This window comes from Ovis canadensis, chromosome 16, assembly GCF_042477335.2.
Source record: "Ovis canadensis isolate MfBH-ARS-UI-01 breed Bighorn chromosome 16, ARS-UI_OviCan_v2, whole genome shotgun sequence".
Classification (NCBI taxonomy): domain Eukaryota; kingdom Metazoa; phylum Chordata; class Mammalia; order Artiodactyla; family Bovidae; genus Ovis; species Ovis canadensis.
In genome coordinates, this window is record NC_091260.1 from 48,049,576 (window position 1) to 48,121,664 (window position 72,089).

General features: G+C 39.7%; 1 pseudogene; it reads right to left on the reverse strand.

The window, feature by feature from the left end:
- Positions 1-2,711: 2,711 nt before the first annotated feature.
- On the reverse strand, positions 2,712-47,374 carry LOC138422035 (probable inactive 1-aminocyclopropane-1-carboxylate synthase-like protein 2 pseudogene; annotated as a pseudogene).
- Positions 47,375-72,089: the final 24,715 nt, after the last annotated feature.

Here is a 72,089-nt window from a genome sequence, read left to right on the forward strand (position 1 = left end):
TTTTCTTAGCAGGATCCTTTACTTCACTGCTGTGCCTATTCACCATGCTCCTCAAACAAGGATGGATCAAAAATAACACTTTCCATACCAGCATTCTATACTTTTATGATTTTCTTTGGTTTTCTTCTTAACATTCATATTTCCTTCTCAGACAGGACACATACATTTTGTTGTTGTTTTACTTATCTGTCTCCCCTACTAGAAGGTGAAAAAGAAACTCATGCAGCATGAACAGCACAACTCTACCTGTCATCTTTACTTCAGAGCCTGGAACGTAGGTGAAAAGTAAGAATATTCAACATGCATTATTTAAAGAATTAATAACATTTTAACTAAGTAATTAAATAATCAAAGGAGAACTTCAGGAACATTGGTATAATATGGGAATCTGTGACAATAATCTAGAAAAGAGGTAATAATTGACCAAGAATAAGCACCATGGGGATAAAGTGAAAGTGAAGTCGCTCAGTCATGTCTGACTCTTTGTGACCCTGTGGATGTAGCCCACCAGACTCCTCTGTCCATGGGATTCTCCAGGCAAGAATATTAGAGTGGGTTCCCATTTCCTTCCATGGGGATAAGGAGAAAAGAAATGGATGTAAAGCTTGATTTTCCTCCCTGGACTCAGAATCCTTATCTGTAAAGCAAGGATTGTTGAACTAAAATTATGAATACAATTTTTTCAGTATAGTAAAAATAATGCCTCCTCCAGGGCCAAATTTTAGGCAGGCTTACTGGCCATTACAAAAGAATCAGGTTCCCTAAATGTGGGTTCCCTCTCTTGCAACCCACCCCATTGCACATGCTGGCATCCCTTGGTCCTCCTCACTTTGCCCTGTAGGAAGCAAGGCTTGGGGAACTAAGCAAAAATTAATACTCTGATTACTGCTATTACTGTGGTAAGTTGTCATTTGTCTGTAATCCAAGCTTCTCATGCCTTCTGTCAACATCCATGGAATCTATGAGTTTGCAAGTAGGGTAAAACCTCAAGTCCCCCAGGTGGCACAGTGGTAAATAATCTGCTTGTCGATGCAGGAGATGCAAGAGACGTGGGTTCAACTCCAGGGTTGGGTAGACCCCCTGGAGAAGTAAATGGCAACCCACTCCAATATTCTTGCAGGGAAAATTACATGAATAGAGGAACCTGGTGGGCTACAGTCCATGGGGTCATGAAGATCTGGAGACAACTGAACATGGGCACAGAACAAAACACCACGGTAAAGCCTCAGAGTCGTCAACGTTCTTGGTAGGTGCAAGATTCATTTTATAGACGTCAGTTATTTCAGTATACAAACAATTAGAAGACGAATTAATTAACAAGACATTTAAAATAACATGAAAAGCATAACAGAGTGATAAATTTAACAAAATATGTGTAAGACATTTATGCCAAAAACTAGTGAAGCCTTATTGAGAGAAATCAAAGACCTAAAGAATGGAGGGAGATTCCATACTTGTAGATGTGACAGTTTTCTCCCCCACTCCCAACTCTATTATCTGAATCTGTGGAACAGGAGACAGAAACAGTCTATATCTTCCATGGAAGGTATCATCCTTCCCATCTTAGGGACAGCATCCTGATAAGACTGTCTATTAGCTGCTATTTCAGAGGCCCTAAGAAGAGCATGTCTGGTCACAGGAGCTCCCTCATCTTTCCAATGAATTCCTTTTCTCTTTTTATTAGTGGTAGTCAATTTCTAAAGAACACTATCTGGCATTTAAAAAAAAACTTAAGAATCAGGATTTGTTGGTACACTTCTTTTTTTAATTTTTAATTTTTTATAAAAGAACATTATTACTGAAGAACAAGAACCCCCAAACCTAGACCCAAAAGGGAGGATGAGCACAAGCCCAAATGACTGACCAAAGCCACCAGGTGTTTCTAAAAGTCCTATTATTGTCTATAAAATGGTGGTGGTCCCTGTCCAACTCATTTCATAGCAGCAGTGTTCACACTAAATCTCAGATATGCCAAAGTTTTGCAGAGAAACTCAAGTGGTATGATTAAAACAGCTGAAAACACCAGAGATGGAAATGAAAGACCCCAGGCTTGTCCCAAGAGATTCATTTAGAAAAAGAAGAAATAGGAACTTCTGGAATTCTGCCTCCACCCTGCCATTCAATCACTCATGGGCAAGGACAGTGTGATCTTGTCAGGATCCTATGGGACAGTGCCTCTAATGCCTGGAATATGTTCCATCAGTTAGGGGTCATTTTTTCCCTTCCTTTCTGGCCTGCCCCTGACAGTATTCATCACATATAACCTCCCTTAGAATTTTTAAAAGGACAAAAATTAATCTAACTTCCAAAGGTGATTATGAAAAATATCAACTGGAAAAAGAACAGGCCTGGAATTCAAAAGAATATGGAATTTAGAAGACATCAAAGACAAAAATAAATCCAACTAAACAAGACCCAAGGAGTTCCTTTTATTCCCGTAGGCTTTCCCATTCCAACCCCATAAAAAATGTTTTGCACATGCAATAGCTAGCAAATAATGAAAGGATGCAAAGCTTCCAAAAATGAAAGATGCTCAGTTGAAGGAGGTTGATGACTGAGTCACGTGAGCCCCTTCCTGGAGGAGCCCACTGTTTGCTCAGCCGCAGCACCAGTTCAGCTCAGTGCCCCAGTTTTCTAGACCAGAGGCTGATAACAAGCCTCCCTGAGCATGTGACTGGCTGGAGAGACTGACTGGGAGGAAGAGAGCTTACTCACTCCCTCTGCACATCCTCCAGCCGCTTCACTATCAAATCCTGCTTCTGCTCCATAGAAGCACCTGATAGAACTGTTGCATTGTTGTGTTTTAACAGATGAGTTTATCCACCATGATTAGGTAGAAAATTCTAGGCACCTTATACTTGTAGGTTTCACCACGGGACATCAGCTTGCTGTTCAGGAAACAGCAATGGAGGAGCAGCTCTTCCTCACATGCATACAGGTCCAGGATGTGTTCCAAGTTGACTCAGACATAGAGGCCAGAGCCACAGTTGAGAAAGGGGATCTTCAAAACCTTCACTTGTTGATAATGCACCTGTGAGAGTTAGTGAGCAGATACACTTTTTCAATCTGTTTTCTGTCCTGGAGCAGCCAATATGGCTTGTCCTGGGTGATGCCAGAAATGCTGCAAAGCTCATGGCAGAGCCCCACCTCCTTGTTGTGGGTATACAGAGCACCTAAGCCAAAGCAAGAGATGCTGAAATCCTTATTGGTACTGACTGATTGATCGCATGGGTGTTGTTGAGGTCAGACAAACTTTCCATGCCCGGAACATTTTCATGTTCATCCAACACAGACAGCATGTAAATTTCATCTATGATGACATGTAGGTTGTATCTCTTGGCAAATTCCAGGTATTCCTTCAGTGAATCTGGGAGTTGAAGTCATCCAGAGGATTCTGAGGATTAATTGTGCTTATTCTCCGTAAGCATAGCCTCAAGCAGAGCTTTCTCCAACTTGTACAAAATGAGCTGGAAAGCATGGATATTCACATCAGTGGACAAGCATCAGCTCAACTTTCACACACAGCTGGAAACTGAAGAGGAAACCACCACAGAAGGGAGTGAGGAGTCAGAAAGGCCTTAACTGGATCACACTAAACAGTGGCCAGCATGGAAAAGACAGAGCAACAACCGTTTAGAAAAACCAAGTTTTCTGGATCAAGGTCGGCACCTTCCTTGCAGTAGTATGTCAGGAATGGGGTCACTTCTTCCTCAGAGATGATCGCCCTCTCTAACTGGGATCTTGCAGTAAGATCTCCTCAGTGCAGTTCACATCACTCTGACTTAAGATTTCAGTCATCAGATCAGTACACAGCTTATGTTTATCAGTACCAAGGTTAATGAAGCCCAGAGTATTCTTGTCTTCCTGGTATTTGTCTCCATGGCAGCTCTTGTCATCCTAGAAGCTGGAGTGGTACAAGGCAGAGATGTCAATCTTATGGTTGCATAGGTCAAGGCTGACAAATGAAGCTTCAAAATCTCTCAGTTGATGAACGAGGAGGCTGGGCTACCTGGATGATGGGCTCACTGCCCAACTCTGACATCACTCCTAGAGTCCTGGGAAGGGCAATACAGTTTGTTGGAGCTCCAGGACACCCATGGCCCCAGATTGTAGGAGGTAGACCAGTTGACAGATTAAGTGGTCCAAGAGAGATTCCTGCTCCTGACTGGCCTGATTGTTCCTTTGCTCTTCCAGTGTCGGGTTCTGATTGCAAATGCTTGGGTATCAGCTGTATCCTTCAATGATCTACTGTAAATGCACCATCATCTCCATCAGCTGGCTATGAATGCGCTGGTTTCTGAGACCCTGGCCCCTCATTGGGCCACAAGGCATGTGGAAAGTGTCTGATTAGTGATTCATGCTCTAGGTATTTGCATTGGCCTCTGCAGGCTGGCTAGAACTTTTGCCTCTGTTTTCATTCATCTTTCTCTGGTCTAAGATCCTCATGCCTGATGAAATTATCCTGGACCATCAGGGCTTAGAGATCTCTCCAACACACTCATCTCACTAAGCTTGATTATCAATCTTTTTAATTATAATATGTAGGTATTTCATTGTAGTTTTTTGATTGGCATTTCCCTACCGACTAATGATGTTGTATATTTTCTCATGTGCACACTGGCCATTTGTATATTTTCTTAGGATAAAGGTCTATTAAATATTCTTTGCCCACTTTTTAATTGAGTTATCTGTCCTTATAGTATTGGGTTGTCAGTGTTTTTTGTATATTCTGGATACAGAATATGATTTGCAAATATCTTCTCCCATTCTGTAGGTTGTTTTTTTATTTTCTTGATTATATCATTTGCAGGACAAACTTTTTAATTTTGGTAAAGTCCGATTTAGCTGTTATTTTCTTTTATATCTTTGCTTTTGGTGTCATATGAAAGAAACCACTGTCTAAAATTAATGTCATGAAGGTTTACTCCTATGTTATCTTCTAAGAGTTTTCTAGATGTAGTTCCTATGTTTAAGTCTATGAATATTTTGAGTTCATTTTTGTATATGGTGTGAGGTAGATTCCTCAATTTCACTCTTTCACATGTGAATATTTCATTGTCCCAGTGTCATTTTTTAAAAAGATTGTTCTTTCTTCCAGTGAATTATCTTAGTACATTTGTTAAAAATAAATGTGTCATTAATGTAATAGTTTACTTCTGGACTCTTAAATCTATTCCATTGATCTATATATCTACCCTTATGCCAGTACCACACTGTCTTGATTACTGTAGCTTTGTAATAAGTTTTCAAACCAGAAAGTATGAGTACTTTAACTTTGCTCTTTTTCAAGATTATTTTTTGCCACTTTCAGTTCATATCCATTACTTTAAGCTACCAAGAACACATTCTTCCAATTTGCTTGGTTTTAGACTTCTTTTAAATCCTTCCTCAAATGCCAGACCATTCTGCCCCTTTGTTTGCAAGCATGTTGCCACCTCTCCAAATTTTCACTTATTGTAGCCAACAATGAGTGCAAAGAGTAGCTGGAAATCAAGGACAGGATGGAAAATATGGACTTTTAAAACTAAATGACAGATTTAGGTCACCAGAAAGTCTTTGAATAGGATGTTGTGGGAACAAAGTGGCTGTCATGGTGAAAAAAATTAGATCATAAATTTTAGAATAAATTCCCAAAACAGGTCTCATGTTTTCCTCTTCTTTATGTGGACTGAGAAGATTGTATTGACTAAGTTAGTTCATTTTCTCAGATTCCTCCAAAATGAAATAAAGCTGTGCTGTTTCTCATGTTCTTATTGCAGACCCTGCCTGTTGGCCTTTTGTAGTTAGTGTTCTTGATATTTGTTATATCTGTTAGAAATTAAGCACTGCATTCCTTAATTATGCTCAAGGGAAAAAAGTTACCATTTAGAGATGCACATACAATAAGAGGGTTAAAATAAACATGTCCACATATGAGGGTTTCTGAGAACACATGTCCATGTTTCAACACTTTATGTAGTCACATCAGACCCCGTTGTTTGGCTAAAGAAAGTTATTGCTCTCATTTTACAGAAGCATAACTGAAGTGCCAGGAGGTAAATTGAATTGCTTAGATGATTGAGCATGGCAGGGACAAAGCCAGTATGAAAGTGCAATGTATCAGCCTCCTGGGGATGCTGTTAAGGGTTAAAATGTGTCCTCCAAAAGAATATGTTGAAGTCATAAGCCCTGGTACCGATGACCTTATCTAGAAAGAGGGTCTTAGTAAATGTTAAGTTGAAATCATTAGAATGAGCAAACATGACTGGTATCACTCTGAGATGAGGAATGTCGTGTGAAAACAGAGGCAAAGGCTGAAGCAATGACACTGCAAGCCAAAGAATGCCAAGGATTGATGGCGTTCAGAAACTGGGAAGAGTCACGGGAAGATTTTTTTCCCCTATAGATTTCAGGAGTCTGTCCCTGCCACCATCTGGATATTGAACTTCTAACCTGTAGAAATTTGAGACAACAAATTTCTGTTGATACCATCTAGTTTTAAACACTTTGTTATGGCATACCTAGAAAATTGATGCAGACAGTATTCATTCCTTGACACAGCACTTTATTTTTAAAATATTTTTTATGTGAACCATTTTTTAAAGTCTTTATTGATTTTTTTTTTTACAATATTGCTTGTTTTATGTTTCAGCCACAAGGTATGTGGGATCCTAACTCACCAATCAAGGATCGAACCCACACCCCTTTCACTGAAAGGGGAAGTCTTAACCACTGGACCACCAGGGAAGTCTTGACATAGCACTTTATAACAGAAAGTCAGCCTTCTCAGAGCACCAGAGGGTGCTTCACAATTTAAGACCCATTCCCTACTATTTAAACACAATTCTGCTGCCCTAGGACTTCCCTGGTGGCTCAGATGGTAAAGCATCTGTCTACAATGCGGGAGACCTGGGTTCGATCCCTGGGTCGGGAAGATCCCCTGAAGAAGGAAATGGAAATCAACCCCAGTACTATTGCCTGGAGAAACCCATGGACAGAGGAGCCTGGTAGGCTACAGTCCATGGGGTCTCAAAGAGTCAAACATGACTGAGCGGCTTCACTTTCACTTTCAGGACAAATTCAGTCTTGGACAATGACCCTGGTATAAAATATTCTTCCACTGATTGAATATGATCAGTGAAGAAAAGCTTCCTATTTCATGATTCAGAAGAATAGCCCCCCTGACCCCTTCTGCACAGCTCTGGTTGTTTAAATTTTCTTCCTCATAAACTAATTTGCCTTCCTCTCATATCTATCCATTAATACTAGCTCTGACTTCTGAAGGCACTTGGGATTACCCTAATTCCTCTTTTATATGCTAGGACTTTAAACATGTCCCCCACATCTTTTCTCCTAAGAATTTCAACTATTCCTCATCGATCATGCTCCTAAAACCACTAACCATCCCTACTGGCCGGAAGTGAATCAATGTCCCTCTAAGTGTAGCATCAAGAACTGAACAGCAGATTTTCAGTGTCAACTCCTTACAATAGATGAAGCAGAGCCAGTTCTTCTGCTGTATAGACAATTATTCTGATACAGGAAAATATCACTAGTATAGTCCAAACTGCCTTTCAATGAGGTAAATCTAGACAAATGAAAGGACACTTTATTCCTGTTACCATCTTCATAGATTGGGGTTGGTGGAGGGGACAAATTTTGGAGTCCATCAACTTTTCCACGTGAAGATAAGGTTTCCTAAAAACTGTAGGGGCATGAGATGAGTGTCTACTCTATGAAATAAAAACCCAAAGTGTGATAGCCAGTTAGAAAGATGGGCCAAATAAAACAACATTAAGTTGAATATGGATAAATAAGAAACCATCACTTGGAATTTTAAAATTTAAACTTGCTATAGACTGAATTTGGTCCCCTGCCAAAAATATTAGATGTTGAAGCCCTAGCCACCATCCCATCCAATATAACCATACTTGGTGATAAGGCTTTTCAGTTCAGTCCAGTTCAGTTCTGTCACTCAGTCGTGTCCAACTCTTCGCGACCCCATGAATCGTAGCACGCCAGGCCTCTCTGTCCAGCACCATCTCCCAGAGTTCACTCAAACTCACGTCCATCGAGTCCGTGATGCCATCCAGCCATCTCATCCTCTGTTGTCCCCCTTTTCTTCCTGCCCCCATTCCCTCCCAGCATCAGAGTTTTTTTTCCAATGAGTTAACTCTTCGCATGAGGTGGCCAAAGTACTGGAGTTTCAGCTTTAGCATCATTCCTTCCAAAGAACACCCAGGGCTGATCTCCTTTAGAATAGACTGGTTGGATCTCCTTGCAGTCCAAGGGACTCTCAAGCGTCTTCTCCAACACCACAGCTCAAAAGCATCAATTCTTTGGCGCTCAGCTTTCTTCACAGTCCTACTCTCACATCCATACATGACCACTGGAAAAACCATAGCCTTGACGAGACAGACCTTTCTTTGCAAAGTAATGTCTCTGCTTTTCAATATGCTACCTAGGTTGGTCATAACTTTCCTTCCAAGGAGTAAGCGTCTTTTAACTTCATGGCTACAGTCACCATCTGCAGTGGTTTTGGAGCCCCCCAAAAATAAAGTCTGACACTATTTCCACTGTTTCCCCATCTATTTCCCATGAAGTGATGGGACCAGATGCAATGATCTTCGCTTTTCTGAATGTTGAGCTTTAAGCCAACTTTTTGCTCTCCTCCTTCACTTTCATCAAGAGGCTTTTTAGTTCCTCTTCACTTTCTGCCATAAGGGTGGTGTCATCTCCATATCTGAGGTTATTGATATTTCTCCCAGCAATCTTGATTCCAGCTTGTGCTTCTTCCAGCCCAGGGTTTCTCACGATGTACTCTGCATATAAGTTAAACAAGCAGGGTGACAATATACAGCCCTGATGTAACCCTTTTCCTATTTGGAACCAGTCTGTTGTTTCATGTCCAGTTCTAACTGCTGCTTCCTGACCTGCGTACAGGTTTCTCAAGAGGCAGGTCAGGTGGTCTGGTATTCCCATCTCTTTTAGAATTTTCCACAGTTACTTGTGATCCACACAGTCAAAGGCTTTGGAATAGTCAATAAAGCGAAAATAGATGTTTTTCTGAAACTCTCTTGCTTTTTCCATGATCCAGCAGATGTCAGCAATTTGATCTCTGGTTCCTCTGCCTTTTCTAAAACCAGCTTGAACATCTGGAAGTTCACGGTTCATGTATTGCTGAAGCCTGGCTTGGAGAATTTTGAGCATTACTTTACTAGTGTGTGAGATGAGTGAAATTGTGTGGTAGTTTGAGCATTCTTTTGCATTGCCTTTCTTTGGAATTGGAATGAAAACTGACCTTTTCCAGTCCTGTGGCCACGGCTGAGTTTTCCAAATTTGCTGGCATATTGAGTGCAGCACTTTCACAGCATCATCTTTCAGGATTTGAAACAGCTCAACTGGAATTCCATCACCTCCACTAGCTTTGTTCATAGTGATGCTTCCTAAGGCCCACTTGACTTCACATTCCAGGATGTCTGGCTCTAGGTGAGTGATCACACCATCATGATTATCTTGGTCATGAAGATGTTTTTTGTATAGTTCTTCTGTGTATTCTTGCCACCTCTTCTTAATATCTTCTGCTTCTGTTAGGTCCATACCATTTCTGTCCTTTATCGAGCCCATCTTTGTATGAAATGTTCCCCTGGTATCTCTAATTTTCTTGAAGAGATCTCTAGTCTCTCCCATTCTGTTATTTTCCTCTATTTTTTTGCATTGATCACTGAGGAAGGCTTTCTGATCTCTTTTTGCTATTCTTTGGAACTCTGCATTCAGATGTTTATATCTTTCCTTTTCTCCTTGGCTTTACGCTTCTCTTCTTTTCACAGCTATTTGTAAGGCCTCCCCAGACAGCCATTTTGCCTTTTTGCATTTCTTTTCCATGGGAATGGTCCTGATCCCTGTCTCCTGTACAATGACATGAACCTCAATCCATAGTTCATCAGGCACTCTCAGATCTAGTCCCTTAAATCTATTTCTCACTTCCACTGTATAATCATAAGGGATTTGATTTAGGGCATACCTGAATGGTCTAGTGGTTTTCCCTACTTTCTCCAATTTAAGTCTGAGTTTGGCAATAAGAAGCTCATGATCTGAGCCACAGTCAGCTCTCGGTCTTGTTTTAGCTGACTGTATAGAGCTTCTCCATCTTTGGCTGCAAAGAATATAATCAATCTAATTTCGGTGTTGACCATCTGGTGATGTCCATGTGTAGAGTCTTCTCTTGTGTTGTTGGAAGAGGGTATTTGCTATGACCAGTGTGTTCTCTTGGCAAAACTCTATTAGCCTTTGCCCTGCTTCATTCCATAAGGCTTTTAGGGGGTAATTACGATTAAATGAGTCATGAGGATTAGATCTTAATAGGATAGAATTGATGACTTTGTAAAAAGAAGAAAAGTACCCCTCTCTACTTCTACCTCTCTGTTTTCCCATCTGTATGTACAAAGGAAAGACCATATGATGATATAGCAAGAAGGTGGCCATCTACAAAGCAGGAAGAGAGTTTTCATCAGGAACCAAGTTAACCAACACCTTAGTCTTAGACATTTCAGCCTCTAGAACTGTGAGAATTAAATTTCTGTTATTTAAAGCCATCTAGACTATGGTACCTTGCTGTGTATGGCATCCTGACATAAGACAATATTAATACAAGATGGAGAAGATAAATAGCAAATGTGGCAAAGACTCAATATGAATTGCAAAGGTGTTAAAGCGATTCCAAAAGACAATGTAGCCAAAGATTGTCCTAATACAGGTGTAACCCAGATGTGCGTTTGGTACTTGTCTTTGTTAGATTTAAATGAAGTGTATTGAACTCTTGACTTCTAAGCTGCTGATGTCTAAATGCTTCCCTGGACTTCTGCACATTTCTAGAGCTGGTGAGCTCGTGTTCCTACAACCTTCTCAGAGCCCTAGCTTCTGCATTCATACGTCAGCCTCAACTTTTCCTTGAGAAAGTCAACAACTTCCAGCCTTTTAGTGCCACATCTCAAAGTTCACAAGCAGGGCCAGCTTCATGAGAGTGTAACCACTGCAGTCATCTGTGGTCCTGCATTCAGATGGGCCTGAGTTTAGTCCCCTGTTGTAACTGTCTTGAAATTTTTAATCATAAAACATTTTATGCAAAATACAAAACTAGCAAATGCATTCAAAAAATATTTCCCTTCTTTCTAAAGCATAATGCTTCATGATTTTTAATCATTCACGGGTTCTGCAAAAATCAGAAAAGAATCAATTTGAGCAGCTGGGGAAAGGAGCATTACCGCTTACTAATATGACCTGGGCAAAGATTTTGAACATCTATAAACAACAACATCCTCATTACTTATGAAAGTTGAAAGAATAAAATAAAATATTTTATGTAAAACACAAAACTAGCAAATGCATTCAAATAACATCATTTACCTTCTTCCTAAAGCATAGTATTTCCTTGGCTGTTACCACCAACTCCTGAGATTAAATCAAATAACAAATATAAAATATGTTTCTAGAATTATATTTCTCCATGATAATTCTGACGTTGGGCTGTGGAGCACTGTATTAGAAATCCTCTTTGTTTCATGTTAACCAAATACTTCAGTAAAAAAACTCATTTAACAAGTAGCATGTGGGTTTACTTCAGTCATGGCTCAAATATTTCATGGCAAGATGTTGCCTACCCAAGAAAAACACAAGGAAGAAAGCCTTGGGGAACAGTAACAATAAAAACAAAAATAGAAAAACCCCGTTCAGCTTCCAGTGAAAGCAGGAAGTGGGTTGTATATAGGAAATAACCAAAATGTTAGCATGGAAGACAATTAATGTACTTATATCAAATTACAATCCACTAAATTAATGCAGTTAAAATCAAAATATAGTTATTAAATGTTACAAGCAGTAAAAATATTTAAAATATTTATAGGTATAGGTTTACCATTTTGTCATAGCTAATCAAATAACTACAAAGAATGCTAAATGCAGAAAGGTTAGAAAAAAGCAAAAGGCATTATTAAAGTTTTAGAAGCAATAACTATGAGGGAAAGTTTCACATAAAATTTATGCAATCTGGTTAAAAGGAAAAGACAGCTAAGCATTTATTAATAATTGCTGACAAATATGCAAATATATGTATACTTAAAAGAATTCTTGCCATTCCTTTACTTTCCTCAAAATGTTAATAAAAGGATTTAATCAATGACAAAACCTTAAGCATAATAGTTTTTAAGCACCTGGGACATGCTGTGAAATTAGGCTTCCAGTGAGTCTTTTTAAAAATGAGAAACCAATTTGCTTCCTAGTGTTTATGCTTTTCTAGCTACAAGTCATGAGCTTGACTAATGATGACTACCAATACATTATATTCTCAAAACTAAAATCCTTTGGGAAAAAATGAACTACTCTTTGAGAAAAATTACATATAATCTGATCACTTATGTAACAAAATAGATAAAATGACATCTTCTTGTCATCTTCTTGTCAGTCCCTAGTAGAATTCTTTGATGGAGGGACACCCATTAGTTAAAACAATCAGTAGTAATCTTGGCAGTGGAGGGGTGGGGGGTGGTGAGGGGCATTGCCATGCATGCAGTGACGAAGGGAGATAGGAATTTGTGTGTTGCTTCTGAGAAAGGATAAAGATGGGTGGATGGGGCAATGACAGCCTTGGCACCAACAGGAAATCCAACTGTGCACGCCTGCCCTTAATACATCACATCATCAGTACAGCTAAAATCTGATAGTGGAATTTTATTCAGCCTTTAAAAAGAGGAAAATCCTATCATTTGCAATGACATGGATAAACCTGAAGACTGTTATAGCAAGTGAAATAAGACAGATAGAAAAAAGCAAATACCCCAGGCCATCAATTATATGAGGAATCTAAAAAAAAATTGTGTGAACTCATTGAAACAGAAGAGTGACTGCCAGGAGTTAGGAGGGCTGGGGGAAATAGGGCAAGGTTGATAAAAAGTACAAACTCTAAGCTATAAGGTTAAAAAGCTCTGAGGATCTAATGTAAAATATGACGACTATAGTTAATAACTGTTTCTGTAAAACTGAAATTTGCTAAGAGGGTAGAACTTAAAGTTTCTCACAAACCAAAAATAAGATAAATATAAGAGATTATGGATGGATTAACTAACCTAAGGGGATTATATGTATATCAAATCATAGCATTGTACATTTCAAATATTTTACAATTTTATCTGTCTGTTATACTAAAGTAAAAAAGGGAGGAAAATGCTTTCTTGGACTGGAGTAAATGGATGTCCTAAGAAAATAGTTGAAAGAAGCTAAGATTTGTAGTTAAGGTGCTATGAGGACTGACATATCCAGTGATAGACCAAGTGTAGAGCTGTGGATGGTTAGAGAGGCGTAGTTGAAGACAGGACAGGGGATTGTCTGTAGATTTAAAGATACTACTAAAGTCAACTAAATGTCTGTCTGTTTTGGCTAGCAATTCTAAACAACGTAAGAGATACAATACTCTTTCTTAGGGGAAAAAATGTTTTTTATTGCTCTAACTTCTAAATTTAAAAAATTGTCCTTTTTATTGTTGAATAAGGAAGGTAAAAATTGACACATTTGTATTGCTTATCTTTTTAATGAGTATTGTGTTTTGAAAAGTGAAAGTCGCTCAGTTGTGTCCGACTCTTTGCGACCCCATGTTTTACACAATTTGAAGAAATTCCAATTTAACATCAGCTCCCAAATATGCGTACTTGGTGTCATATATTCATTTCAAGACTAAGAAATGAATACATGTTTCTTTAATTTTACGATCACTGTGGTGTCATTGTTCATTTCAAATTTCTTTTTAATTGAAATAAAGTTTATGTACAATCAGTTCAGTTCAGTTCAGTCACTCAGTCATGTCCAACTCTTTGCGACCTCATGGACTGCAGCATGCCAGGCCTCCCTGTCCATCACAAACTCCTGGGGTGTACTCAAACTCATGTCCATTGAGTCGGTGATGCCATCCAACCATCTCATCCTCTGTCGTCCCCTTCTCCTCCTGCCTTCAATCTTTCCCAGCATCAGGGTCTTTTCAGATGAGTCAGCTCTTCACATCAGGTGGCCAAAGTATTGGAATTTCAGCTTCAACATCAGTCCTTCCAATGAACACTCTGGACTGATCTCCTTTAGGATGGACTGGTTGGATCTCCTTGCAGTCCAAGGGACTCTCAAGACTCTTCTCCAACACCACAGTTCAAAAGCATCAATTCTTCAGGGCTCACCTCTCTTTATAGTCCAACTCTCACACCCATACATGACTACTGTAAAAACCATAGCCTTGACTAGATGGACCTTTGTTGACAAAATAATGTCTCTGCTTTTTAATATGCTATCTAGGCTGGTCATAACTTTCCTGCCAAGGAGTAAGCATCTTTTAATTTCATGGCTGCAGTCACCATCTGCAGTGATTTTGGAGATCCCCAAAAATATTATGTACAATATTATGTTAAATTCACGCATACAGCATAGTGATTAAACATACAAAGTTATTCCAGTATTACTGGCCATAATGCTAATGCTGTATATTACTTCACCATGACATTTATTTTATGACTAGATGTTTGTACTGCTTAATTCTACTTATAGAAAAACAAGCTATGAAAATGGCATGAATACTAGCATAGAAGATTCCCAACTGAAGAGAAAAAAAAAAAAAGAGACACAACAAGATAGGCAGAAGGAGTAGAGATGTATCTAGTCAGGACGCACATTCTGTGGTCACCTATTTTGCCCATATCCACACCCTCCCAGCTCTGGCAACCACCTGTATTTCCTCTGTGTCTATGAATCTCTTTTCATTTTGCTTTATTTATCCATTCGTTTTCTGTATTAGAGTCTATATATAAGTGATTAAAATATAGTAATTGGTCTTTCTTTGTGTGACTTAGCATAATGCCCCCTTCTGCCATCCATGTTGTAAATTCCATGTTTATGACTGGGTAATATTCCACTATATATATACATCACATCGTCTTTATCCATTCATTTATCAGTAGACACATGTTGTTTTCATAACTTTGCTATTGTAAATAATGCCGCAATGCTTTGCTTAGATTTATTCCCAGGTATTTTATATTTTTATGCAACTGTAAAGGGAACTGTTTTCTTGATTTCTTTTTCAGATGTTTCATTATTTATGCATAAAAATGCAAGAGATTTTTATTATTAAAATCTTATTAACAGACAGAAAGGAAGAAATTGACAGAAATACAACAGTAGGAAATTTTACCACCTCACTTACATTAGTAGACAGATAATCTAGACAGAAAATCAAAAAGGATACATTGGCCTTAATGGAAAGTTAGACCAGAAGAACTTAATAGTTATATGTATAGAACATTCCATCCAAAAGTAGCAGAATACATATTCTTTTCAAGTGTACATGGAATATTTTCGTGAGAGATCACAAAACAATCTCAGTAAATTTAAGAAGATTGGACAACAGCCATAGCATTCAGGCTAGCAAAAGAAATAAAAAGAATCCAAGGTCCCCAGAATGTCTGCCACTAGTGCCTCAGTCCCTAGGGGCTGTCCCATTGCCTCTTGCCTCTGTGGGAGGCTCTCAAGCAAAGTTGCCCTGACCACTTTCTTCTGTTGTAGGACTCAAAGCATGTGAAATTTTTGCATGCTTCCTTGGCAGCCCATTGCAGTATTCTTGCCTGGAGAATCCCACGGACAGAGAAGCCTGGCAGGCTATGGTTCACAGGATCACAAAAGTCAGACACAATTTAGCACACATGCATGTAGGAGGGGGGTCTCCTAAACACCAGTGGGTTTCCACCTTGTATATTGGACAGGGGAGCCTGCTGGGGTGCCGTCTTTGGGGTCGCACAGAGTCGTCCACGACTGAAGCGACTTAGCAGCAGTAGCAGCAGAAATGTAAAACAAATTTACATTCAAGAGCAAAAAAAATAAAGCTGTGAAGGCCATTTCTCCAGTTCTCAAAGTTTAAGCTGGCCATGTGAATGGCTTTGGCATGTTATATGCTAGAAAACCTGATGCAAGTAAAGGTTTGAAAAGTACTTGTGCTTTGGGGCTTCTTGCCTCTTGCTGTTGGGAACTCTGCAATCGACTCTGTGGGGAGGAGCTGGGATAGCCCACGGGAAGATGAGGGATGCCTAGTCATTGAGCCAAGCACTAGACTTGTGACTGTAGGGAACCTCTAGATCTTCCAGTCTGAGCTGAGGCCAAAATTACCCAGCCAATTCATAGAATCATGAGAAATAATTTTTTAGAACAATGAGAAATATTACATTTTTGTTGATTGAAGGCAAAAAAGCAGAGTTTCTGTTTACTATAATCCATATGTAGGCTTCCTGTTTTCATAGCCTGATTTTTTGCGGGATTCATTTCCTAGTGCAGAACCCTTGGGTTGAGGAGCCTGAAATGGAGTTTGGACCCCTTATTCCTTAGGGAAGACATTTGCAGTTGTGATATCCTTTCCATTTATGAGTCACTGACCACAGAATGTGTGTCCTGACTAGATACATCTCTACTCCTTCTGCCTATCTTGTGTCTCTTTTTTTTTCTCTTCAGTTGGGAATCTTCTATGCTAGTATTCATGCCATTTTCATAGCTTGTTTTTCTTTAAGTAGTTGTAATTTTGGTGTATCTGTAGAATAAGATAAGCTCAGGGTCTTCCTATTCTGCCATCTTGTTCCACTCAAATTGACTATTTAAATTAAACTCATAAATACATAATACTAGATCTCAAACTTCTCCAAATTATATACAGAAATTATGATTTTTGGTGAATATATCATTTGAAGGCCACTAAAATTGATCTAAACAGACATGACAGTCTTGCAGCTTCCTGAATGTATTGTAAAGTGGACAGTTTTATGGATGTATCCCTAACATTCTTATGCTTACAACTTTTCCTAACAAAGAACATTAGTTTAAAAAAATAGTAAATTTGAGTAAAGTATGTGCTTTAGTTAAAAATAATGCTTAAATATTAGTTTGTTAATTGTAACAAATGTATAAAGTAATTTGTTAATAGGGGAAAATGGGTGCTGGTCTATGGGAACTCTTTAAACTGTCTTTGAACTACATGATGATTTATATAATTATTACTGCATGTGAAAGAAAAACCTTGAAATTAAAATTAATAAAAATTGTTCCTCTATCAGGTATGAACAAATTTGACTGTGCTTTCTGTTAAAAATGAATACACAAAGAAAAATCATTTCCATGAAGTCACTTTAATTTTTTGGAAATTAGAAATTGAAAACAGGCACAGTAATGTTATTTATTAGTGTGACAGACTGATATGTGGTTATAAATATTTATGTATTTGTTTCAAAACATGAATAAATGTAATTTTAAAATATCAGCCCTTAATTTTTTATTTCAGTATGGTTGTATTTATTCTATTTTTCATGTTTTTATGGTCATAATTATATATAAGTAAAATATATTTATAAAGAGCAATAACAGAATTTTTATTATCATTTCTGGGCACTAATGTTATTTGCTTAATTTCATGGTTAGTGTTAGAAATAGTTCATCGTGTAGAAGGAGGCAAGTAAGGTGGTCTGATGTTCCCATCACTTTAAGTTTGTTGTGATCCACACAGTCAAAGGTAATACATTAAATTTAAAAAAAGAAGAAATAGAGGTGAAGGTATATGTATAGAAACTAGCTTATTTTACAGAGATACCAAGGTAGCCAAAGTTCTATATTTAGAAAAGGATATTTTTCTTTCTGGTTTGTTTCCAGCAAGTATTCCTCTCATGTATATTCTGTCTTCATATTATGCAGGACACTGGTTGTCAGGATTTGTTTTTTCTACCCTAAACACGTGAGCTTATCACTGCCTTAGTGTGGGGAGTTGGGAGGAGGAGGACAGAAAATATAAACCACAACCCTAAGTATATATTAGATTTTCTGAAATATAGTATGTAGTAAAAAATGATCTGACAAAGACTTATGATTCTAATCAACTCTATCCCCTGGGATATGGCCCTATCCTCTTACAATCCCAATTTAGAATCCCTGATATAAAGAATCTTTCATTTATTGGATAAATATTTAATAAATATAAGGACTATGGAAAGAGATTTGTGATATTGTACAGGAGGCAGTGATCAAGACCACCCTCAAGTAAAAGAAATGCAAAAAGGCAAAATGGTTGTCTGAGGAGGCCTTACAAATAGCTGTGAAAAGAAGAGAAGCTAAAGGCAAAGGACCGAAGGAAAGATATACCCATCTGTATGAAAAGCTCCAAATAGCAAGGAGAGATGAGAAAGACTTTCTCAGCAATCAATACAAAGAAATAGAGGAAAACAACAGAATAGGAAAGACTAGAGATCTCTTCAAGAAAATTAGAGATACCAAGGGAACATTTCATGCAAAGATAGGCACAATAAAGGACAGAAATGATATGGACCTAACAGAAGCAGAAGATATTAAGAAGAGGTGGCAAGAATACACAGAAGAACTACACAAAAAAGATCTTCATGACCCAAATAACTATGATGGTGTGATCACTCATATAGAGCCAGGCATCCTGGGATGTGAAGTCAAGTGATCCTAAGGAAACATCACCATGAACAAAGCTAGTGGAGGTGATGGAATTCCAGTTGAGCTGTTTCAAATCCTAAAAGATGATGCTGTGAATGTGCTGCACTCAATATGCCAGCAAATTTGGAAAACTCAGCAGTGGCCACAGGACTGGAAAAGGTCAGTTTTCATTCCAATCTCAAAGAAAGGCAATGCCAAAGAATGCTCAAACTACCACACATTTGCACTCATCTCACAGGCTAGCAAAGTAATGCTCAAAATTATCCAAGCCAGGCTTCAACAGTATGTGAACTGTGAATTTCCAGATGTTCAAGCTGGACTTAGAAAAGGCAGAGAAATCAGAGTTCAAATTACCAATATCCACTGCATCATTGAAAAAGCAAGAGAGTTTCAGAAAAACATCTATTTCTGCTTTATTGACTATGCCAAAGCCTTTGACTGTATGGATCACAACAAACTGCAAAATTCTTCAAGATCTGGAAATATCGGACCGCCTGACCTGCCTCCTGAGAAATTTGTACGCAGGTCAAGAAGCAATAGTTAGAACTGGACATGGAACAACAGACTGGTTCCAAATTGGAAAAGGAGTACGTCAAGGCTGCATATTGTTACCCTGCTTATTTAACTTATATGCAGAGTACATCATGAGAAACGCTGGGCTGGAGGAAGCACAAGCTGGAATCAACATTGCCAGGAGAAACATCAATAACCTCAGATATGCAGATGACACCACCCCTATGGCATAAAGTGAATAAAAACTAAATAGCTTCTTGATGAAAGTGAAAGAGGAGAGTGAAAAAGTTGGCTTAAAACTCGGCATTCAGAAAACTAAGATCATGGCATCTCGTCCCATCACTTCATGGCAAATAGATGGGGAGACAATGGAAACAGTGACAAACTTTATTTTGGGGGCTCCAAAATCACTGTAGATGGTGACTGGAGCCATGAAATTAAAAGACATGTGCTCCTTGGAAGAAAAGTTGTGACCAACCTAGATAACATATTAAAAAGCAGAGACATTATTTTGCCAACAAAGGTCTGTCTAGTAAAACCTATGGTTTTTGCAATAGTCATGTATAGATGTGAGAGTTGGACTATAAAGAAAGCTGAGCACTGAAAAATTGATGCTTTTGAACTATGGTGTTGGAGAAGACTTTTGAGAGTCCCTTCAGCTGCAAGGAGATCAAACCAGTCAATCCTAAAGGAAATCAGTCCTGAATATTCATTAGAAGGACTGATGTTGAAGCTGAAATTCCAATACTTTCACCACCTGATGCGAAAAGACCCTGATCCTGGGAAAGATTGAAGGCGGGTGGAGAAGGGGATGACAGAGGATGAGATGGTTGGAGGGCATCACCAACTCGATGGACACGAGTTTGAGCAAGCTCTGGGAGTTGATGATGGACAGGGAAGCCTAGCATGCTGCAGTCCATGGGATCTCAAAGAGTCAGACACAACTGTGTGACTGAACTGAACTGAATTGACCATATATTGTATCCCTGGTGGCTTAAGACAGTGAAGAATCTGCCTGCAATGCAGGAGACCTGGGTTAAATCTCTGGCTCAGGAACATCCCCTGAAAAAGGGAATAGCTATCCACTCCAGCATTCTTGAATGGAGAATTCCATGGACAGGGGAGACTGGCAAGCTAAAGTTTATGGGGTCACAAACAGTCAGACTCAACTGAGTGACTAACACTTACTTATTTTTCCAGGCTGGGTGTATTCTTACCATTAGTTCATCACATTGCTACTGTTGCAGTCTATCTCTGGGGTTAGGTCATCTTTTGGCAGTGCTGGGTATTTTTACTCTATCTCATCCCCAAATCTTTAACAGCATGCATGATTTTCAAGTCCCAGGACATTGCTGTCTCACGCTGATCATTACCTTGTTTCACTCTTAAAATTCAATGCCATCTTCTCACCCCTTGGTGATTTACAATATTTGAGAAGGAAGAAGAGGAGGAGATTTATTCCCCAAAAGCTTAAAAGAAGAATTTTCAACTATTCAGCATTTGAAGCACCTCTTTTTCATAAACAGATTTTGTCTCATTCATAGCTTTTAGTCCATTGATCTCATATTCTTATTCACCAAGCTTAGATATAAAGGTAGCCCATAGTCCTCAGAGCTTCCCTGGTCGTTCAGGCAATAAAGAATCTGCCTGCCTTGCAATCCAGGACGCCCTGGTTCAATCCCTGGGTTGAGAAGATCTCCTAGAGAAGGAAAATGACAACCATTCCAGGATTCTTGCCTGGGAAATTCTATGGACAGAGGAGCCTGGCAGGCTACAGTCCACGGTGTCACAGGAGTTGAACACAACTTGGAGACTAAACCACCACCATAGTCCTCAGGTTTTCAAGGGTAGTAATACTATTTTCTATTTTACCCTTTAAGAATGCTCATAATTTGCTGATGCTGTGTCCTCATTTTTTGTGCAAAATATGACATTGTTTTATCTACATATCTACCTACACAGCATCTTTTCAAATTCAAGAAGGAAATTTTAAGGTTCCTTCATAGCCTCATATACTTAATATTTTAGTTCTTCATTATGAAGTTGGTTTTCTAATGTTTCTATTATTTCCATAGCTTTCCTTGTGAGTGCATATTTATTTAAACAATAAAACAACCAGCTAAGAAGTTCAACTCAGAGGGGAAAAAAATCATCACCAAGTCCCATCAAAGCATTCAGTGACATTCTTAGACCCATCAAATGGGCCCCATGTATACTTCAGCATTTGGACTAACAAAGTGACCCTAAGCTCTGACAAATATGGACACAATATGTTCTCTTCCAAAGCCTATACGTTTTATTCCCATTTCATCTATTCTTGCCTTTAATGAATTGTGTTCCAGAAGTCTATTAATTGAGCTTGTTTTGATTTGTAATGTCTTTTCCCAAAGAAATGTGATGGGTGTGTTCCCAGGCCTGCCCACAAACTGTTTAGTCATAAAGTGTTATATCTAAGGGGACTTAAAAGATCATCTAATCCAACTAGTTTAAATCAAAAATAATATTGCTAAAATTGTAATTATAGTTGCCCCCAGAGAGTCTTTGGAGCCTTTCTTGAGATCAAGGCTGTGATGTGTCCTGTGTCCTGATGGAGTCAGTCTATTTGGGATTGTTAGAAGACAATGTCCAAGGACTGTACCAGGAACTGGGCTTATCCTGGGAAAATCTTCCTAGCACAAAGAGTATCTCTAGCTTTGTAGATCCAGTGGGGGAAGGGCACTAGCAATAAAGCATTGCTGAACTCACCCCCGGGGTAGAGGTGTCTCTCCAGGAAGCAGGAGTCTCAGTCTAGAACTTCTCTACATCAACTAGTTTTTATCTATTTTACCAATAGTTTTCTTTGACTGACTTAATTTTACACTGTGGTTCTCTTGAGCAAGTGATGAGGAGAGATGTCACCTTTACTGCCGCCACCACCCCATGCTCAGCTCAGTGAACTTGGGGTGGCAGGAATGTTACCCCAGGAGTTTGGACAACCTCATGTTTATTCCCCAAATGCCAGGACTCAGGGTTATTAGCCCTCTATAGACAATACGCTAGAAGTCAGGCTTCACTCCTTAACAGTAGAATCCCAATAAGGCAAAATAATATTTGTAAATAGCTTCTTCCTAGCAAGAAAGATTCCAGAATAAGATTTGTTCCAGTTTTTGCTTTCTTTAAATCATATCTCTTTTAGAGAAATCACATCAGAAAAATCTCATCTCCTTTACTCCCATTTTTAAAAAATTATATTGAAATGTAGCTGATTTACAGTGTTGTCTTAATTTCTGCTATTCAGCAAAGTGATTCAATTATACACGTGGTATGTGCAACTGCGTACATGCTTAGTTGACTCCTTGGAATGTAGCCTGCTAGACTCCTCTGTCCATGGGATTTCCCAGGTAAGAATACTGGAATGGGTTGCCTTTTCCTTCTCCAGGGAATCTTCCTGACCTAGAGATCAAGCCCACATCTTCTGCACCTCCTGCATTAGCACCCAGGTTCTTTACCACTAGACCACTTGGGAAACCTCAGTTATTTATACATATATACACATTTCTTTTCATATTCTTTTCCATTATGGTTTATCACAGGATATTGAATATAGTTTTCTGTGCTATACAGTAGGACATTGCTGTTTATCCATCCTATATATAAGAGTTTGCATCTGCTAATCCCAGGCTCCCAATCCCTCCCTCTATCCCTCAGCCTTGGCAGCCAACCACAGTCTGTTCTCTCTGTCTGTCCTTCACCCTTATTTAATGTCACTTACTCTCCCCTAGGATTACAAGGTCCAGCATAAAGAATTGCTGTCCTGGGACAAATTAAGATTTCTTCTGCAGAGAAAATAAACCCCCACATTCATGGTATCTTATTTGGTAGTCTATAGAGTATTATGATATTATGATCACGTAACTATAGACTTTTTACTTCTTACTATTTAAAAAGGTACCCCAGCCGACAATTCAGGCTAATACAAATTCTGGAGACTGATCCAAATCTTTGTTCCCTAACGCAATAGCTTGTAAACTTGAGAGAGTTACCAGATCATGCCAAGTCTTAGTTTTCACCACTAGTGAAATGATGATAATAATAGCACCAAAACTCACAGGCCAGTTTTAAGAATTAAAAGAGAATATATAAAAAAGTTTATTAGGGATAAAATAAGTTACAGGATATATTGTACAGTTCAGGGAATATAACCAATATTTCATAACAACTAAAATAAAGTATAACCTTTGAAAATTGTGAATCTATATGATACTAAACAGGTGTACTATTTGGTACACCTGTAACTTGTATAATTGTACATCAACTATATTCCAATTTTTAAAAAGGCTGTAAAAAAAATTAAAATTTAGGTTAAAGAGTATGTAAATAGGCTAGCACAATGTCTGACACCAGAGTAAATACTCAATGAATATGTAATTTTTGCTATTGTTAATGTTGTTATTTTTGACATTTGTTTTATTTTAAATCTGATCTAATTCTTTAGATCATTTGACTTCTTATTTGATTTGCTGTAACCATGTAAATTTTAGTCATATTTATATAAAACAATCTCTCCAAGCTTACTACAAGCTATTTTTAGATAAATTTTCATCTCCTTAAGTGGTATTTTGGCAATGTTCATTTATGTCTCTGATTTGTTCAAATAATTTTGAAAGGGCAGCTTCCTTCTCTTTTTCTCCCTATTCTCCACTCAGTGTGATATTGTTGTGAACACAGGACTATGTCAGGATCAACACCAACATCAACAAACACATAAATGTTTAACATCAGTTCCTGGAACTTTTCACTATGCAACAAGTTCATGGAGGGCAACGATGATACTTTATTAAATTTTCTCTTTTTCTCTAATCCCTCACCCACAAAATGTAGGTAATCTTTTCACCTAACAGATGATCATTTAATGCCTTGAACACAGCAAATCTTTCAAATCTTTCAATATAATTGTCCACTTGTTATTGTGCCTTTTGCCCTCCCATTAATTGCTAAAGATTTTAAAGATGAGTTTGAATTGAAGATATATTACCTCTGTCGCTGCATATTTGTCACTACATTGCAGAGTTATTTTTTTTTCAAGTCAAATATCACAGAACATAAGGGAACACACACACTCTTGGGAGGAATTTAATATTCTGAGACTGTTGCTTGACACTGGGCTGTGAATATCATCCAAATAGTACATTTTGTGCTGTCTGCTGGAGCATAATGAATTGAAATGTACAAGACTGAACAATTTCACTAGAGACCCTACTGTCTTAAATAGTTGCCATTATTTATACTAATGTGGCCAAAAAAAGTGGTTGTAAAAGATCTGAGGAGGCACATTAAGTGACAATCACACAGTGTACCTTGCTTTTGTTAAGCAAGCTAGAAATCTGGTGGAAAGATTTTTAAGAAAATTTACAGGAAGTAGGGATCTTAGAGGCTTTTCAGATGACTTTTCAACAATTGTTATGACTTTTCCCATTTTTCACTATTAAATACATATTTTTAGTATTGAGGCAGTACATGTAATTGGCTTTCTTTTAAAGAATGCTGGAATATTACTCATCATTTCAGAATGAAAACAAGAAACATATTTCTGATATTAAACTTTATACATTTTTTAAAATTTGTGGGTTTAGTTCCCTTGAGGAAATTTTGTGCTGACCAATTAAGCAACATAGCTATAATTTTTTTCTATTTATATTTGCTGTGTCAAAACACTGTTTTTAGCATTTCTTGAAATCTGATAGGAAGAACACTTTCTAGAATCTAGCGTACTCATTAAAAAGCTATGTATGGTATCATTGGTTTATCTACTTGCTTATTCTCTGCCCTTGTCGTGTTTCCTTGCCTTACAAACCCTGGGCTTGGTCATTTGATGTGCTTTGGAATATGAAAAATGTGACATTTGTCACTGTTGAAGATAAACAGCAGTTAAAGCAGTATTATTATTCAGTAATACACTCTTGCAATAGGGAAAAGGGTCCAACCTCAACTTTGCAGAGGTAATGGGGCTTTTAAGGACAAGTGAGGGAACAGAGATTGAGTATAGCTGGGGAAGGGAAAACTTACAAAAATCAAGAAAGGTGTCAGTTACTGTGACCAAGTCATTTGGGTTTGTGCTACAGGGGGTCGCTAAGAGTCAGACATGACTGAGCAACTTCACTTTTCACTTTCATGCATTGGAGAAGGAAATGGCAACCCACTCCAGTGTTCTTGCTTGGAGAATCCCAGGGATGGGGGAGCCTGGTGGGCTGCCGTCTATGGGGTTGCACAGAGTCGGACCCGATTGAAGTGACTTAGCAGCAGCAGCTGGTGCTTATCTGAAAGAGAAACAAATTACTGTATCTTCATGACAGGAGGTAGTGATATACAAAGTTAGGCTCTTATCTTCCCAAGGGGAAAATTAGCTAGAGTCATGAAATGTTTGCATTTCAAAGAGGTGGCTCTCAGGTCTGGATGAGATGGTTCTGATTGGTGGAAAGGGCAGAGAAGGGATTTATATTCGCAAGTTTTCTCAAGTAACTCCTCTAAGAAGGAATTCAGGAGTCAGCCTATCACCAGGTTTTACTCTGGAATGAACAGGAAATTTTGCTGGCAGTACTGAACTTCCTTAGGCATGCATTTTGAGAAGGGCTGGGGTCATCAAAGATGTGTGTGGGTTCAAGGAGGGAAGAAGAGTGTGCTAAGAATCTGATGTATTAAGGCCTACTGGAGAAAAAGGCTCAGAAGAATTTGACTGGAGTTAAAATGATGTGTCTTTGCCATCATGTTATCCAGAAGAAGCTTTAAATACCACAGAATGACTTGTATGTGGCCCTCTTACTCTGGTCTTCAATTGTATATTCCCAAAAATAACTACCAAAATGTACATGGAGCTGAGTCTAGCCCAGCAGAATCCAATGGAGCTCTGAAAACCTACTAGTAGAGCTAAGTAGAGTCCAACAGAGCTCAAAAAGATCTAAAAGAACCCCAACAGACCCCAGTGGTGCCAGTGAGGTCCAACAGATTCCACTAGAGACCAGGAGAGTGGCAGATAATCACAGCAAGCAATGAATGCTGTTTCCCATATGCTATTGTTTACTAATGTAGCAAAGTGTAAAAGTGTTAGTTGCTCAGTCATGTCTGACTCTTTGAGACCCCATGGGCTGTAGCCTGCCAGGCTCCTCTGTCCATGGAATCCTCCAGGCAAGAATACTGGAGTGGGTAGCCTTTCCCTTCTGCAGGGGATTTTCCCAATCCAGGGATCAAGCCTGGGTCTCCTGCATTAGAGGTAGATTATTTACTGTTTGAGTTACCAAGGAAGCTGACTGATAAACCAAGAATAATTGTCCTGGAAAATAATCACCTCCTCTTTCTCTGCTTTTCATTGAGACATGGAAGATGAACTATCGCTACTCATGCCCAAATGGATTCAATAAAGCAAAGGAAATACAGCTGTGATTAAGTCAGCTCTATTTGCCTCCTAACTGCTCCAAGTAATGCACAAAATCCAAAAAGAAAGGGGTGAGATGGGGATATTTGTCTAATCCACATGATGGAGAAAGTTTCCTCTCTCACACACACACATACAAAGTCAAAGCTCTTGATTCCCTGGGTTTAGAAAACTATCACCAGCAACCAGTTAATCAGAATATACCCAAACTCCTTTTTATAATGGGTTTCCCTGGTGGCTCAGATGTAAAGAATCTGCCTGAAATGCGGGAGACCCAGGTCTGATCTCTGGGTGCGGAAGATCCCCTGGAGAAAGAGATGGCTACCCACTCCAGTATTCTTGCCTGCAGAATTCCATGGACAAAGGAGACTGATGGGCTATAGTCCATGGGGTCACAAAGAGTAGGACACAACTGAGCAACCAACACTCAAGATCTATTATAATTCCAAGTGTCTTCAATATTCATGTGGTTGACTCACTTGATAACCTGGTTTGATACTTCTTTGACTTCCTGAACTCCAATGGTCTTCAGATTTATTTTATTTCATCCATCTACATGGATAGCATCTGTAGGAACTGTTTCACCTCTGAAATCTCAAGTTCTATAGTTCTTTTTCTGACTACAGCTTCCTCTCTAACTCTTTCTCTCAATGTGACAATTTTTTAGTCTTGTCAAATATTGACCTTATGTTTTTGGTCATCCCTTCAACAACATCCTGGCTGTTGGCTTGTCCCTATCCAATGCCAACCTTATGGCACAGGGCAACACTTGCCTATATCTTCGACTGCGATTTTGTCTATACCTTCGACTGTTTTATTCAGTCATGCTCACTCTGTAAAACTCGTACTGAATAATTTGGTAGTCTGCTTTATTTTACCTTAATCTAATGTTCTAAGGATTTTAAGAGAAAAACCACAAAACCATTTTATTTCACTTAGGAAACTCTTAGCTGAAAGTAATGGAAAAACTAAATGAAAACACTTTAAACAATAAAGATGCTTATTATTTCACATAACAAGAAATCCAAGGGGATGGTACTTCTAGCTTTAATTCATCAGGTTGTTATCTTGGCTTGGTTTTGGGGCTTATGTCTTCAAGACTGCAAAATGGTTGCTATAGTCTCATTAATCACACATAGTTAGAAAAATATTCAGACCAAGAAAGTAGGAGTTTAATGCTATTCATTTGCTTGAATGAGATGAAAGTCTCTCTGAAAATTCTCTCAGTGTGTTACCCATAAGCTTCCATTGGCCAGGTTTGGGTCATAATCCCTTGATACATGAACAAAAGAGAAAGCAAGGATTTGACCATGTCAGTAGGACTTCAGTTTTGTCCCCAATCATGAAATGACTTCTGGATAGGCAACAAGAGAGGTTTGCTAAACTTAAGCTTATAAATGCATAGTCTCCATTTCAGCTGGCCTTTTAATGCTGCTTGACAATAACTCTGCTTGTCCTTGGGCATCTCAAACTTTAATGAATACAAAAAAATCACCTAGGGAAATTTCAAAATGCAGATTTGATTCAGTTGGTCAGGTGCTAAGATCTGCATTTCTATCAGGCTACCAGGGAATGTCAAAACTACTTAACCTATGGCTACACTTTGTGTCACAAGGTTCTATATCTCTCTCTCTCTCACTTCAAATACTCATCATCACTCTCCACTAACCTAGCACCATCCCTGTCATGGTGAGCAAATTATTTCATTTTCTATTTCACAGAGAAAATAGATCCCATAAGTAGGGAACTTTCAACATAAAAGCTAATACTGGGACATGCCTGGACATACAGTGGTTACTATTCTGCACTTCCAAGGCAGAGGGCACGAGTTTGTTCTCAGGTCGGGGGCCTAAGATCCCACATGCCACATGGCCAAAAGAAAGAAAAAGTCCCAAGTACTTCTGTATAAGCATCAAGAGAATGGCTTGGAACATTAAAAAGTTGAGGTTCCCTACTGCAGATATACTACTGTGATGTTTTCCTATATCGTTAACCTTTCTGAACTCCAGACACTTGACATATAAAAATGACAACAATAAAGCCAGGATTTCCCTGGAATTCTTGTGGTTAAGACTCTGTGCTTCCAATGCAGGGGGAGGAGGTTTGATCCCTGATGGGTGAACAGATCTCACATGCTGCATAGTGTGGCCATTTTTTTAAATTTAAAAATAAAATATGAAAAAAATAATGAAGACAAATTCTTGGTGTTTTTGAGAACTGAGATAATCTGAATAGGTCCTATTTAAGTTTTTCAATTATAAGTAAAGAAATAACTTAGAAAAAGGATTGAAAGAATATTAAGTAATATATTGGTTAAGATTCATTTTGACTGGAAGAGAAAAACCCAAAGTAACAGCAGCTTAAATAAGTTAGTTACTCACTACTCTCTCATAGTCAACAGTCTGGAGAAATCCTATCCAGGTTGATACGGCTCTCCACAGTGACAGAAAATCAGGCTGGGATTCTCCAGTTGTTGAGAGTATTTATTTCAAGCATACACTTAAAAATGGAGATGGATTCAGTATTCCACTGGGCTTACTATGAGATGGAATCCAATTAAAACTCATTTATCAGCTCACTACACAAAGTTCCACTTTTCCTGATGTGCTGTTCCTGATCTCAGGAGCTAGAGTTGACTCATAGTCTGTTCTCTGTGAAACCTGAAATCTCTGGTTATTTCCCTTTACCCAGAACGCATTTACTCTAATTAGTGGATGGCAACATATTAGAGGCAAGTAAGGAGAAAATTTATAGGAAGTATTTGTGTAGTGACTGAAGTGAAGGATGCATCCTCAAAGGATGCATACCCAACTTCTTTTCAATTCAAGGAATGCTAAATCTGGATTTGGGGTGAAGATTTTGACTTTATATGGTGATGTCTTAAATCAGGCCTCTGATGTTCTTTCAGTTATAAAAATCAAGCATAAAACTAATGGGTTACACATATATTTTGGTTTTGCACTCAGATCTTTCTGATTACTATTTTATGCTTTCTGCTTCCTTTGATAAACACAGCTCATCTGCTGTCTGCAGAACTGCCATTTGTCTCCAACAACTTGAGATTCTTTAATTTCTACTGAAATATGGGAACCAATTTAAATGGCACTCTCTCCACCAGGGCCTACAAACAACAGAAAACAGTCAAAATGCTTTTCAAAGCTGCAAATGTTACCAGCCCATATCACTATCTCTCTCTCTCACATGCACGCACATGCACACACACAAATACACACATACACGCACGCACACACATGCACACACACACCCATAACTGAAAATAAAGGAGGGATACATATAAGGCAAGTGTATCAACCTACAACCAACTGGAAAATAAAATAGCCCTTCTCAATAGGTAGTCTGAGACACACTCCTAAGGCTTCTATGCATCTCCTATGGATTCGTGAAATCCAGGCTATAAAACTTTAGGAAGAAAATCAAGCTTTAATGAATATAAAGACACTTCTATTTCTTCATTTGAAATGTAATAATGTCTCAGCACTTGCATATTTAATATGCTATATTTCAACTATTTATAAGAAGGTTCTTGGCATTCAGTATTTTTTCATTTTGCAGAGACAACGGTCTGAATTTTCCTTTGAGACTGGTGTGTCCAAGTAAGTCACTGCTAATAAATAAGCCTTGTCTGACCCAACATCCATCACACTGTGATTCTGTAACATTTGACTCTTTGTCACCCACACAATTCATGGTAATATTTATGTTTGCCTTTGTATTAAGGAATATCTGAACTTCACAGGAAGTTCTTTCAAACGACTCTAAAAATCAACATCAATTAAATAATCATTATATGCTAAGTCACTTCAGTCCTGTATGACTCTTTGCAACCTTGTGGACTGTAGCCTGCCAGTCTCCTCTGCCCATAGGATTTTCCAGGCAAGAGTACTAGATTGGGTTACCACGCCTTCCTCCAGGGGATCTTCCTGACCCAGGATGGGACCCACATCTCCGGTGGCACCTGCATTGCAGGTAGATTCTTTACCACTGAGCCCCCAGGGAAACCCCTAAATAATCATTATAGGTTTAAATAAATAAACATTATAATGGAAAGAGAAATTAAAACTCAGATATAGAATAACAAAGAAAACAAAATATATACATACACTGAAAAGAAAGAGAAGACAAGTCTAAGAGAAGAAGAAATTTGCAAAAGACCTATCTGGTAAAGGATTATTATGCAAGTATGCAAAGAACTCAATACTGAACAACAATAAAATGGACAACTTCATAAGAAAATGGACACCTTCATAAGAAAATAGACACCTTGATTAAAAAATGGGCAAAGATTTGAGCTGACACCTCACCAAAGATATACAAATGTTAAATAAGCATATTAAATTTTGTTCAACATCATATGTCACTAACGAATTTCAAATTAAAACAACAAGATACCACTCCATACCTAGGATAGTGGCAAAAATCTGAAACATTGACAACACCAAATGTTGACAAAGATGTGAACAACAGAAATCCTCATTCATTGCTGGTGGGAATGCAAAATGATACAGTCACTTTGGAAGGCAGTTTGGCAGTTTCTTATAAAGATGAACATATTCTTACTATACAGTCCATCAATTGTAGTCATTAGTATTTATCCAAATAAATTGAGCACTTATGTCTATACAAAAGTCTGTACATGTATATTTATAGCAACTTTATTCATAATGGCCAAAGTTGGAACTAACCAATATGCCCCTTTAATAGATGAATGGATAAACAAACTGTTGTACATCTAGATAGTTGGAATATTATCCAGCACTAAAAAGAAATGAATCGTCAAACTATAAAAACACGTGGAAGAACCTTAATGCACATTGCTATCTGAAAACAAAACATATCTGAGAAAGGTATCTTGTATGATTCCAACCTTGACTCTCTGGAAAAGGTAAAACTATGAAGACAGTAAAAAGATCAATGCTAGGAGTGGCGGAGGAGGAGAGGATGAATTGCCCGAACATAGAAGTTTTTAGGGAAGTGAAACTACTCTATATGATACTATAATGGTGAATATACGTCATTATAAATTGGACAAACCCATTGGAGGCACAATACCAAGAGTTAACTTTAACATAAACTATGGGCTTTGGGTGAAAATGGTGTAACAGTATAGGTTCATATTGTTATTGTTGTTTAGTCACTAAATCAGGTCCAACTCTTTGCTACCCCATGGACTATAGCCCTCTAGGTTCCTCTGTCCATGGGATTTCCCAGGCAAGAGTAGTGGAGTGGGTTGCCATTTCCTTCTCCAGGAGGTCTTCCTGACCCAGAGATCAAACCTGTGGCTCCTGCATTACAGTCAAATTCTTTACTGCTGAGCCACTAGGGGAGCCCATGTAGGTGCATAAATTATAACAAATATACCAATCTTTTGTGGGTTGCAGATGGTGGGGGCTGGGAGTATGTAAGAACTCTCAGTATTCTGCTCAATTATTCTGTGAACCTGAAAAATTAATACTATTAAAAATAGAAGACATGCAGACAGAATTTATTCATAATTAATTTAGAGACATATTAAGCCCTGACTCCATAGTTTAGAATAGTAATTACAAAGAAACTTTAAAATGGCAACTTATTCATTTAGGGTGTGTCCATGGAACTAGATGTATCATCAACTGTTTTGAAAAAGCATGCACTTGTATTAACAATTAATTGGCGACACACTCTCTAGAAATGGGTCTGATCAATTCAACATAGAGCATTTATCCAGTAATGTGTTTGCTTGCAAAGTCATGTTTATTTACCAAAGATTAAAAACTATAGTACAGTGCCAAAGGTTTTGTTTTAATTAAAATATTTTAATGTTAGTAATTCTATAACTTGCTTAGAAAACAGCCAACTGGGAAAAACAATGTTAATTAAGTACAAGTGTTGTTTGTACTGGAAGAAAGCTAACACTCAAAGATAACTCTCAAATTATAACAGCCTAGATATTTTAGAATTAGCATAAAGATTCTGATGTATATAGTTTTTAGCCTTCTGGCTTGTTTTCTAGTTGATTGTCTTGTCTTAGCTGCTTATAATTTAATATTTGATAGAGTTGAGTGAGTGCAATTTTGTTCTTTCTTTCTTATATTCCACAAATGGATTGAAACACCCTACCAGATGGTGCAGAGATAAAGAATACACTTGCCAGTGTAGGACACTGGTTCGATCCCTGGGTCAGGAAGATCCTCTGGAGTAGGAAATGGCAACCCATTCTGGGATTCTTGCCTGGAAAATTCCATGGACAGAGGAGCCTGGAGGGCTACAGTCTATGAAGTTGCAAAGAGTCAGACACCACTGAAGGCACACACACACACACACACACACACACACACACACACCCCTTCATATAAAATAATTATTTGATATAAACTTTCTGGCAAAGAATAAATTAGTATATAGGACATTAATATCCATTTTCTTAGAACAACAAAGCTGCATTCTTCAATTTTTTTCTCTTCCTTTTTCCAACTTTAAAGAAATTTTGCTGAGAGAAGCACCTAGAATAAATTTTAATAAATCAAATTATTGCCATATTTTATCATACTAATGACAAAAAGTTACTAAACTTTGAAAGAAATCAATGTATAGAGAAAACATGAGGAATATAGTATATGACAAAAATATCTCAATTAGAGTTGAGAATTTTTCATTTTAAAATCTTTTATATTTGTATTTTCAAAAAATTGGGGCTATTGTTTGGAAAAGATTCCATCAGATTCTTATTTCATGCTGCTTAAACAAACAAACAAACAAAAAAGATGAAATAGTTGCATGTATGTTAAGCTAAATGATAGCCCCAAAGATACCCAGGTCCTAATCTTTGGAAACTGTGAATGTCACCTTGTCTTGCAAAAGAAATTTTGCAGATGTAATTAAGTTTAGAATTGGAAACTTTATCCTAGACTATCTGGGTACACACTAAGTGTAATTACAAATGTCCTTATAAGAAAGGGAAAGACAGAGATTTGACTGTAGAAAAGACATGACAATGGAAGAAAGGGTTTGGAATGATTTAAGAAAGGGATTAGGGTTTCTCTGGTGGCTCAATCATAAAGAATCTGCCTTCCACTGCAGGAGATGTGGGTTTGATCCCTGTGTTGGGAAGATCCCCTGGAGAAGGGCATGGCAACCTTCTCCAGTATTCTTGCCTGGAGAATTCCATGGACAGGGGAGGTGGAGGACTACAGTCCATGGGGTCACAAAGAGTAAGACACGACTGAGCAACTAAGCAACAACAACAAGACAGGGATTGCAAGTCAAAGGACACAGCCAGTCAGAAGCTTCTAGAAAAGTCTTGGAAAAGGATTCTCCCCAGAGCTTCTAGAAGGAACCAGTCCTGCCCCCTGTAGCCCACTGAAACTGACTTCACACTCTGGTCTCCAAAATTGCAAGAGCATAAATATGTTATTTTAAGCCACCCACACCACATGAATTGCACTTTGGGCAATGGAAATTTTGGCAGACCATAGTTTGGAAACCAAAGGTGAAAGGTGAAGTCGCTCAGTTATGGTCAACTCTTTGTGACCCCATGCACTGTAGCCCACCAGGCTCCTCCATCCATGGAATTTTCCAGGCAAGAATACTGGAGTGGGTTACCATTTCCTTCTCCAGGGGATCTTCCCAACCCAGGGATCAAACTCAGGTCTACCACATTGCAGGCAGACTGTTTACTGTCTGAGCCACCAAGGAATCCCATAAGCCACCCAGTTCATAGTAATTAGTTTCAGCTACCATAGAAAACAAAACTATATGTGTAAGTAAAAATATACCGAAACAAGAGAAATCCATTCAAACATCCTCAAGTAACAACAACAAATAATGCACCACTCATATATTCTTTGATGTGGGATGGCAGAAGTAACTATTTAAAATGTGCTCTATCTGGCTAAGAAATTGAGAAATCAAAGTATCATGAGTGTGAAAGGTTTTTTGTTGTTGTTGTTAGAGTATAGTTGCTTTACAATGTTGTGTTAGTTTCTGCTGTGCAATTAAGTGAATCAGTTATATATATCTATATATCCTCTACATCTTGGACCTCCCTCCTCTCCCATCTTGCCAGAGATAGGTACCCCCATGTTTTCGCACATATATCTATTAACCATTTTCTGGAATAATCTTTCATCTTTTAGTGTTGATATTTATCTAAGGTCGGTATGATTTTTGTTCCCTTGCAGCAACTTTAAAGACTTTAATCATAAAATAAAATCATTTCCAGTACACAAAAAAAGGACAAAATTTATGTCAAATACATATAGTATGCATACTGAGGTTTTCAAGAAATGCAATTGATGAATACCACTTTGAAATGAATAAAAATAGATTGGTGTGTTGGATAGAATGATGGAAAGATGGAAAGACATATAAGAACGGAAAGAGTACAATGTTAATGGTAGAATCCAGAGGGTACTAATACAGGTTTTCACTGTAAATTGTTTTCATGATTCCTAAGTTTGAAATAATTTTAATAAAATAGTGGGGATGAGTCATAAAACACAGGTTATCTGTGGGATAGGAAATAATCTTTTTTTCCATGAGATCAAGAGTAAAAGCTGGAAATCAAAATTTTATTGGATTTGCATGAGTCAAGTGAATAAAGTTAAAAAAAATAACGAAGTGGGAAATATTTGCCATATGTGTGTCAGAAGGGTATGTATCCATAATATGATAATAAAATATTGTCCCTAGAGATTGACACATATACACTACTACATATAAAATAGATAACTAATGTGAATCTACTGAATAGCCCAGGGAGCTCAGTGCTCTGTGGTGACCTAAATGGGATGGAAATCTAAAAAAATAGTTCAGTTCAGTTCAGTTCAGTCGCTCAGTTGTGTCCGACTCTGCAACCTCGTGAATTGTGTGTGCATATATTTAACTGATTCACTTTGCTGCTCAGCAGAAAATGACACAACATTATAAAGAAACTATGTCCTGGGCTTAGTCACTCAGTCGTGTCTGACTCTGTGACCTCATGGATTGTAGCCCTCCAGGTACCTCTGTGCATGGAGATTCTCCAGACAAGAAAACTGGAGTGGGTTACCATGCCCTCCTCCAGGGGATCTTCCCAACCCAGGGATTGAACCCAGGTCTCCTGCATTGTGGGTGAATTCTTTACTGTCCTAGCCACCAGGGAAGCCCAGGAATACTGGAGTGAGTTGCCTATCCCTTCCCTAGAAGAACTTCTTGACCCCGGAATTGAACTGGGGTTTCCTGCGTTGCAGGCGGATTCTTTACCAGCTGAGCTACCGAGGAAGCCCAAAGCAACTATACTCCAGTAAAAATCAATTAAAAAATAAATATTGTCCTTGGAGGCATGCAATAGTCTCCAAATGATCCTGAATAATTAAAACTATTGAGTTTTAAGATTCGGATTAATGCTCTATATTTATACTTTGAAGTCAACTCCTTTTCTTTATCTACAATATCATTATTATTTGAGGAAAATTATATGCAAAAAGTATGGAAGAAACCCCATTAAAAGTTGAGAAAACTCTCTTTTATTTGTCATAATTGCTAAGCCACTTCAGTCGTGTCTGACTCTGTGCGACCCCATAGATGGCAGCCCACCAGGCTCCCCCATCCTTGGCATTCTCCAGGCAAGAACACTGGAGTGGGTTGCCATTTCCTTCTCCAGTGCATGAAAGCGAAAGGTGAAAGGGAAGTCACTCAGTCATGTCTGACTCTTCGCGACCCCATGGACTGCAGCCTACCAGGCTCCTCCATCCATGGGATTTTCCATGCAAGAGCACTGAGCAAGAGTGGGGTGCCATTGCCTTCTCCATTTGTCATAATGAATGATGCTAATTAGTGATATACATGATATTCTGGATCTTCCACTAGCAGAGCATGCACATGGATGTTGACTCAGAAGTAAACGTGCATCTATTAATAGATGACCTAGCCAGTCTTTCTTTGATCTCTCTTCCAACACACAAGGTGGGTTCTTTAGAAACTAACTCAACTGCAATTAATTTAAAGATTATAAACTGAATATAAAATCTAAACTGCCCCTTCATATCTATTCTCTAGAAATAAGATCATTTATTTAAACATTATAAAGATGAGCTACTGTCTCAAGAGTCTACATTGGAAAAAGAATGAGAATATTCTGAATTAATAAGAGTATTATGGTGTGTTCGAATCAGTGGAATTGTATGTATCCAGTGCAAACTCTTTTCAGAGAATCTTTAGCTATCAGGGGATATGTTCATAAAGGATGTTACACAAACTAGCAGTTATGTAGAGTTGTTTGTATGATATGGTCCCAATATTTTAACAAAACAGACCAGAAGGAGCAACACCAAACTGCTGGCAGTCATTTTCTGGACTGTGGGAAATGGTTGCTGTTTCTAGCTTTCGGTTCTCTCCTGTATTTTTCTTTCTTTTCTCCTTTCTTCTTTTCTTCCTTCCTTTCTTTCACTCTCTCTATGTCTTTCTTTTTATTATAACCATGAGTCATTTTTATAATAAAATAACACAAAAGATACATTTATACATGCATGTATGTGTAAGTGGACAATGTGATTCCGTGAAATCACAGAAGCAGTAATTCCAGTCTTAGTAACCTTAAGGGAGTTGGTCATTACTGAATTCCACCCAATCTGCTTCTCAACCTTGAGCCTCTGGTTCCTCAGGGCAACCACTGAGGGAACTTTCTAACATGCAATACTTAGGCCCTACCCTTAGAAAAGCTGAGATTGTCTTAAATGAGGACAAAGCATTTGTATTCCATTAAGTTCCCGCAAGAGACTAACATGCAGGCAGATGTGAGGATTACATAGCTAAACAGTGGTTCTCCAGAGAAGATGATGGCACCCCACTCCAGTATTCTTGCCTAGCAAATCCCATGGACGGAGGAGCCTGGTAGGCTGCAGTCCATGGGGTCGCTAAGAGTCGGACATAACTGAGTGACTTCCCTTTCACTTTTCACTTTCATGCTTTGGAGAAGGAAATGGCAACCCACTCCAGCGTTCTTGCCTGGAGAATGCCAAGGACGGGGGAGCCTGGTGGGCTGCCGTCTATGGGGTCGCAGAGTCAGACACGACTGAAGTGACTTAGCAGTAGCAGCAGCAGTAGCTAAACAGTGGTTCTCAGATTTTCATATGTAGAACTACCACCTGGTACTTGTTAAAAAATACAGTTTTTGGACTCTTACCTTTCAGTGTGAGGCAAAGCCAAAGCAGAAATCTGCATTTTTAACAAGCACCTAAACTGTTCTGATACATGCATTTAATAAGCGACGTCTTATAAAACAGACTGGAGAAGGAAATGGCAACCCGCTCCAGTATTCTTGCCTGGAAAATCCCATGGACAGAGGAGCCTGGTAAGTTACTGTCCAAAGAGTCGGACACGACTGAGCGACTTTACTAACTTATAAAACAGAGCTATTATGCTTTAAAATATACAGGGAAGTTGAGAGAAAGTATTTTATAAGGGTAATTTATACCTTTACTCCAAATTCACACTGCCAACACATATGTATCTATATGTACTTTTTTTTCCTACTATTTCTCATCTTGCAATTATCAGTTTCCATTTGTAGTTTACCTTATAAATACAAAAGTGTCATCTAGGGGTCAAAAGAGGTAACTGCAAGTTTATTCCAGTTTCTGCATTGAATTGTTTGTAGTTATTCCACTTCTAAGAACTCTTGCACAAACACTAGAGAAGCAAGTTTCAAGCTGAGACAAGTTCTGAAGTCCCTCTAATCTTTGACTCCTTGCTTTACTATTGTACTTACAAACCATATGATCCTCTGAATCTCAATTCCTTTACTAGAAAAATAAGGCTGTCAGTTGTGCTTCTTCCACAGGGTTAGGTATTAGTGCTTGAATGTACTTAGCACAGCACCTAGCATCTACTACAAGCTCAGTGAAAGGTTATGCTTTCTTATACCAAAATCTGCTCACTAAATTTGATGCATATTTAAGTTGAATAATGTATCAGGTAACTCCAATACTTTAGCCACCTGAAAGCAGGAGCTTACTCATTGGAAAAAACCCTGATACTGGGAAAGATCAGAGTCAAAAGGATGAGGAGGCCCCGGAAGATGAGATGATTCAATTGTATCATCGATTCAATGAACACAAATTTGAGCAAACTCTGGGAGGTAGTAAAGGACCATAGGAGCCTGGTGCGCTGCAGTTCATGGGGTCACAGAGGGTTAGACACAACCGAGTGACTGAACAACAACAAATATGACTTCAGTGGTATATGCTGTTCTTGATCATTGCAAAACTGCTAATATCTAAAATCTGGGATAAAAGTTTAGCTACAGTAACACTGATGCAAACTACTGATCTTGTTTTGATGATTAGCCCTAATGTGCACTCAGAACTAAGACTCAGTTGTGAATTCAAATTAGTTCAATTCTTTCTATGACCTTAAACATATCTTCAGTTCAGTCACTCAGTCATGTCTGACTCTTTTCAACCCCATGGACTGCAGCACACCAGGCTTCCCTGTCCATCATCAACTCCCAGAGCTTGCTCAAACTGATGTCCATCAAGTCGGTGATGACATCCAACCATCTCATCTTCTCTTGTCCCCTTCTCCTCCTGCCTTCAATCTTTCTCAGCATCAGGATCTTTTCCAATGAGTCAGTTCTTCCCATCAGGTGGCCAAAGTATTGGAGCTTCAGCTTCAGCATCAGTCCTTCCAATGAATATTCAGGACTGATTTCCTTTAGGATGGACTGGTTGGATCTCCTGGCAGTCCAAGGGACTCTCAAGAGTCTTCTCCAACACCACAGTTCAAAAGCTTCAATTCTTTGGCACTCTTTATAGTCCAACTCTCTCATCCATACATGACTACTGGTAAAACCATAGCTTTGACTAGATGGACCTTTGGTGGCAAAGTAATGTCTTTGTTTTTTAATAAGCTATCTAGGTTTGTCATAGCTTTTCTTCCAAGGAGCACATGTCTTTCAATTTTGTGGCTGCAGTCACCATCTGCAGTGATTTTGGAGCCCCAAAAATAAAGTCTGTCACTGTTTCCATTGTTTCCTCATCTATATGCCATGAAGTGATGGGACCAGATGCCATGATCTTAGTTTTTTGAATGCTGAGTTTTAAGCCAGCTTTTTCACTTTCCTCTTTTGCCTTTATCAAGAGGCTCTTTAGTTCTTCTTCATTTTCTGCCATAAGGGTGGTGTCATCTGCATATCTGAGGTTATGATATTTCCCCCAGCAATCTTGATTCCAGCTTGGGCTTCATCCAGCCTGGCATTTTGCATGATGTACTCTTCATATAAGTTAAGTAAGCATGGTGACAATATACAGCCTTGACGTACTCCTTTCTCAATTTGGAACTAGTCTGTTGTTCCATGTCTGGTTCTAACTGTTGCTTCTTGACCTGCATACAGATTTCTTAGAGGTCAGGTGAGGTGGTCTGGTATTCCCATGTCTTCAAGAAATTTCCACAGTTTGTTGTGATCCACACAGTCAAAGGCTTTGGTGTAGTCAATAAAGCAGAAATAGATGTTTTTCTGGAACTGTCTTGCTTTTTTGATGATCTGTTGTTTTTTTATGATTCAACTCTCTTACTTTTTCTATGATATATTTAAGTGTTATATAAAACGTATGTAATAATCCAAAGCATACCAAGTATGCAGCAATCTCTGTTTTCCATGCATGGGCAATTGCCTCTTCTGAGTCCTACAATTTTTGCTGGAGAATGCATCCTACAGTCATCTACCTGTGTTCCGCTGTCACTCAGTGAAATTCCTCATCTCCATTGCTTTCCAGAGCCACTGTGGCCAGCTGTCTATGAAGCTGTAGAAGGAAGATACTCCCCAACACAACTCTGCATACCAAGGTGAACAAATCTACCTCTGTCCTCTGCATGAAAGGCTGCATACCATGTTCACTAGCTCCGTTGTTCATAACACGAGATTTGCAGAAGTTATGCCAAGGATATGACGGTATGGGCCTGAGTGGGATCCGCAGTTTATCTGACTCCAAAAAAGGTATCTCTCTTTCTCCCTCTCTCTGTGACTTTTTCTTCCTCCCTCCTTCTCTCTCTTTCTGTTACATATGTGTGTATATATATTAAATATTTTATTATAATAAATGAGAATATGTGTAAAGCTTTCCACACAATGGTAGGCACATACAGAATACTTACTATGTGCCACCCAGTACGCTAAGAACTTTGCATACATCCTCATTTATTTTCACGAACTTGAGAATGTGCATCCCTTCTTATGTTAGGGCTTCCCCTGTGGCTCAACTGGTAAAGAATCTGCCTGTAATGCAAGAGACCTGGCTTTGATCCCTGGGTTGGGAAGTTTCCCCTGGAGACGGGAAAAGCTAACCACCCGGTATTCTGGCCTGGAGAATTCCATGGACTGTACAGTCCATGGGGTCACAAAGAGTCAGACACGACTGAGCAACTTTCACTTTCACTAAGAATGTGCATGATAATATCCTCATTCTACAAACATTATTGCAGGATTAAAGAACTTGAATAATTATCTAAGGGCATACAGCTATGAAGTAACAGAGCCAGAATTCAGTACTCCATCTCAGGATTTCTCACTTCAAATTATATACACATATTATGCATGTATATACATATTACATATAACATTTATATTTAGATTATGTAGCTTTTTAATGGGAAAAATACATATATAGATACACACACATATGCTTACCTGTATACATATTTATATGTATATGTTTAAGCAACTATGTATGTAAAATTTAAGCTACTGATTAACTATTAGTAGAACATATGCTTTGAGTTATTTTCTCAGTTTGTAAGTGATTATTTTGTTTGTTCTCAGTTTGTAAGTGATTAATTTCACCTAAATTTAGGACTCACCTCTACTGAGTCCTTTTTTGTTCCTTGAATAATGCATATGTAATATATATGCATATATTTGCATGTGTTTTACATGTCATGTATATGTTTTGTATTTATACATATATATTTATGTATTTTATATATTTGCACATATATACACACACATGTGTTTTTCAATGAGCAATATAAAATCCAGCAGAAGTATGACCTAAAATCATTCTCAAATCACATGCCCTACCTTGGTGAACCAGTAGCTTAAATTTTACAGTATACGCCAATTCTATGAGTTGTATGTAATCTTTGGTTGTAAGTACGCACTTTTTGTTTTCTGATCCTCAAAGAATAGGAGAAAACAAGCAACAGCTTTAAGAGATCACTTGGGTTCACAGCAGCTATATGCATGGTTGGTGTTAATCCTTGTTTAGAACTGGGCAAAATCCAGAGACATCAGGGCTCTTTCCAACATTCTTTCAATGTTATCTTTGGAAAATAAAGTTACTCTATATTAACCACACAAATGAAAATCTTCATTTGTTAACCCTGTTGACTTAACCTGGTTCTCTTTTCTATTCATTTCAGACTATTTCCTTCTTTAATTGTCCTTTATGTGTCTACTTATTATCTATCTTGATTATTAGCTAGATTCGTTTTAAAGCCAACTAGAATCTGTTTTCAATTTCTTTCAGAATGGTCAACCACACAGCGTTCCCAGCATTTAGCCCGAAGTTTTCAATTAGGTTGCAATGACTTTTTAACTTGAAAATATTGTTGTTCTTTCTGGCTGTATACCTAAGGAAGGAAAAACAACTTTCCCTTTACTTTGATGGTCTTCCACCAAATAATGAAAGCCTGAGCCAAGACACTAAAGCAGACCAACCCACCGAAACTGGTGGGAGGTAGGGCAGAGTGAAAATGAAGTGGCACTGAAGAATTCTGACAGCAAGTTAATTCTGTATGGTTTTTAAAGAAAGCTAACTTAATCAAAGCAAACTGCAATGCGTTCTGGTATTTAAAAATAACATTTGGTCTATCTTTAGAGTTTATTATAAAAATACTATTGACTCTGACTTTTACAGTGTTTTCATTCTAAAGAGTTCCAACTTCTGCCCAATCTTCATTTCCAGTTTAAGGATGATTTGACAAATGGGTAAGGAAAAACTCATTTTCTTTGGGGCAAATCTTAATAAGAGAAGACATAGATTCACATTCCCAGGTGACTCAGTGGGTAAAGAATCCGCTTGCAATGCAGGAGACTCAGGTTTGATCCCTGGGTTGGGAAGATCCCCTGGAGGAGGGCATAGGCAACCCATTTCAGTATTCTTGCCTGGGAAATCCCATAAATAGAGGAAGGGGCCTGGTGGGTCATAGTCCATAGGATTGCAAAAGAGCCAGACACAACTGAGTAACTAAACAACAGCAACAACAGGAGTACCACTGTGATCAAACATTCTTCAGTGAAGCCCTGACCTACTTACTGCATACTTAACATTTGGTTCAGACTCTGGTTGGAAACTAATGCTCCACTATGGAGAACACATTTATCAACATACTCAGAATACCACTAGTATTCAGCAAAAAAACAAAGTGTAAGATAAAATGCATATGTTGTAGGTATCCAGCTGTTGCTAACTATAAACAGACACAATTATTTCCAATCATTTCTCTGTCACAGTCATTTTTTTTCTTTTGATTTTCTATTGACAAGGCTACCAACCCATCTAATCATTGGTTTGGAGAATACAAAGATAAATTACTAAATTATTTTGTTCCATCCTATGTATTATTATGTATCATAAATATATAACTCATTTTATTAATCTTTGATCACAATAATCAGTTATTAACTATGTGCCAAGTACTCTGCTCAATGTTTTACCTTCATTTTTTCCATTTAATCCTCATACCAGCTTTAAGAGATGCACATTATATTTATTCCTATTGATAGATGAAGAACCTGAGGTTCAGTGAGCTTCAGTGGCAGTGAAGCATGTTGCCAATAAGCATCTATTAATGGTATGATGTATTTCATGCTATCAATTCTAATTAAATATCCCTTAGCAGCCACATGCGAAGAGTTGACTCATTGGAAAAGACTCTGATGCTGGGAGGGATTGGGGGCAGGAGGAGAAGGGGATGATAGAGGATGAGGTGGCTGGATAGCATCACTGACTCAATGGACGTGAGTCTGAGTGAACTCCAGGAGTTGGTGATGGACAGGGAGGCCTGGCGTGCTGCGATTCATAGGGTTGCAAAGAGTCGGACACAACTGAGAGACTGAACTGAACTGAACTGCACTGAACTGAGCAGCCACATCTATTCTTTTATCAGAGAAAAATAGAGATGACAGCCTTTCAGTCTTATTTATGGATATCAAAGAATGGCTGGACTTGCAGCCACCTGTTCCCTAGAAGAAAAGCCAAATAGTGAGCAAGAGAAGTCACAGACGGATTGCAAATATAAATTGTACCCAAGTGATTACAAATATAATTATGAACTTGGTTAAGGACTCTATCTTTTAGAGTGCAAATAGTCAATTTTACCATCCAAAATATACGAAATCTGATATTAGAAACATTAGCTAAGAGAAGTCAAGTTTCTAGATATGGAAAAACTAGAAATGAGCATGCTTTATTTGTGTGTGTGTGTGTAATAAAGTTTTATTAAAGTATAAAGGAGATAGAGAAAACTTCTGACATAGACATCAGAAGAGGGTAGAAAGAGTACTTGCTTAGTGTTAGCAATGGAGTTATATAATCTCCAATGAATCCAAAGAATGGCTGGAGGTTGTAAAGACCTCACCAGACCTACTCCCATAATTTACATTTTACGGTAACAGAATTAGCCAGAAGGTTTAATCTAGAGACTGTCCTCAGGCAGGATACATTATTGTTATCTAATCCTAAGGAATGTAGACTGTCCCTGGTGGCTCAGAGGTTAAAGAATCCCTCTGCAATGTGGGAGACCTGGGTTCAATCCCTGGGTTAGGAAGATCCCCTGGAGAAGGAAATGGCAACCCACTCCAGGAGAATCCCATGGATGGAGGAGCCTGGCGGGTTACAGTCCACGGGGTAGCAAAGAGTCGAACATGACTGAGCGACTTCACTTTCACTTTCAAGGAATGTAGAGGAAAAAAAAAATTTTTACCTTTCTTCCTTCTTGAGGATTCCAGACCCCTCTCTCCTTGGGGACCCCTAGACTTATCAACCTGCCTAGGAAATGACTCTTTCATTCCCCCGTTTTGTTTTAGGAGAATTATGTTGCTAAGGGAAAGAGGCATTGTTTTCATTCCGTAACTACTTCCTGCTGTTTAGGGGCATGGTCCCTAAATTGTCGAGGCAACATATTCTCCTAACCCTCATATTGAGGGTCTCTGATCCAGGGGCCCCAAGTAATATTTGGAGGAGGCTGTGGCACTCGTAGGAGCTTGGACAACCATTTGTAACTTAAAAGCTTTTAGACGGTTAGAAAACCCCATTATACAGTTACAGACGTAAGGCAAAATAGTCATTAAAACAAGCTAAAATCAAAATGAAAAGTCACATTATGTCCATAGTTAAAGTACAAAGTGTTGTACTAGTCCATTTTAAGGTTGTTCAGTTCAGTTCAGTTCAGTTCAGTTCAGTTCAGTCTCTCAGTCGTATCCGACTCTTGGCAACCCCATGAATCGCAGCACGCCAGGCCTCCCTGTCCAGCACCAACTCCCGGAGTTCACTCAACCTCATGTCCATTGAGTCGGTGATGCCATTCAGCCATCTCACCCTCCGTCATCCCCTTCTCTTCCTGCCCCCAATCCCTCCCAGCATCAGAGTCTTTTTCAATGAGTCATCTCTTCGCATGAGGTGGCCAAAGTACTGGAGCTTCAGCTTTAGCATCATTCCTTCCAAAGAACACCCAGGGCTGATCTCCTTTAGAATGGACTGGTTGGATCTCCTTGCAGTCCAAGGGACTCTCAAGAGTCTTCTCCAATGAAGAGGCATCACATGCGATTGTTGTCGAAGGTATTTGCAGACTTGGAGAAAGTCTTTTCCTTGAAGTGAAGATGTCCACCATGGGAAGCCTCCCACTGATGAAGAAGGGAGAGCTCCACAGACCCGGCAGTTAGACTGATTGTGGAATTCAGCGTAGGAGTGAGCCCAGGACAGGAAGCCCAAATGGCAGACTCAGGAATTTTGGAGTCAGCAGAAGTAGGCTAATACAGATTATCAGGCCCATCTTTTGGCTTGTCCAGACAGCTCCATTATGGAAGTAGATCAGGAAGAAAGTGGGCTAGGGGCTTCAGTAAGCAAGGAGTAAGTTGTCTCAGTATTTAAAAGGAAATCGACCAATTGGCCCCCCGCACAGTTATTAATACCTGGGGTTCCTCAGGTGTAATTAGGATGGGAGCTTGTGTGGGGACCCCCAGGCACCTTCAGTCCTGATTGTCTTGAGAGTTCAACCCCTGAAACCTACACCTCTGGGGGCAGTCTCTCTTCCAGTGTGGTCCTTTCCAGACTGGCCCTGGAGCCAGGTGCGGCTTAGATGCCTGAGGGCAACTCCGCTTGAGGTGTCCCTTCTTTCCACAGTAATAGCAAGCCCATCTCTTTTCACTTGGGTCCCTCTGGGCTTTTTTTTTTTTTTTTTCAGGCTGTTTTAGAACGGTTCTCATAGCCATTGCAAGGGCTTCTGCCTATTCCTTTGTTTTTTTTCTGCCTTTCTAACAGATTATCTAAAGACTGATTTGATCCATATGCCCGTTTTAATAGTTTACGGCGGATATCTGGAGCCGACTGAGTGAGAAATCTGTCTTTTAAGATCACTTTTCCCTCTTTTTCCTCTTTCAGGATCAATCTCAGTGAACCTGCCAAGGGCTTCTCTCAGTCTATCTAGGAATTTACCAGGAGCTTCCTTCTCCTCCTGTTCTTTGTTTGCCAATTTGCCATAATTTAAAGGCTTAGCACAAGCCTGCCTGAGACCTTCAAGAATACATCTGACAAAATGACTCTGATCCCATCTTCCTCTAGCTGTGTTGTAGCCTCAGTCTGGTTCTGTAATTGGGATGGCCTGATTTCCAGTGGGAAGGGCGGCTATCTCATTCTCCCTCTTCCCTACTGATTCATTACCAAGCCATTCATCTTCATAAGCAACCGCTTTTCCCAAAACTCAACTCTTTGAGTCAGGAGTTAGCGTTTGTCCCAAGATACACATCACATCTTTCCAAGTAAGGTCATAAAGCAGAGTAACACCTTTAAAAGCTCTAATATATATATTTTCTGGGTCCTCTAAATAGTCTCTCAGATCCTCCTTGATTCTTTGTATTTCTTGATAAGAAAAAGGCCTGGTAATTCTCATGGACTGATTATTTCTCCCGGTGGGTGCTTCATGCAGAGGCAACAGCTCATGTGGCTGTTCCTCAGTCTCTCTGGCTGCTCTGCACATATGATCCCAGGGATAGAGTGGAGAAACCTGCTTTTCTTTATCTCTTTGTCTCCTGTCCTCCATCTCATCTAGCAAAGTAGGAGGACAGGAGGAAGCTGAAGGAGTCACACCCAAATCTATTCCCTTAGGACATAAGTCTGGCATAGTCCGCAGAGAGAAAAAGGGCAACACATAGGCTACTTCTATCCATTTGCCTTGTTTTCTACAGAACCGGTCTAATTGTAAAGCAGTATTATACTTAAGAGACCCTCCAACCAGCCACCATTCACCATCCTGCAGTGGATACCATGGCCATGCAGTGTCACATAGGAAGACCAGGTGCATCTTCTTTAAGCCCTGGGGATTAAATCTATCCCAGTTTTTCAGGATACAGTTCAAATGAGTGAGGCTGGAATTGTTAGCTCCCATCTGTAAGAGAAAAAAAGCGACCAGCACCATCTTTCTACCAGAGGCATCCCTCCTTGCTCTAGATGAGAGTGTAGACAGATTTTACACCAAAGCTTTTCTTTCCTGGTCAGACTTAATCTGTCCCTTACCGACGTAGGTGCCATACACATCCCTCCCAGTCCTACCACTGAGACGGGATGGGGATGCACCAGGGGTAAACCTGACGGCATCCCTAACTAACATCCAGCTCTTCACCATTACCTCTGATGCCACCCGGGGTACAATCAGAATAACCTTCTGGAATGCCTCCCAGGCTAAACCACTGGGGGAAACATTCATTACCTGAGTGCCTGTGCATGACCCTGAGTACATTCCTGACCACAATAAGACCGATACAAACATAAAACTGAGATGTTCCTTCCAAGCATCACCACACCAGTATAAGAGTCTACTCTGGTCCACTAAGAGCGAGTGCTACCAAAGGAAAAAAAAACCCATTGTAATTCCAATCTGAGTAACCTTTAACCTCAGAGATGCTCTTGTAGCTAGAGCTCCATCTAACTTCTGAACTTCTGATTCCTAGCGAGGCTAGGCACTTCCTGACTACCAATCCAAGTTTGGGACCTAAGTCATAGTACACAATAGCAGCATAGATCATAAGTCCCTTGAAAGTCTATGATCCTAAAGATTAGGTTCAGTTCAGCTCAGTTCAGTTTAGTTGCTCAGTCGTGTCCGACTCTTTGCGACCCCATGAATTGCAGCACACCAGGCCTCCCTGTCTATCGCCAACTTCCAGAGTTCACTCAAACTCACGTCCATCGAGTCGGTGATGCCATCCAGCCATCTCATCCTCTGTCATCCCCTTCTTCTCCTGTCCTCAATCCCTCCCAGCATCAGAGTTAGTACTTCTAATTTCCAAGGAGTTATGAAATGGTCAAAGAGACCGAAAAGTTTGACCGAGAAAGGAAAGTTCGGTCCATATGTTTGCCCATTTCTGGTCAGCTCCCGAAGGAGATTTTGGGTGCCTCTTGGCATTGGCAGGTCGGTATAAACCCCTGACAAGTTTCTGCCATAAGCTCTATGAGGTCACCATAGAACCGCAGAGCAGGGCTCCTCATTCGCTTCATGCAGGGCATTTCATTCATTCATGCAAGCACACCGTAGAGTTAGTAAAGTACAGCAGAAAACTTGTTCACTAGGAGAACAAAGAACTAGAGCTCCAAGAATCCTTACCTTGTCCAGAAGAATCCCGGACAAGCCCCCAAGATTAAAGCTTGTTGCTGAATCATGCAACGATGCCGGGATTCTTAGCCTCTGGAGGAGAAGAATTCAATCCAGGGCCAGAGAAGAGGCTCGATTGCTCAGAGCTTTTGTGTAATAAAGTTTTATTAAAGTATAAAAGAGATAGAGAAAGCTTCTGACATAGACATCAGAAGGGGTTAAAAAGAGTACCCTGCATGCTTTATTTTTAAGCAGCCAAAATAATTTATTAATTGAGATCAAATGAATGTCAAGATCACTTTTGCCAGACAGATATATTATCAATAACTACCTTGCCCCTTTTCTACACAGACTCTGGGGCCAACACCTATTATAAGAGCACTGAAGAGTTTTGATGGAAAATGTTGCTTCCTTCTCCAGGTTCCCTGGCCGCACTTAAACAGAGAATGCTGTAAAAAGTAGAGTCACAGTTAGCAGCCCTGGTGTGTCATGCCCTAAAAAGTTTTCTCAGAATAAAAATTATTCCTCCTCAAAGATGGGCAAGATTGCTCATTGCCAGAGAATTACTAGAATACATCTTTCTTTTCCTATTTCCCATCTTCCACTAATGATAACCCTTCCACAACCCTTTTTGGGGAAAGCAACAGAGTAAACATAAGAGTATTTTAATTTCTCCAAAGATCATAGTCTTACCTCTAAAGGGGCTTGGACTCACAACTCTAAATCTTTGGGAAAAGAATAAACTAGAAATATATCTCAAAATGAAAAGTGCAAACTGAGACTGTCAATAGTAACATGACTGAGCTGTTCAATAAAAGTTTGTCTAGAAAAGTAAGACCAAACCCAATAAATATTATTTTATCAAGATATTCATGCATTGATTACTTGGGCAAAGTACTGTCTTCTCAAATGATAGTTTATCCATCAAATCTTTCCTTGAGATACTCACCTTACTCTGTCCATTAATCCTAAACTATCATATCATAAATTTGGGGCAATCTCATCCTCTCTCCACTTTGAAACACTGCCCAGAACCTAATCTCCCACAAAGGTCCATTCAGACTTCCCTTTTGTGAGATTCTACTGAAGTCAGTCAAAATAAGGTTCTGTCACACAGCAGTGACTTCTAATCTATTTAACTGTGCTTTATTAAATGGCTATTTTGTAATATTTTAGGGAATTCAGTAAAAGAATGCCAGTATGGTACAGAGATCTGGAATCTTCCAAGTGTACTCATCAAGAGCTCAAGCTGGTTTTGTTTAATCCACTTTACGAGCATTTTTGTTTTTCAAGATTTCAGGGAACTGATTTGGATGATTTCATCATAACTACAAGTATGGAGATTTCACAGAGAGAATATTAAGATTATTTAGCATAGTCTCATAGTTTGTAAGTGCAGATCAAAAATACTTTTCAGAGGTTGATTTTAAAGCATCAGCAGCTTTTGAAAGTACAAAGGAATACAAAAGACAGAATTTCATTTTTTTTTCAATTTGTGTGTGCATTTCTCACAAATTAAATCCAGACATGTTTCTTAATGCAACATTTGGAAGATATTTTTTAAATAGGCCAACAACTAATTATTTGCCTACTTAAACAAATAAGTAGTTTAGAGAAGGTAATTTTTTTATTTTGTTTTTTTAAAAACAAGTCCAAAAGGAAAAAAAATTGGCTTAAATTCACAGAAATAAGAGAATTAAGCTATAGTTATCTAAATAAACATTTGTTTAAAAGACTAAATTTTAATTTTCTCTATTGCCAGTTTTCTCCTTTAAGAAAAAGTTTTTGAGGAGCTGTAAATGAAGTAGTTGTGTTTATAATGGTTTGAATACATGATATAACTACCTTTTCACTGCAAATGTATTAGTATCTGTGCTAACCACAGATTATTTCTTAGAAGAAAAGCTATGACAAACCTAGACAGCATATTAAAAAGCAGAGACATCACTTTGACAACAAAAATCTGTCAAGTCAATTCTATTGTTTTTCCAGTAGTCATGTAAGGATGTGAAAGTTGGACCATAGAGAAGGCTGATGGCTGAAGAATTGATGTTTTCAAACTGTGGTGCTACAGAAGACTCTTGAGAGAGTCCCTTGAACAGCAAGGAGATCAAACCAGTCAATCCTAAAGGAAATCAACTCTGAATAGTCATTGGAAGGACTGTTGCTGAAGCTGAAGCTCCAATACTTTGACCAACTGATGTGAAGAGCAGATTCACTGGAAAAGACCCTGATGCTGGGAAAGATTGAAGGCAGAAGGAGAAGGGGATGACAGAGGATGAGATGGTTGGATGGCCTCACTGACTCAGTGGACTTCAGGGAGACAGTGAAGGACATCAGCCTGGCCTGCTGCAGTTCATGTGGTCACAAAGAGTTAGACACGACTTAGTCACTGGGCAACAGCAACCATATATATCATCTGTGTTAACTGTGCCACACTGACACAGTATTTGATTGAACACCTTTCAATATCAGTTCCATTTGCACTCTTAGCAGGAAGTTTTAATGCAATGGATCTAATCTGGGTTCAAGGACAAATAGCCCATAACAAGAGACAGAAAGAACTACTGACTTGATAATATGTCAACTTTTCCTTGGCAAAAGCCTTAGCATATGGAACTACAAAGGCGTACCTCATTGGATCAGATGGGAGAGGAAAGGAAACTGAAAAAAAAAAAAAGCACAAATTAAGGCGTCAATGACTTGAAAAATGGAAGTGTGAAAATCATTTAGTCTCTCAGTCCTTTTCGACTTTTTGAGACCCCATGGACTACAGCCCACCAGGCTTCTCTGTCCATGTAATTCTCCAGGCAAGAATACTGGAGTGGGTAGCCATTCCCTTCCCCAGGGGATCTTCCCGACCCAGAGATAGAACCCAGGTCTCCTGCATTGTAGGCAGATTCTTTACCATCTGGACCACAACAGAAGCCCATCGGTGATCTAACCAGGCTCAAAACCTGGCTCTGTGGAATCCTGGAAGGCAATAGAGAAGTTTTCTTCACCTATTCACTTTTTAGACATGAGAAGAAGCACAGAAGCTAATTAAAAATGAAACGCTTAATAAACACAAGGAAACTTTAACCTTAAAAAGCAGGGATTTTGACACTTAGAGAACAAACTGTGGTTACCAGGGGGAAGAAGGGAAGAAACAGGGAGTTTGGGAAGGACATGCCCATGCTATATTTAAAATGAATAACCAAGAATGACCTATCAGATAGCACAGGGAACTCTGCTCACTATTCCAGAACAACCTAACTGGAAAAATAATTTGACCAACAATTAGATACATTGACATGTTGTTTAAAAAAAAACTTTAAAAAAAATACAGAAGTTTTGTGTTTACAAAACACGTGTTTTATCATCAGGCTCTGAAACTGTTACAGGAAAATACTGACATGCCAATTAGAAAGAATAACCAAGGAATTTTTCAGCAGAGGTATGAAGTAATTAGTAACTATGCTGTGGTTATTGAAAATAGCCCCTCCTTCCTTCCTTCCATTTTTTCTATTTATTTCTCATTATTTAGACATATGGAAAAGAATAACAATATAGATCATTCACAGTTGCAATTAAGTTATATCAATTTATATTTGGTTTAAGGAAATAGTTTAGAAGTTATACTTTGTGTGGAATTTTGGTATAATGGCTAGGGTTTCATAAAACAGTCGTGTGAGATGGGTGGGTAGAGAGCTGCTCTGGAGACAAAGCTGTCTGTTTTAATTATCTTTGCCAATCTGGTGCTCAGCTCAGCATCTGACACTTAGTAAGCTCTCATTTTTTAATCTGTGAAGAAAATGTTCTCTTAAAGGACCTAGTATGTCCAATTACAGATGCCAATACTACATGATTGTTTTATTTAATAACTGATCTTAGAGATGTAACTGAGAACATAGACAGGAAGTTTCCTATCATTTCTTCAGCAGCAGGGCTGGAATGGGTATGGAATCACGTGGTCCACGTTCAAATTCCATCTTCAGCACTCACTCACTGTGTGACTCTGGGCAGGCTCCTTACCTCCCTCAGAGTGGCTCTTCTTGCTAGGAAATGATATAAGAGGGGAAGTTGCTTCAGAGGACTTTTGGAAGGACTGACATGGAAATCCATGCAGAGAGCTTAGGGTGATTGCCAGGTCCATGCTGCTGCTGCTAAGTCACTTCAGTTGTGTCCGACTCTGTGCGACCCCATAGACGGCAGCCCACCAGGCTCCCCCGTCCCTGGGATTCTCCAGGCAAGAACACTGGAGTGGGTTGCCATTTCCTTCTCCAAGGCATGAAAGTGAAAAGTGAATGAAATCACTCAGTTGCGACCCCATCCATGGACTGCAGCCCACCAGGCTCCTCCATCCATGGGATTTTCCAGGCAAGAGTACTGGAGTGGGGTGCCATTGTGGACATTCAATAAATATCAGTTATCACTATTACTCATCCCCTAGTATGAAAACATTAAATTTTTGATAGCTCACTGTGTTAATGTTCTGTGGCTGCTGTAACAAATTACTGCAAACTGGGTGGTTTAAAACAACACAAACACTTTCTCATCATTCTTAAGTTCTAAGTCTGTATCACTGGGCTGAGATCAAGCTGTTGATAGAACCATGGTCCCTTAGAGGCTCTGGTAGAGGATGTTTCCCACTCTTGCCTCTTTGAACTTCTGGAGGCTGCCAATATTTCTTGGCTTATGGACACAGGGGTCCAATCTCTGCCCCTGAGGTCACTTGATCTTCTGTTCTGTGTATGTTTGTATCAGTCTCCTCTGTCTCCCTCTTATAAAGTGAAAGTGAAAGTCGTTCAGTCGTGTCTGACTCTTTGTGACCCCAAGGAATTCTCCAGGCCAGAACACTGGAGTGGGTAGCCTTTTCCTTCTCCAGGGGATCTTCCCAATCCAGGGATCGAAGCCAGGTCTCCCGTATTGCAGGCAGATTCTTTACCTGCTGAGCCGCAAGGGAAAGCCCCTTGTAAGGCTACACATGATTGTATTCAGGGCCCACTATGATAATCTCTTCAGTCTCAAGAATCTTAAACTTAATAACAATTACAAAACCTTTTTTTTCCATATAAAGTGATCTTCGTGGACTTCCCAGGTGGTACTAGTGGTAAAGAACCCCCCTGCCAACACAGGAAACGTAAGAGACGTGGGTATGATCCCTGGGTTGGGAAGATCCCTGGAGGAGGGCATGGCAACTCACTCCAGTATTCTTGCCTGGAGAATCCCCATGGACAGAGGAGCCTGGCAGGCCAGAGTCCCTAGGGTCCCAAAGGGTCAGACAAAACTGAACTAATTTATCAAGCATGCATGCAAGGTGATCTTCACAGGTCCCAGAGATTAAGACCTGGATATCTTTGGGGGAACCATTATCTAGCCTACCATATTAATATTTATATCTCAGAAATCAGAGGATTTACTTCCCCAGCTGCATGGGAGTAGTCTGTCTATCCTTCTGTCTGTGTGTCTGTCTCTCTCATACTCTTACTCCCTTTTTCTCTCCTCTTCCTCTAACCCTAGTCTCACTTACCTAATTGTGTATGTCAAGTGGTTTGACCAAACAAGAGTTTTGTTCTTATTATACCTACTGAAAGACTGGGATAGGCAGCTGCAAGCCGAAGTCAGAACTCACATCTCTGTAAGGCGTGCTTATTGCAATCTGGTCACGAAATGGCCGTTCCAGACCCAAGCATTCAAGATAGGAAGAAGAGTGTTTCCAGTCACTTCTGTCTGCTTATCAGCAAACCAAAACTTTCCCTGAAAACTCTCTGTTCAGTTCAGTCGCTCAGTCATGTCCGACTCTTTACGACCCCATGAATTGCAGCCTTCAGGCCTCCCTGTCCATCACCAACTCCCGGAGTTCACCCAAACTCTTGTCCATCGAGTCGGTGATGCCATCCAGCCATCTCATCCTCTGTCTCAGGAGATATCTTTTTATGTCTTTTGGCCAGAGGTGTGTCCTACATCTCTAGACACTGAGGAAGCTGAGAAAAGATGATAAATCTTTTCTCATGTGGATAATGGAAAGCATCAAGACAGATCAGAGATAACTGCTGTGGAAGCCAAGCAACAGGATCTGCAGGATACCAGGTCTGAAGAAATGCTGGGGAGAGGGTGTGCTGGGCAGGGGAACAAGGAGGAACAGGCTTGGAACCCTAATGAAGAGCTGCAAGGAGTCAGATAAGAGACTATATAGCTCCATATAGCCTCTCATGTCATCTTCACATGAATCATTTGAGATAATAATTAGCATTCCCACTTTGCAGAGAAGAAAGTAAGATATATACTCTAGTAGGCAGAGTTAATAAATGATGAACCCATGAATAAAACTGAACTGTGTCTAAATCCAGAGACTATGCTCTTTCTAGCTTCCGAAAAGAAGTTTCAGATCAGTCAGCACATCTGTGGCTGGCTTTTTTCCCTAGCAGCCACTCTTCTTCAAAAGCTATTTTATTTTGACAGCGTTGACCAAAACTCAGAGTGCTTCCCCGAGATCATAAATCTAGTCCAGGGCTGCGGTTATGGGGGCAGCTAAAATGCTCTGGTTCCATCACACACTTGTCCTGAGAGGCAGAGCCTGGTCACCACACTGTAATGTGCAGCTGAGATGGGAATGTGGCACAGCGGGCCCAAGGGCTTGTCTTCACCATAGACTTTGGGATCCCTGGGCTGCCTGTGTTGCATGTGAAGCTTTTCATCAAGAATCACTGGCTAAATTGTATTTGCTAGTGACAAGTGCTGACAGGAATGCAACTCAAACCTTGCTGCTAACATTTGGAGTTAAATCAGACTTATGTCTCCAAATCTGCCTTTAAGACATGAGTTTCCAAATATATTGCTGAGAGATTTTTACAGAGAAGTTCCATTGGTAGAGGTTGGATCATTATTAAAGAAAGGCAAATCCATGTTTAAAAGTTTCTATAAACATAGAAACATTTAGACAAGAAGAAAAAATATATATATATAATTCAAAAATCTGCCCCAGAACTGAACCATTTTTGATGATCTGAAGTTTATCTAGTACCCTCATCTCCTTCCCCTTGAACTAATCTAGTGTTTTCTTTTCCTGTTTGGTTTACATAATTCAAACTCATCAGTTTCTGTGTTTTATGAAATAGATAAAAATAGATAAAAAGAAAAAAATTTGGCCCACCAATAAAAACACAATCTACAATGCAAAACAAGTTTTAGATTTATGTTTTGTTCTGATAAAGTGTAATGATTGTAGCAACACAAATAGGCAGTTATCAAGAGGATCTCAGATCCTAAAAAATGAATTTATTCCCTTACAGTTAAAGAATGTTCTATACAGTGAAAATACAAGACAGGATTTCATAATTTCCACATTCTTGGAGGTGGAGGGAAATTATTGACTTTATCCATCCTTGAAAATAAATCCATCTCTCTACGGCTCTGGAGGAACAGGTAAGTTCTAGAAGACATGGGAGTAAGGGTATCAACCCCTAGGAGAGATCCAGTCCCTTTAGAGTGAGGAAAACTGAAGAAAATGAAAAAGAAATCTCTTTCAAATCATTATGATGTACACCTTTAACTTAAACAGTGGTGCGTGTCAATTATATTTCAATAAAACTGGAAGGAAAAAAGAGATCTCCTTTCAGCTTGTTGGAAACACAGATTGGGTTTAGACCCAGTTTCTGTATCACTCAAAGCCAGTAAGTCTAACCCATCAGACCCTTCATGTCTACACTTGGCCACTTTCTTTACTTACTGGCCAGCAAGAACGGTCCCAGAGATGAACACCAAAAGCTAGTGGATTTACCACTGTAGACCCATGTGCTTGCTCAGTCACTCAGTCATGTCTGACTCTTTGCGACCCCATGAACTTTAGACCACCAGTCTCCTCTGTTCATGGGATTCTCCAGGCAAGAATACTGGAGTGGGTAGTCATTCCCTTCTCCAGGGGAACTTTCCAATCCAGGATTGAACGTGGGTCTCCTGTATTGCAGGCAGATTCTTTACCATCTGAGCCACCAGGGGAAGGCCATAGACCCACGTGTGACACCAGTTGTCAGGAAGAGACTTTGTGTTACAGCCCTATTAGATTTGTCAAGGCTCTGGCTCCCCCTAAATCTGCCTGAAGAGGCTTAATAATGCTACCTATAAGTACAAGAAAGTTATTCCCATAAGGGATGAACTTGGACTGAAACAAACGAGAAGATGGAGGAAAGTCAGCAAATAAATTTCTCACCCTCTTCCTCTATGGGCAGTTCTAAGACATAGTTACCTATACAACTTTTCTAAAAATGTTCTGCAAGATGAACAACCAGTTGCGCATTTTGCAAAGCTATGGCCAGTTCAGTAATGCACCCACTGTCCTTCACTCTAGATTTCCCAAGACTGAACCCTCAATAAAGTATTAGCTTCTAAGTTATACTGCAGGCTTTATTTCCCGAAGAACCCATGTTAAGACAAAGACTGATAAGAATCACACCTTCTCCCTGAAGTAATTTATGAGGCATCAGTGAAGTTTAAAGAGTGCAGAAATGGGTCTGGTACAATCCAGGGATGGTCACAAACCTAAGTCAGAGCTGAAATGAAGCAGAGAAACTATGCTTTCCTATGGAAATGGAAATGAAATTGGGAATCACACTTACCTGTGCCCAACAAAGATCAGAGAGAGGAAGAACTGGAATTCTCATGTAAGAATGCACTCCATCTCACTTCTCAGATCACAGTGAGGCCCTTTAAAAAGGGCATTCCATTAGAAGAGGAGGCTGAATTTTCAGTAACAAATCAATGAAAGGAAGGAAGAAGACGGGACGAATGTGAAAAAGAATTTCCTTCCAAACCTTTATTTCTGGGCGTGCTAACAGTGGACTCCTCCAAAATGTTAGGAAGAGATCAGCCTTTAGCAGATGTGGAAGTTCATGAGGACCTGCCTGAGGAAAAAGGAAATTTCCCCAAGATTGCAGCTTCACTCATGTCAGCAAATCCTTGCCTGTCGTTACTTGACACAAGTCAAACAAGTGCATTGCACCGAGTATATGAGTGGCCATCCAAAGTTCGGATTTTCAGTGTTAGGTCTGTCTGCTAGTTTTGTGATGTTCGTCAAGTCAGATCAATGTTCTGAGTATCAACATCCTCTGTGGGCTCCAGTTAACATTCACAAGATTATTAGCTGAAACAATGGGATAATGTGAGATATCTTTTTAAATTTCTGCCTCAGCTTAAATGTTTTTGACTAGGAAGTACAAAATAACCAATGTGGCAAAGTCATGAAGGCATTTATTGTCATCGTTATTGTTGGCCCGTTATTGTTGGCCCAAAACCCAGAAGTAATTGCGAGCGTTGGTGAATCCTGCCACCTAGTCAGCATTTTCCCACAGCTCTCTTCAGTTATCTAGCTTTCCCCTTGAGTTTGCCACAGCTACAAACAGCATGTCCTCACACAGTTGTATTGAAAAGTAGGAAAGGGGAAAGTAGGAGAGAGGAAAGAGTCTCTTCTGTTTTCCTTTTCAAATCAGAAGCAAGAAAACTCTCAAAAGTCTCTGCAGACTTCCCCTCAGTTCTCATTGGCCAGAACAGGCTTATATACTCCACTCTAAGCCAATCACAAATAAGGAGGTCAGTTCAGTGCAGTCGCTCAGTTATGTCCAACTCTTTGCAATCCCATGGACTGCAGCATGAGAGGCCTCCCTGTCCATCACCAACTCCCAGAGCTTGCTCAAATTCATGTCCATCAAGTCGATGATGCCATCCAACCATCTCATCCTCTGTTGTTCCCTTCTCCTGCCTTCAGTCTTTCCCAGCATCAGGGTCTTTTCAAATGAGTCAGTTCTTCGCATCAGGTGGCCAGAGTATTGGAGTTTCAGCTTCAGCATCAGTCCTTTCAATGAATATTCAGGACTGATTTCCTTTAGAATGGACTGGTTGGATCTCTTTGCAGTCCAAGGGACTCTCAAGAGTCTTCTCCAACACCACAGTTCAAAAGCATCAATTCTTCAATGCTCAGCTTTCTTTATAGCCCATACATGACTACTGGAAAAACCATAGCTTTTACTAGACGGACCTTTGGTGGCAAAGTAATATCTCTGCTTTTCAATATGTCTGCTTTTTAAATGGTTGGTCATAGCTTTTCTTCCAAGGGGCATGTGTCTTTTTAATTTCATGACTGCAGTCACCATCTGTAGTGATTTTGGAAATAAAGTCTGTCACTGTTTCCATTGTTTCCCCATCTATTTGCCTTGAGATGATGGGGCCGGATGCCATGATCTTCGTTTTATGAATGTTGAGTTTCAAGCCAGGTTTTTCACTCTCCTCTTTCACTTTCATCAAGAGGCTCTTCAGTTCCTTTTCATTTTCTGCCACAAGGGTGGTGTCATCTGCATATCTGAGGTTATTGATGTTTCCGCCGATAGTCTTGATTCCAGCTTGGGCTTCATCCAGCCTGGCATTTCACATGCTGTATTCTGTATGTAGGTTAAATAAACAGAGTGACAATATCTAGCCTTGAGGTACTCTTTTTCTAATTTGGAACCAGTCTGTTGTCTCATGTTCAGTTCTAACTGTTGTTTCTTTGATCTGCATACAGATTTCTCAGGAGGCAAGTCAGGTGGTCTGGTATTCCCATCTCTTGAAGAATTTTCCACAGTTGTGATCCACACAGTCAAAGGCTTTGACATAGTCCATAAAGCAGAAGTGAAGTGAAGCAAAGTGACGTTGCTTAGTCGTGTCCGACTCTTTGCGACCCTATGGACTGTAGCCTACCAGGCTCCTCTGTCCATGGGATTTTCCATGCAAGAATACTGGAGTGGGTTGCCATTTCCTTCTCCAGGAGATCTTCCTGACCCAGGGATTGAACCTGCATTTCCTGCGTTATAGGCAGACACTTTACTGTCTGAGCCACCAGGGAAGTCCAAAGCAGAAGTAGATGTTTTTTTGGAACTCTCTTGCTTTTTTGATGATCCAACAGATGTTGGCAATTTGATCTCTGGTTGCTCTGCCTTTTTAAAATCCAGCTTGTACATCTAGAAGTTCTCAGTTCACGTACTGTTGAAGCTGTCTTGGAGAATTTTGAGCATTTCTTTGCTCATATATGAGGTGAGTGCAACTGCATGGTAGTTTGAACATTCTTTGCCATGCCTTTCTTTGAGATTGGAATGAAAACGGACCTTCTCCAGTCCTGTGGCCACCACTGAGTTTTCCAGATTTACTGGCACATTGAGTGCAGCACTTTAACAGTCATCTTTTAGGATTTGAAATAGCTCAGCTAGAATTCCATCATCTCCACTAGCTTTGTTCATAGTGATGCTTCCTAAGGCCTACTTGATTTCACATGCCAGGATATCTGGCTCTAGGTAAGTGATCACATCATCATGATTATCTGGGTCATTAAGAATCTTTTTTGTATGATTCTTTGCATTCTTGCCACTTCTCAATATCTTCTGCTTCTCTCAATATCTTCTCCATTTCTGTCCTTTATTGTGCCCATCTTTGCATGAAAATTTCCCTTGGTATCTCTAATTTTCTTGAGGAGATCTCTAGTCTTTCCCATTCTATTGTTTTCCTCTATTCCTTTGCATTGATCACTGAGGAAGTCTTCTTGTCTCTCTTTGCTACTCTGCATTCAGATGGCTATATCTTTCCTTTGCTCCTTTGCCTTTAGCTTTTCTTCTTTTCTCAGCTATTTGTAAGGCCTCCTCAGACAACCATTTTGCCTGTTTGCATTTCTTTTTCTTGGGGATGGTCTTGATCACTGCCTCCTGTACAATGTCATGAACCTCCATTCATAGGTCTTCAGGCACTCTGTCTATCAGACCTAATCCTTGAAGAAATGAGGAGTTCAGTTCATTTCAGTCACTCAGTCATGTCTGACTCTTTGCTGCCCCATAAATCGCAGCACGCCAGGCCTCCCTGTCCATCACCGACTCCCGGAGTTCACCCAAAATCATGTGCATTGAGTCAGTAATGACATCCAGCCATCTCATCCTCTGTCGTCCCCTTCTCCTCCTGCCCTCAATCCCTCCCAGCATCAGGGTCTTTTCCAATGAGTCAACTCTTCGCATGAGGTGGCCAAAGTATTGGAGTTTCAGCTTCAGCATCAGTCCTTCCAATGAACACCCAGGACTGGTCTTTTAGGATGGACTGATGGAGTTGGATGTGCCCAATTTGGTTTAATCCAATTACCATTCACTTCTGGGCTAGGGGAAGAACTCCGTCCCTTCCCAGAGTCCATTACCACCAGATAGGTAAACAGAAAAAGAGTTTTATTGCCACAGAAGTAGTAATAACTATTGGCCAAGTGATTGTCAAAATTTTAAAGTGTTAAACAGGTAGCATTTTTAAAATACACTGTATGTCAAATATAAATAAAGATTAAGAGCAAGTTTCTGTCCCTATGGATCTTGAGATTTAACCTAAGAAACAGCTTTATTGAAATCAGGAGAATATAGTTTGAGAATCTGTGTTTTGTATGAATTTGGATTCCCACTACTTTCCAAGCAGTGATCAGGGTAATAGATGTATACTCTATTTACCATTTGATCAGTCCATTCTGCAAAGATATAAAAAAAAAAAAAGGAGCCCTTCCCATTGAAAATAAATCCCTGTTTATTGACACTGGGAGTTAAAATTGCATTTCTAATCTTTATAGATATAAAAAGAAAGTTGATTTCTTTGCTTTCTCTGCTTGGGTTCTGATGTACATAAAAATTGTTGTGCATCCCTCCCTGGGGGCTCTATCTTCTAGCAGACCACAGCCTTTCCAGGCCTCCAAACATGCTAACATGTGGGCAGTGATACATAGTAGAACGGAGTCATTTCATCATCTTTCATTTGATAGGACTGTTGACAGAAATGGTACAGCCTGATCTCAAGAATTAAAAGCAGAGACAGGTATTTGGGAATTTATAAACAAACTCTTTATCTGTACAGAAAAGAACAGATAACAGTTCCTGGAAGTGCCCCCCGCCAACCGCCCTCTTCCTGTCTTTACTTTCCTTTGCCTCTGTGTTTGAAAATTCTGTCTTGCTATTAGTTTTTAATGAAATCAGTATGTTTATCATATTTGAGGGCAGACTTGGTTGTTTGCAATTCAAGGCTATGTTATTTTTTCCTCACACAGATTCAACTGGCAACCTCTGCAGATTCCTTTGCACAAAAATGACACCATGACACCAAAGTTCTAGTGGCAAGAAGCAAATTCTACACCTCAGTAATTCTGCCAGCAAGATAAAGTATTGCCAACTGAGTTTTATTTTCCTAAGGGGGAAAAAAAAAAAAAAGGATAAAATTTAAATTTGGATAAGAAAACATGCTTCCATATTGTAACAGAGCAGTGGGCTTCAGAGCTTTCTATGATTCTAAATGCTTGGTTGATGCTTCAGCAGCCTCTTCAGACTTATCATTTACCACTGTGTCAAAAGATTTTGGACTCTGCAAACAGGCATGATTAGCGTGACTAAGTCTCATAGTCTCAAAGCTTCCTGCATCACTGGATAAATAGTAAATAATTAGAAACATGTTGCAACATTCATTGTCAAATTATATTCTCCATTCTTTCTTACATCTATGAATGTCTAGGAAAATGAAGTTCTGCAGTTTCATTAAATTATCTAGATGTCATTTAAGAAGAAAAAAGAAAAGAGCTTTAGTATAATTTTAACTGTCTCCTTCATGACAGACACAAATACATGGAAAACTCTGGACTTTGTAAAGATTTTCCCTTGTCCCGACCATCCAGTCAACCTACAGAACCACGGCTTCTTTTCCCATCACTGCCAGACTTCTCAGAAGAAACTTTACGTTTTTTCTTCATTTCTCCTTTCCTTTCTCATACTAATCTTTCTGCCTCCACCCATTTGTGTAATGGTTTGTCAAAGTGCAATGATATCTTTACAGATGATCCAAAGTTTTTAAAATATCTGTTACTCTTATTCCATTTGTCCTTATTCATAGGCTTTGAAAGACAGCACACTCACCTGAAAATCCTGCTAAACTTAATCATATGTTCAGATTCTCCTAAATGCAAGTATTCTCGAGAAGATTCCTAGGACTTCAGCCTTTTTCATCTCAGACTTTCTCATCTACTCCCCTGGCTACAAATATCTACCACTTCTGCATCTATCTCTGAAATGTCATTTCTCATCTAAACAGTAGACTGTCATGTGAGATGCTAAGTTAAATCAGCATACAGGTGCACCTTGGCACTTCAAAATATTCCCTTTTGTCCAAACCTACTTCTGCGCCTTCTAGTTATCTTCCCCTAAAACCATGATTAAGACACAAGGCTTATCTGTGGCTCTTCCTTCTTTTGAACTTCTAACATCCAGTCAGTTGTTCAGCTATCTCTGTGGATGTCTGCAGTTATTTCCTCATCTAAGCCATAGCTTTTTTGTTGTTTGTTTATTGATCTTGCTGCATCGGGTCCTAGTTGCAGCCCATGAGATGTCTGTTGTGTCATGAGGGATCTTTTGTTCCAGCACATGGACTCTCTAGCTGTGGCTCACAGGCTCAGTTGTTGCAATGGGCAGGCTTAGTCCTCCAGTAGCACAGGGTATCTTCCACAACCAGGAACTGAACCATGTCGTCTGCGTTGCAAGGTGGATTCTTAACTGGTGGATGACTGAGGAAGTCCCTAAGCCATAGTTTTTACTGCCATGTTCAAGATCAATTTCCTATTACCTCTGTTCTAAGCCATTCCAACAAATATTTATTCTCTTTCCACATCTTGCCACTTGTCCTTTCCCAGTCAGAGTGATTTTCTTAATGTACAGTTCTGACCATATCAGTCAGGACTCAAAAGATATCTATGCTTTCTCCATTTTCTACAGCATAAAGATCAGTGTCTAGTTTAGCATTTAAGGTCTTTTATAAATAAGGTGTTAGAAAACTTTGCAATCTTAAAAACTCTTGTGTAGAATGCATTGTTTTAGCTTACCACAAAGAAGGACTTGCCAGAGGATTGTAAATAAATAAATAAGAAAGAGTAAGCCATTTTTGTCTTTTTTTTAATTGGATGGTGAAACATGTTTTTTTAAAGAATGATTGTATTGCCATCTGCTGGGATGATTAGAGCACAACATTTGAAGCAACTCTTTTTTTCAAACTTGTGAAAGGTTTGGCTTCAATATTCAAAAATTCTCTCTGAATACGGGTTTTAATGTCTAATAAAATAGCACACCAAATTACAATTAAAAAACTGACAAGGCCTTTGCTTATAAGAGACTGTGAATATTCACCCTTTTTTACTGAGAATATTCCAGTTGAGTCCAAGAATAAAATGATTATTTTTATGAGAAGAAAAGTGTCTTGTCTAAGATCAGGTGACTTTTAAAAATCACATTTTCTGATGGTACTCAACAATTCAAAGGTTTCCTTCTCAACCTTTGAGACTCAGAACTAGAATTTTCTTTCCCAGTGAAGGATTCCTATGCCAAGTCTCCCCCTTCTTGAATTCATATTTGCATGTACTCTTCATTTGGGAGATTAAACAGATTGCAATATATTGACATGTACATTTCCTGTGTTTGCCTCTCAATATGCAGTCATACTTGAGGAGCTGGTCTCTAAAGTCAAACTACCTGTTTCAAAATGTAAATCTGACACTTACTAGCTGTTAATTAATATCTTGGTGATTAGCTTCCTCCCCTGTCAAATAGAGATAACAATACTTTCCTCAGAGGGTTGTTATAAAAATTATTTTAACAAAAATTATAAAATATATAAATTATAATTTATAAATTACAAAATTATAAAACAGTGCTGCCATATAGCAAACCCTTAAGAATTAATAGCTAGTATCATGGAGAGAAGGCAGTGGCAACTCACTCCAGTGCTCTTGCCTGGCGAATCCCATGGACAGAGGAGCCTGGTGGGCTGCAGTCCATGGGGTCGCTGTGAGTCGGACACGACTGACCAACTTCACTTTCAATTTTCACTTTCATGCATTGGAGAAGGAAATGGCAACCCACTCCAGTGTTCTTGCCTGGAGAATCCCAGGGATGGGGGAGCCTGGTGGGCTGCCGTCTATGGGATCGCACAGAGTTGGGTATGACTGAAGCAACTTAGCAGTAGCAGTAGCAGTAGATCACGCATATTGCTACAGACAGGATAGGATTTTTGTGCAAAAATAATCCCAAGATGTACCAGTGAGTCCAATTCATAATAGTACTCTTATTAAATGACAGATTTTTATTAGCTAGTTTTAAATTAATTAGATTTTTAAAGTACAGTTTACATACACTAAAATTTATTATTTGATGAATTTTGACAATAGTTGAATAGCCATGACCACAATTAAGATAAAGAAATTGTCTATCACCCTAATGTATCGTATGGCTTTTTCATATATCCCTTGTTCCTACCTCCAACTGCTAAGAGCCCCCAAGCTCTAGCAACCACTGAATCTATTATATGTCACTATAGCTTCATTTTCCAGAACTCTATATGAATGGAATCATACCATATGCTGTCTTTTGTGTTTGGATTCTGTTACTTAGGGTAACAATTTTAAGATCCATCTATGTTGTTTTGTATAACAGTAGTTCATTCTTTTTTATTACATATTAGTGTTTCATAGATTTTGGGATTGCTTCTATGTTTCTGCCACTGTGAGTAAAGTAGTTATGAAAATTTGCATGCAAGATTTTGTGCACTCTTGGCAATATTTTTCTGAATAAATCTCCTCAGACAAGGAAACAAAAGTAAAAATAAACAAATAGAACTATATCAAACTAAAAGCTTCTGCATAGCAAAGGAAACAGCCAAGCAAACATAACGACAACCTACCAGATGGGAGAAGATATTTGAAAATCGTTTATCTGATAAGGGGTTAGTATCCAAAATATAGAAAGAACTCATACAACTCAACAACAACAAAAATAAACAACTTAATTTAAAAAATGGGCAAGGGGTTGAATAGTTTTTTTTTCCAAAAAAGACATATAGATGGTCAACAGTCACATTAAAAGATGTTCAGTATCACTAGTTATTAGGGAAACACAAGTCCAAACCACAGTGAAATAACACATCACAACTGTTAGAATGATTAAGAAATAACAAGTGTTGGAAAGGATGTGAAGAAACACCACACACCCTGTTCATGGGAATGTAAATCAGTGCAGCCACTATGGAAAACAATATGGAAATTCCTCAAAATATTAAGAATAGAACTAGCATATGGCCCAGCTATTCCACTTCTGAGTATTTTTTTGAAGAATATAAAAACCTAATTCAAAAAGATTTATGCACCCCTATGTTCATAGTAGCATTTGTCTATAATATCCAAGATACGGAAATAACTCATCATTGGATGAATGGATATAAAGATGATGTGGTAATATATACACAATGAAATACTACTAAGTCAGAAAAAAATGAAATCTTGCCATTTGCAACAACATAAATGGATCTTGAGGTATTATGCTAAGTGAAATAAGTCAGATGGAGAAAGGAAGATACAATACCTTATGAATTCACTCATATGTAGTATATAAGTAAATAAACAAAGCTAAAGTAAACACATAGATAAAGAGAACAGAGCTGTGGTTATCAGAAGGGAAAGGGAGGTCTAAGCGGGTAAAGGGGATTATGTGTCGTGATGGATGGAAACTAAGCTTTTGGTGGTGAGCACACTATAGTGTACGCCTGCATGTGTCCTCAGGCGCTTCAGTCGTGTCCAGCTCTTTGCAGCCCTATGGACTGTAACTCACCAGGCTCCTCGGTCCATGGGGTTCTCCAGGCAAGAATACTGGAGTGGGTTGCCATGCCCTCCTCCAGGGGATCTTCCCAACCCAGGGATCGACTCTGGGTCTCCTGCATTGCAGGTGGAGGCTTTACCATCTGAGCCACCAGGGAAGCCCGGAGGGTGTGGGGTGAGGGTCTATGCTGAGTTGCTTTGTATCCATCTGAAGGCGTGTGGTGAGAAGCAGAAAGCACAGGCAGAATTCAGTGAGGAGCTGAACAGGCAGAAAATGGTGAAAGAGGCGATGTTCTCAGAATCCTGGGAGGAAGACCAATGAGCCGAGAAACGGTGACAAGCCCAGGAGGCGAGCAGACAGAGAGAGCTGGTGGAGAATACACACTTGTACTAGGCACACAGGTCCTTGCTGTCAAATCACCAAAACAGGTGGTGCCGCAGCTGAAGGAAGAGGAGGCGGGCACACCTTGCAGAAAACAATGAGGCAAAGGGCAAACTTGAGAAAGGACAGGGTAAATTAGGGGACGAGAAGACAAAGCAGGACTTTTTGCAAAAAGCCCTCAGTGAGACAATAGGATACATTCACGTGGAAACACAGCACGACTTGCATGTGAAGCTCACGTAGTGAAGTGAAGTCGCTCAGTTATGTCCGACTCTTTGCGACCCCACAGACTGTAGCCTACCAGGCTCCTCTGTTAATGGGATTTTCCAGGCAATAGTATTGGAGTGGATTGCCATTTCCTTCTCCAGGGGATCTTCCCAACCCAGGGCTCGAACCCAGGTCTCCCGCACTATAGACAGACACTTTATTGTCTGAGCCACCAGGGTAGAGAGCCCTTCAAGAGTTCCAGAAGAGACTGATAACAAAGAAGCAAGAAAAAGAAGATGTGGGAAGAAAATGGAAGCTTTCTCAGGGCTACGTGGTGGAGCGATGTGAAGAGGAGGATATTCCGGAGAAAGAACTGGACAGAATAACAGAGGAAAAGAAATTGGCTGAGAAGGACAGGTTGCTGAGACCTGAAAGGGAGAAAAGGGAGTAACTTGAGAATGAGGTCATGTGTACAAGAAAAGCTCAAGTGCAAGAAAGCTTGCAAAAAATGGAAAAGAACAGGAAGAAGGTGCTATAGAACAGGATCACATACATGAAGATCTTAAAGAACTTAACAGAGTAGGAGAGTTTCCTGAGAGGTAAGATTTAGCCCAGGAGTACAGGAGGCTTCTGCAGATTCGAATATCCTACCAGCTGCAGACTCAGGAAAAAGAGGAGGATGAGTTTGAAGCAGAGATAGCAGCAAACCAAATTTGTCAGGACAAGACTCAGGGGATCTGCATCAGCAAACCAAGTGTCATTCAGAAACATGATTCCAGGCAGAGTTTGTCCTAATAATCTTCCAGTATAGTCTTGTAAGCACCAATATTTTTTTTTATCTGTCTTTAGATACTTTTGACTATGATATGGGCTTCCCCAGTGGCTCAGGTGGTAAAGAATCTGCCTGCAAAGCAGGAGACCAGGGTTCAATCCCTGGGTTGGGAAGATCCCCTGGAGAAGGGGATACAATATGCTTGTATGTTCTTTAAAAACAATAGAGTACAGTAGCCTGTTCAATTTTATCATCATCCCTGCAGACCCACAAGCAGCCCAGCTTATTATTATTAGGAGAAAGATTCCTTAGAACTAGCAGATCTTGTTCCATGGGAGTTGTGAGTTAGTAGACTGAGAAAAAAAAAAAAAAAAAAGCTTTACCAGTCCAGGAGGCTGGTGACAATGGGCCAAATAGCTGTGAGTTTGGGATTAATGGCTAGAGAGAGAAGCCCCCAGATTCCTGGGCGTCTTCTGGATCTCAAGGCACAGAAAGTTAGCACCAGAGGGAATAGTTGGCTTGGCCAAGCAGACCTCTTCTGGGGTCACTGAGGTGACAGGCCTGGCAGCTGCTGACTTCCTCAAACATCTGCAGGGATCATGAATTTGTCCCAGGCTCCTCTGGATCGCCTGGCCTCTTCCCAGGGGCAAGGGTTTCTCAGCCCCTCTGTCCCATACCAGGGCCTTACAAGGAATTCACTTGGCTGCCCGCTCACTGAGGCAGGAGCCCTGGCTCTCCGCTGTGCAGGTAGGAGCCCACTCCCTCTCCTGACTTTACAGATGGCTCACATTTTCCTCCCTCTCCTCTGGCCCAAACTCACACAAACCAACTCTTTAAGGGCCCAGCTGGGACCCTGGTGGGGGATAGGGGTTAAGAACATGTGCTGAGCCTACCATCTGCACAGACTCTTTGACAAATTATATACTAGGATTTGCGCTTCCCCAGGGGCTCAGCGGTAAAGAATCCACCTGCAATGGAGATAGATTCTATCCCTGGGTGAAGAAGATCCCCTGGAGGACCTGCAGTGGAGATAGATTCTATCCCTGGGTGAAGAAGATCCCCTAGAGGAGGGCATGGTAACCTACTCCAGTATTGTTGCCTAGAGAATCCCATGGACAAGAGGAGACTGGTTGGGTTACAGTCCATTGAGTCAGACATGACTGAAGCGACTTAGCACACCTGCATATTATAGTTCTGTTAAAAATGTTAAGTATTTTTACTTCTTTCCCACACTGGGTCGATCCCGACCCAGGCATCGAATCCAGGTCTCCTGTATTATATGCAGATTCTTTACCATCTGAGCCACTGGGGAAGCCCACTTTTACTCCTTCACTTCTTTCGCCCTTTATCAGTTTTTTGAGAATAGACATTTTATCTTTTAATTCTCTCTTCTCTCTGTTTCAAAGTGTTTGGTTTAAATTTGAAATTCTGTAAATAGAATCTTCTCCCAGAATCCACTTTAGATCTCCTTTACAGGCAATTCCAAGTCATACCTCTAGGTGGGGCACGTGATATATTTCTCCTGCCTGAGAAAAGGAAGCCATGATTCCATCACGAGGCTCTGAGACATTCTGGTTTGATTGCTTTTCAAATTTGGGAAGGATTTACCTCTTATGAAAGGAGTGTGTGAAAAAAAAAATCTCCCTTAAGCCTTAAGAAATTGTTTCTATGGGTGAGGGAGACAGTGAGTAACTTCCCAGCCCCACACCTCACAACATTAGCAAAGTGAAATGTTTATTTCAGAAAGTGAGAAGAACAGATGTCAGGAGGGGGAAAAAAAAAAGTGTTAGAAAAAAAAGGTTCTTCTGCCAAGAGTTTATCATCTGGGATTTTGATTTAAAATTCCACTCGGACTCTATTTGTTAAATACCATTAAAAAAAAAAAATCCCCGATCCTGCCTCCACAAAGGGCTGGAAAACTTACTTTTGATGCCTCATTGACCTTGGCTGTCCATCTTGTTCCACTGAAATGAGCAGATTATTTTCTCTAAAAGTAAATGCCTGAAACTCTTTTTATAGATACTAATAGATTAGACGAAATGGCTCTCTATGACCATTATTCAATAGTTAAAGACCAAAGTTCAAAAAGCTCTGTTAAAGAATAATCTGGTGCCCTGCTCAGTGCAGTGTGATGCTGGTTATACCTTTAATTCTGCCCTTGGAGGAAGGTAGAAGGATGAATCCAAAGGGAATATTTCTTGATCAGTTTTTCAAATTGCCTTTATCTAACACAGAAGAGACTGAGAGACTTCACTTTCACCTTTCACTTTCCTGCATTGGAGAAGGAAATGGCAACCCACTCCAGTGTTCTTGCCTGGAGAATCCCGGGGACAGAGGAGCCTGGTGGGCTGCCGTCTATGGGGTCGCACAGAGTCGGACACGACTGAAGTGACTTAGTAGCAGCAGCAACACAGAAGAGAAACCCAGAGAACTTAAATGCATCTTTCATTCTGGAGGGAAAAGATATAGTGATTCTGATTCATTAGAAAGCATGCCTCAGATTATCTAACCAAATAAATGGTAATGGATTTTGAAAAGGAGCAACTTGTAAGACACACACTGACCTATAGGCAGGAGTATGCCCTGCCTGCAGCACTTCTGCTAAACCAGGCTTCACCAGCAGAAAGTGTTCATAAACCTCTCCACAGTGGTCTACAACATGGAATCACATTCACTGGTAAATACACTAGTTAAGAAGCCACAAATGAGCATTCTGAGCTGGCTGGGCTCAGAATAGACACTGTGACCTGCAGAGTTCCCATTGTATGGTTGCCCAGTGACGTGCCTTAGAGGTTAGGAGGCAAAGGAAAGACCAGTGGCTAATGTTTGAGATCCTTAGATTATAGCAGGAGTACTATAACCTGCCAGAAGCATGTCTGACTCATTCTTCCTCAAGAAGATTCTTGAAACAGGGTAAGAAGCAGCTAGACCTATTCAACAGAGTTAAGCAGGCAAAATGTTTCAGGCTCAGGTGACAAAATAGAGCACAGAATTTGGGAGACGTTAGAATGTGGGTCTGTATGTGTCCCAAATAAGCAATGCTAGATGCTGCCAATTTGACTGGAACCTTTAGGGGAGTCTGGAAACAACAAGATAATAGTGTCTCCATGGATGACTGACAAGGCTGGTGTTCTTAACCCTGATGTGCATAAGCAAGAGAGGAAAATAGAACAGTTGTTCTGCAGTGTCCTAAAAATGGGCTAATTACACTCTAGCTCTACTTTGGCCAGTTTCTGGCAATGAGCATCCTTCTTCCCTAAGTTAATAGACAAAGTAGCATATCTTTTGTTGACAACAATCATTTGCCTTAGACTGTCTCAATTCATCTTCACAGAACTTCCCTGGAATGTTTACCATCCTCATTTGTTAGATGAGGAAGCTGAGGTCCAAGGAAGATAAATATCCAAGGTCTCGTGGGTAGTAAGAAATAGTTAGGAATGGCACCCCACTCCAGTACTCTTGCCTGGAAAATCCCATGGACGGAAGAGCCTGGTAGGCTGCAGTCCATGGGGTCGCTAAGAGTCGGACACGACTGAGCAACTTCACTTTCACTCTTCACTTTCATGCATTGGAGAAGGAAATGGCAACCCATTCTAGTGTTCTTGCCTGGAAAATCCCAGGGATGGGGGAGCCTGGTGGGCTGCTGTCTCTGGGGTCGCACAGAGTCAGACACGACTGAAGCAACTTAGCAGCAGCAGTAATAGCAGTCTAATCCCGAAGCCTATGACTGTATATATTACAATTGACTATTTTTCCAAAGCAAAATCCCCCACTTATATGAATACTAGATGGAAGTGTTATCCTTACTATCTCAGAATGAAAAATGTACATATGTTTTATGGAAGCAAAGGTGTATGTAGCACAGGGTGCAAGGTGATTAACTCTTGGATTTATGTGCCTCATCAAGGAGATACGGAGAAGGCAATGGCACCCCGCTCCAGTACTCTTGCCTGGAAAATCCCATGGATGGAGGAGCCTGGCAGAGATAGGAGATCCCTACAAGAGATTAAGATGATGCTCGTGGGACTTCCCTAGTGGCTCAGTGGTAAAGAACCTGCTTGCCAATTCAGGAGACCCAGGTTTGATCCCTGGTCCAGGAGGATCCCTCAGAGCGGCTGCGGCTGTACACCACAACTATTGAGCCTGTGCTCTAGAGCTCAGGAGCTGCAACCACTGAAGCCCACAGATTCTAAAGCTGTGCTGCACAAAGAGAGAGGCCACTGGAATGAGAAGCCCTCACAGCCCAGCTAGAGAGTGACTCCTGCTCACTGCAGCTGGAGAAAAGCCTGTGCAGCGATGAGGACCCAGCATAAGCAAAAATTCAAAAATGAAAAAAAAAAAAAAACCTTTTTTAAAAGATGGTGCTTGTCAAACAAATGGGGCTGGGAAAGGGACAGAACGGACACACAGGCAAAGGCTGCATATCACTGCAGAGTATCATGTATTGGTGTGATTGCAAGCAGACTGGCTTAGCTGAAGTGTCAGCCATGGGAGACGAAAAGAGGCTGGCCAGGTAGACAACAGTCAGATCTGGTCAGAGGGGACTTTGGGAGCATGCATTCTCTCCAGTTTGGAGATAAGGAGCTTTTACCTTACGGATAATGTCAAGTCACTAAAAGATGCTAGGCATTCGATATATATGTGTGAGAATGGCATTGATATAGCCTGTTGTGGCAAGGGTAAGAAACTAAGTATGTAGCTACTGGGTTGTTTTCCATAGTAGGGTCACTCCACATTATTTTTTTTTAATTTTATTTCATTTATTTAAAGTACATATGTATGTATATATGTATACATATGCATATATGTATAGTTGGTATCATTTTTTCCC